The 72,089-nt window shown below is 29.2% G+C and overlaps 1 long non-coding RNA gene across 1 annotated transcript; it reads right to left on the bottom strand.

Moving 5' to 3' along the window:
* Positions 1-17,149: 17,149 nt before the first annotated feature.
* Positions 17,150-64,659, bottom strand: LOC126737712 (uncharacterized). The gene is made up of 4 exons (XR_007661086.1): positions 64,296-64,659; positions 48,301-48,444; positions 19,819-19,998; positions 17,150-17,606 (listed from the first exon to the last, which is right to left on the bottom strand). It is a non-coding gene; the product is annotated as an uncharacterized LOC126737712 (long non-coding RNA).
* Between the last annotated feature and the right edge of the window lie 7,430 nt (positions 64,660-72,089).

The raw sequence follows: 72,089 nt of genomic DNA, 5'->3' as shown, positions 1-72,089 counted from the left end.
TCAAATAAGAGTTATAACAGGTTTTATTGTCGTTTCTTAATAATATATTAAAATGTGTCTGGCAAAACCCCTTAAGGCTAAAAAAGCGACCATAAATTATTATTAGTTTATAAGTTTTTTTTAAATATTTGGTTCCCAAAATCCATGTATTTGACTAGTACCACAGGATCATCCCCAACCACTAGAGGAAATGAGAAAGCGCATAAGAAAATTTTTAATGAAAAATCGGATTAGAATAACCACATTCATTGCAATATATAGTTTATAAATGTTGCAATAATTTTTAAATTTTCTCTCTGGTTAATCTGACCTCACATTTTTTGCTATCGATATGAAAGCCCAAAATGTGAATGATTGTGATGGCAACATGTTTGACTTCTCAACAAGTAACCAGTAAGTTTCTAAGATTATCATCTCTAGATTGAGAAATTTATGAAAAAATCATCTAAGTAATTTACTGATATGAAACCTTTGTATCTTAAAAAATGCATAAAAGGCTTAAATAATTTACAAAACCCATAAGACGCAGTTGATAGCCCAAACGGAAGACATGTAAATTCACAAAGACAGTCCTTACATTGAAATCTTAAAAATATTTGAATAATAATATTTTAAAGTTAGTATATCTTTTATGTTTTTTGATTTTTGAGTTTAAAATGTACAGTCTCTACAAATTTGTTTAACGATTTTAAATTTAACACAAATCTAAAGTCGCCATTTGGTTTTGTCACTAAACAATAACAAGATAAATATTTGCCTTTTTTGTGTTTATATTGTTTAATAGACAATTTGATAACATTTTTGTAATATTAATTTCAATATTTTCGACTTTCTTAAGAGAATAATTATTTTTTAAGAAAATGAATTGTATAATCCTTCGACCCATTTAAGATTTGTGGGTCTTGTGTTAATTTACTCCAAATTTTTTTAAAAAGAGCACTTCGGACAGCATATATGTTATGTTTCAATATTTTCGCCCTCGGATCTATTTGTTGTCGTTGTCCTCTTTTTCCAGTGTATCGTGTTTGTTCTGTTGAATTTTTCGTGTTTTCAAATTTTTTCACAAACTCATCCTGTTCCTTGGTGACTCGCGCTTCAAGTTTAAATTGCCATAATAAGTGCTTGATCTCTATTTGTTGTTTGGGGAGTGTTTCTTAAATAACATCTCTGTTGCCGTTTTGAGTTCTGTTTGAGCCGCTTTAGACCTCTCACCAAAATCCTTACCAAATATCCATTCATCAAATTTCAATTTTGTAGCGATCTTTAAGGCTTATGGATCCTTTATAAATGAGTAAAGTTTATAACTTGTACGTATAGGTAATAAATAATGCCTCTCATATAACATCTGCAAAGATTTTATCTTAAATAGAGTTTCATTATATTCCTCCTTTTTGGATGAAGTTTTAAGAAGTTTTTCTAAAAAATATCCCTTGTAAGTGAGTTCCTTGCCAAATTTGTGTCGAATTATAACCCAAAAAGAAGAATCTTTTATGGCAGTAGCGCCAGAAAGTATAGATTCTATTTCAAGATTTAACTTTGAAGCTTCTACTAAGGGAAAGAAATTTCTGCCTATAAATCTCGAGTATCCTTATCGAAACCTTAAATTAAATAACTAGACCAGCGGGTCACGACCTCGTTATCAAATGATAGCCCTGCAACCAATTTTCAAATAGATGAGCGCCAAGAATATTAAGTACCGTTGCTATCGATCTTGTGAATTCTTCATCTTATTTCAGAGTCAAAAGATGATGGTTCATTAACACGCCTCTGAATTTTTCATGTGCGTACCGGTGAACGTGATAGTTTTCATTTGTTGGTAAGCCTCTTTCTCTTTTTAACTATTTCCGATAAAGTTTTGTCTGTATGTGAGTCACCTAAGAAAAGAGGATTCTCTTTAGTGGCTAAACAAAGAAACTAATTTCGAACTGCATAAACAATTCTATCTCTTATTGAAAGGTTATTAAAAGATAACATTTGTATTACCAAGACGCTATTATATAAAGCATCAAATTAAAAGACCATAAGCACCCATTTTTAATTTTTGACCAAGACTTTTAAATACGAACTCGATACCTCGATAAGTAAATAAAAATCTCAACAATCACATGGGTCAGCACTGATAAGGATTCTTAGGATTATTTGCAGTCAATATACAACGCTGAAATATACAGGTGATTCGTTAAGAATGGGCAATCTCTGAACTGGAGATACTACACACCAAAATATGGCCATTTAGCTTAACATGTCTTATATAAATGTTGCAGGCTTACGAGATACAGGGTATTCAAAGTTGGAATTTTAATTTGAAATTTCTTAATAATTTTGTGATTTTAAGCAGTATTGTCTTAAAAATTGGCGATTTTATGTGTTTTGACATAAAAATTACTAATTTTGTGGTGAATTTAGCATTATTTATACAGGGCGTTAGTTACACCTTGTTACTTAGATAAATTACAACATATCTTTTTTCGCCTAATTAGTTATGGCTAAAACGACTAGAAAATCTAAAAGACAGTTCAATTTTGAATAAAAACGGTACTATTATTTATTTCATGTAACTCAGTTTTTTAAGTTATTTGCATTTTAAATATTCAGCGTAAAGAATCCTAAGCCACCTTTATTAATACTTATCAGTTTTTCGTGTAAATAAATTATATGACAATTTTACTGTCACTAAGTAAGAGTGTATTATTTGTAGTAAAAATTCTAAAATAAGAAAATGCCACGTCATGTCATAATGAATATTCCAACAGTGAAATGCGTGATATGATTTGCGTTTTTGCTCAGTCAAATTATAGTGGATTTGGTGCAGCCAGAAGGTATTTAGAATTTTACCCAAATCGAAGACACAAAATGTTCAGACGTATTTATACCCGCCTAGGCGAAACAGGGTGTTTTCGTCCTAAAACCTTAAATCGATGATGAAGATGAGGTTTTAGCTCGTATTTCGGAAAATCTCAGTAGTCGTCAGTTAAGTACGGCAACAGGAATAAGCCAATCATCTATCTGGAGAATTTTAAAGAAAGAGAATCTCCGTCCATATCACTATACTCCTGTCCAAAATTTGCCACCTTAAGATTTACCAGTTCGCGTACAATTTGCTCAATTTATGCTAGATTAACAATCCAAAAACCAGAAATTTCTTAAGGACCTTATTTTCACTGATGAGGCGACGTTTACTAGACGAGGTGTTTTTAATTGGAAAAACAATCATTTGTTGGACTCTGAAAATCCACATGCTCTAAACGAACGACATTTTTAGCATAAATTCAACGTAAATATTTGAAGTGGTATGATATCTGTTTTTTTTGTTGGTCCTTTTGAACTTCCTACTAATCTAAACGGGCTTCTCTATTTAAACTTCCTTGAACAACAGTTAAATCCACTACTAACAAATGTACCACTAGCCATAAGACGGAACATGTGGTTTATGCAAGACGGGGCACGCCACTTTTTCCTCTGCCAATAGTACCTGAAAGAACATTTTCCTCACCGGTGGATTGGGCGTGGCAGTAAATTTGTTTGACCACCTAGAAGTCCAGACTTAAACTCTCTAGACTTCTCAATATGGTCACACATGAAGGATATAGTTTACAAATATATAATTAATCCATAATCGACAAATGTTCGTAATTGTCATGTCAAAACACATCAAGTCGCCAATTTTCAAGACGATACTGCTTAAAATCACAAAATTATTAGGAAATTTCAAAGTAAAATTCTAACTTTAAATACCCTGTATCTCGTATACCTGCAACATATGTATAAGATATGTTAAACTCAATCGCCATATTTTGGTGTCTAGTATCTCCAGTTCAAAGATTGCCCATTCTTAATGAATCAGCCTGTATAATCATTAGTTCGAGTATTCATCTGTGTATAAGCAGAGATATTTGTGTAGGTAATAATAACTTAAAAGGGTTATTTTGAATTCCATCGTACTTGTATTTCTAGATGTAATACTTAAATGTTTGTAAATAGTATTACTTACTTATATTGTCTCACGATGTCTCTTGTATCTAAGTTATTATTTAAACCGATTCATTTTTGTATTATTATTTCTGTATTATTTGGTATATTTTCTAACGCAACAAAGAAAAACCACAGTGAATAGCTTAACGCACTCAAACTTAATGACAATGATACCGAGGAAACCCAGGAGGTTCAGATCGAATTTTTTCTCTCTTTTTCTTATTTTCAGTGCGAAGTGTAACTTCAGAAGCATTACTGTAGAATGTTCTATATAAAGACATCACTAAGAAGTATAATAAGCAACATATGCTTCTTTAAATGCAGGTATTCCTAAATAAGGAATAACATAATTTCTGTTGAACCGAAAAGAAAACTTAAACCCTTCACTGCATAGCTGAGATATATTTCATGGTCCTGTAGAATGAGCCTGGCTTCATTTTATATTACTACATTACCCGAACTGACATGCCGGATATTAAAATAAAAAATGTGCGCAATATTTTATTTAACCGTTAATTAAATGTATATAAGACCAGTTTTGCTCGGGTTTTAAAAAAGGAAAATGAGCCCATATTTCTTATTCGTGCCTGGCTGCGAAAAGAGCAATTTTTAATTTAAAAAATATGTGTCTGGGGCCAAATAACCTATATACTAACTTTCTTAAAAATATGAACAATAGCCCGTTATTAATGGCGGAATTTAAGCAATATTTTACAGGCGGATTGTAACTGCGAATCTTAAAATAAATATTGGGTAGGTGCTGCTACAAAATATTGCACTAATTAACATCATTTGCCTGAGTAAAAGCTTTAACGAAGCTTTTGAGATTAAAAAAAAAGTAAAATATTCGCAAGGGATCTCTTTCAGCGTAAAAAGAAAAGATAAAGGGATAATTCCCGAGGGTTGCAGCGCTTTGAGGCTGACTGTATACTCGAACCAAGTTATTGTCTGTTAGCTTGCAAGAATGCAATTATATGGCTAATTAAATTAGTTAACCTTTAGAAACTACAGCTATTTACTCGATTAGCGAAATAATCTACATTTGTGCTAAAATTATAGATTATTTATAATTGACGAGGATGAATTAAGAGTCCATGCGTATGTTAATAAGTAAATTGACCATTCTGCTGATAAATTGCCATAATGGTCTATACGCCGAATTTAACAATAATTGATGATGAACAAGCTGGTCTCTCTGTACTAAAAGCAGAAACAAGCAATAGCCTGCACATAACCAAATTATTAATGTGTTTTGCGCCTCTCTCGCCATGATTATCGTACCCTTTAAACGAAATAATGACCTAATTAATGTCAAATTTAACTATATACATATAAAACAATGACTCGGAAAATTTGTTTTATGCAAATTTTGTTATTTTGAATAAACATTGCATACCATTTTGATTATTTCACTTGTTTGGTGTATTTAGACAATTGGTTTCTGTGAAACTGGAAACTGTATACCGTGTGACTTAATGAATTTATAAACATAGTCGTTTTAATATTCACTTTATGATGATTTATTTAAGAGAAACCTTAAAGATTTTAATTGAAAATATGTTTTGTGACGTTAATTGCTGAAAAGTATCTTATTAATACTGAATTTAATATGATTGATAAATTTAATTACTAATTAACGTGAAATAATTTGTAGAGTTATTTAAAGTACTAATTAGTTCATTTAAATTTAAGTTTAGTGAATTTAAAGTTATTGAAGTAAATTATTAGACAAAATTTTAAAAACAACTTAGTGTAGCACCTTTTTGATAAAGTTAATTGCTATAAATGAGTATTAAATTTATTATAGATATTTTTGGTCGTTAATTAATGTGCACTAATTTTGGGAATTATTTGTAATATTATTAAATTTAGAGTTATTGAAGTACGTTTTAAGCAAAAATTTAGAAATAAGTTAGTAGAGGATATTTTTGATAAGATTGATTTCTAAAAACAAGCTTATGATTATTAAATGTATTTCAAATAAACAGTTTAATATGAAATATTTTGAAGAGATGTTTGAAATACTAAATAGCTAATTAAAATTTAGGGTTAATGAATTAAGAGTTATTGGAGTATATTTTTGCTAAAATTAATTATAAAAAATAGGTTTATCCTTATTAAATTTATTATAAATTAACCGCCTACTCGTTCATTAATATGAAATAAAATTGGCGCTGTTATTTAAAATAATAAAGAGTAAATTAAAATTAAATGCTAGATTGGAAATATTGGAGTACATTTTAAGAAAAAATTTAAAAAAATTAGTGGAGCAAAAAACAAATTGATATAGTTGATTCCTGAAAATAAGCTTATTAATATTAAATTTATTATAAATAAACAGTTTAATTGAAAGTTTATATGAAATAATTTCGAGAGGTATTTAAAATACAAATCAGTTCTAATAAATATTGCCAGTTACCAATATTTTTAAATGTAACCAACAATATTGTAAGTCAAAATAATTAATATTTTTTTTAATAATTATAAAAAAATTAGTTATTATATAAATCCTATTTATAACTCAATAATATATATAGGAGAATGAAAGGATTAAAAAAGGCTTAATATATATTACGGTTTCTTGGCTTACTACATGATTATTCTTCATCCTTCTCTATCTTGCGTCAATTTAGACTCTTATTCTATTCGCCATCGCTCTCAGATCTGTAATGATATTGTCTCTCCATCTCATAAAAAGTCTTTTCGTAGATTCCACCCTTCCATATTTCATTTATATGACATTTTGATCACTTGAGAATCTGGTTGTCGGTGTCAGTGTCATGGATCTCAACCCTCCGGCCTTAACTGCTAGGCTAATGTCTGGTGCCTCATGGAGCCCCGTCTGTTCCTAAACGGAAATTCTCTGTTCTATTTGCTCAAAGCAATGAAGTGTTTTCCTTATTAAGTGCCCAAGTCTCATTTTTGACAAAATACATGTTCGCTTTGTTCTCGTTAATTTTAAGACCCACTATTTGTGCCTATTTTCTAGCTTTACTAAATACCTTTATAGCTATTTTTACGGTGTTTCCAACCACCTCAATGTTAACAGGGAAAATCAGAAAAACTCTTTAAATCATCAATACCAAAGACCTCAGTGGTCAATTCCGCCGCTCTTATTGCTTTTGTCAACGAAATATTAAACAATATCGAGGCAAGAGAATCACCTTACTTCTCACATAACCTCACTCACTTTTACTTGATTTCTGGGGCCATTTACAGATTTACATATTAATTCAGCTTTTTGGAAATTTCTAGCTCTATCATTTATTTCAAAGCTAAATTTTTAGAATAATATCGTATGGTTCTCTATAGTTAATATAAGTCTAACTACACATTGCAAGAAGTTTATATACCGTATTTATTAAGAATTGTAGGATTGTAGTTATTAAATTTTGATCTGTCTCCTTATTTATTATTAGAAATGATCAGACTTTCTTTCCACACTTCTGGTATTGACTCCATGTAAAGGTATAAGCTGCTCGTGCAATGCTTCTATACTTGGGCAGCTCAGCTAGTAGGTTATCTTTTTCTGGAGCTTTTTTATTTTCGAGTTTTTTGATAATTTCTTCCATAATTTCTTCGTATGTAGGTTGTTCTGCGTGTGGTTCTGCAGTTTGATCCTTGGATGTAGTATATTCGTTTTGTTAATTTATGTTTAAAAATTTATACAGATCAAAAAGTACTTTCACATAAATTTAAAAATATATGTGAATGTACTGCCTCCGTTCATTCACTATTTTATTTTTGTTGGTCATTATGTTCCCATCTTTCCTCTAGTATGATTTCCACTCTAGAGGTATTTTTTAATATTTAGACTTTGTTGATAAGATTTTTTAGACCAGTGGTGATTTCATTTTTTTTAGTTTTTATTATTCGTACTGTCTCTTCTTCGTTTTTAATAATTGTCTAGCTCTCTTTGTTCTTTGTTCGCCATAAAATTGTATATTTTTCGTTCTTTTTTGTATCACACTTTGTTTTGTGTGGTTACTTTCCTCTAAAATATTTCTACATTCTTCATCGAACCATCTACTATTGGGTTTATTTTTAAGCTGTTTTCTTAGCATATTATCAGCCGCTTTTGTTACACCGTTGCTGCAGTTTGCTATGAGCGCGCAAGTTCTAATTGACCCTCTATGCTTTGAATGTATTCTTTTGGTTCTCTCTATTCGTTGGTAGTTTTTCCTGATAGTTGGTCAGAATTCTATTTTATTGTTGGGATCGTTGTATAATTATTTTACATGAAAACTCTTGCCCTCAAGCTTTAACTAAGGTTCCTATCAATTTCTCTTAGACTCCTTACGTCTATCTTTACTTCCATGTTTAGCATCAACAATTTTATGGGCATATTTGTTTGTGTATATTATTATGCTGAAAACTAGTAAATTTCATTTCCATAATATAGGCCGATACCCTTGCTAAGAGCACCCTGTTTTCAATAGATACATCGTGGAAACTATATGTAGCCTTAAAAATTGACCCTTCTGTATTTTCACGTTTAAGTCTCAGCATGTCATGTTTCGGTATTTTACTTCGGTTTAATCTAGTTTATAGAAGACATATTTGGTTTCTTCATCCTTTTTCCGGTTGAGCAAGTGCTGATATAAACAAAAAGTTATACAATTTACCTTTTACTTTTATATAACAGATTCTTTCACTAAGTTGGCTAAATACAATCGTAGACCCTACTATCCGTCTTGGCATTTCTAATCATGTTCTGACCTCATGTTTGTTATTTGAGCTCTCACTAAAAAACACCACCGACTTTTAACGTTTCTCGTACTAGGCTACCCCCCTTCTGTTATATGGCTGCCCCTGGTCTATGTCAGCTTAATACATTCTAAGATTCTATATTTGAGTTCATTTTTCGTTTAAAAAATCGCCTTAGTTTAGCTGATTCCGATTCCGAGAGTTGTTAGCTGCTTGCCCAACCCTCCTCCGTTTTACGGGCTTGGGACTGTCAGTGGAAGTTCTTGAGCATGCAGTATCATATTTTGTAATAAGTATGTAACAGCCTTGTTTCTAATTTTATCATGCTATGTTCAAAAGTGATTTATAATTAGCTATGGGTAGTTAAGTAATTTTCTATTTTTTGCAGGCTAGTCTTAACTGTCGTATCTCTATAGTCAAGTAAGATAATTTGTCTGTTTGGAGTTCTTTGAAGTCCGTTTCTACAAGATTAAGTCTTTTACAAATAATTTCCACATATTCAAATCTATTTAATATTAACTCTTTTTAGGTGTCTTAAGCTATTTTTAATTTTTTAGGCTAACTATAAGTAACTTTTAGTAAATTACTCATAATGTTCAAAGTAAACTTTCTAAGTTGATTTTTTTCTCATCTATAAACTATATATTTTTATATATAAATTTTTCTTAATGAATTCCTTTATATTTTCATAGTATTCATTTCTCCCAGAGCATATTTGAATATAGTACAAATTAAAAAATTAAAAAGTAAAAAAACCTTAAGCAAAAACATAAAGTTGTTTTAAATTGTCTTACTTTCCTAACCTAAAATTTAAAGAAATATTTTGTTAAAAATTTATAAAGTTAATAAAAAAAAGCTTGTTAATAGAAGAGCCATATAATGCACCATAAACTAAAAAGGTATGTCATATTCATTTTAATTATGCATAATTTTGTATATATTAACGAAAATTAGCTGAAGTAGTAACATACACATTTATTCGGTTAACAAAATAATTCTTATGCCTACATTCGAAGCTTAACTGTTTTTATGTATTTTTTTTTTTAATTTAACAATATGATATTATTTACTTTAATACTCTTTATAAAAAAAAATTAAAATTGAGCAAAACTATCAAAAAATACAAGAGTATCTTACAAGTGTGAATACTATAAGAATAAAGCCATATGGGTCTCATTATCTTTGTCAGCTATTACAAGCAGCTTATCAAATTGACAAGTTTAAAGTTATTAAATACTACCTCTTCCTGCAAAGGCTTGGTACTTTCTCTTAGGAAACATTTGCAAATATTCATTTTCAGATTATTTATATCAATTTCTTTTGCTCTTAGGTAAAGTTAATACAATAAATAATTTTTTAAGGATATAAAAAGACATTACTTGTTTAAAAGTTATATTACTTATTACACGTAAATTGACATTACCTTAATTACTTTTCTCAAAAATATATATATAGATTTTTTTTGATTTTTTAGTTATTATAATTCCACAGTCGAAGGTAGTTTATTCATGGTCATCACATACAAAAAATACTTAACATTAAATCATAGTGTCCTCATTATTTTCAATATCAAACGCCCACACATACTGTTGTCGTTGAATATATACCATTTATCAAATACAGGATGTTCGCACCTATTTGCTTTTGTTCTAGTGCGTATGAAACATAAGAAAAAATAGGTTCCGTGTCTTGAACAACCATTATCATTAAATTTCGATTACTTTAAATGTAATAAACGATTTTAAAAGTTGTTCGAGGGCCAAACGACTATTATGAAGACCACTAGATTATTCTTTTTTTTTAAGTCTATTATTTAGATTATTAGGTCGAAGTTAAAAGTAATTAAAAAAGCTTAGTTTTGACTGGAAAAAAATTTAAAATAGCTTGTGAATGAAGTAAAGATAAATATTTTAACAAGTTGAGTAAAGTAGTATTGGCTTAAAATATAGTAAAAAATTAAAGCTTTCTGCTAATTTTATTATTTCACTTAAATTGCTGAAATCATTTTTTATCAGTTTCAGGCGGTTTCAAAGTGTTTCACGTGTAACTAAAGCTATTTACATTTTGAATCCCATTGTTGATAATATTAATTTTTTAGCGAAAAAATCATTTTGGAAATACTTTACTCGAACATCTAGATGAAAGTATTTTACATTAGGAAATCCTTTTTTATATTTATTATAAAGATTATAAGGGTTATTACTTTAAATTATTCCTTGAATTAGAGGTTATAGATCCGATGATCTAGCTGGCTATTTTGTCGTCCTTAGGCAAAACATTTTATATTATTAATAATGCCTTAAATTTGTTTCTCGTTTGGTTTAAGTAGAATTAAAGGATTGAACTCTTAGTTTATTTGTTCCAGGTATTTGTAGTTATTTCTTACTAATTCCAGGTAAACGAAATAACTCTTGCAAATTTTGCTACCGTTGCTGAAGAAAGTGAAGTTTTCTTTTTAATGTGAAACAATTAAAACTTTTTTTATTTCTTTCAAACTGTTGAAATCTCATAAACTTGAGGTCACAGAAAAAATTCAGTTCAAAAAAAAGTTTCTAAATTTATTTACACATTTCTTTTTTTTTATTTTTTCTAAGTAGATATTAAAATTCTGGTTTATTTCTTCTAGGTATATTTGTAGTTATTTCCTACTAATACCTGGTAATTATTAAATTTTTCTTAAAATACAAAATCATTTTATTACTAATTTCAGCTAATTCCAGTCAGTTATTTCTTCTTAGAGGCTTAAGATATTTTCAACTTTTTTTTGTTCCAGGAATTTGTAAATATTTTATTAATTTCGCGTAATTGACACCTTTTTAGCCCAAAAACAAGAGGTGTCAGGATTGGTAGGCAAACTGGCCATTCTATCGAACCTTGGAGCCACATATAAGAAATTTTATTGTAACAAATTCCAAAAAACTTCAGTCATAAAATATTAATCCTATTTGAAGGTTAAAAAAACTTACTGCTACATTACTTACAGTATGAAATCAATTGATAGATGGACTGTTCTCAAAATATAATTTAATTAAATACTTACCTATTTGTTCTAAATTATCATAAGCTATCGTGTTGGTATAAGAAACTCACAATTTTTAGTTAAAAACTTCAAGCAAAAAAGTCATATAAATAAAAAACAATTTTAAAAAGCTCCTGATGGTTAAAAATAGTAGATTTTTTCTAACTCTTTAATAACCGTTATATCTCTCGTAACGTGAAATATCTTAAGGCAGATGATAAATCGTGGTTTACAGGTGACGCGCTCATGAATTTTGCATTACCAGGTAGTCGAACCGCAATTATGCACAAAGGAAAAGCCCGTAGCCCTTGCCTTTAAAAGTACTCTATTACCTTTTGAATTTCCCTCTGCCAAGTTTGCCAACGTTTCCGATCCCATGCTCAAAGGTCGTCTCGTGATTTAATGAGACATTTAACGAATATGGAATAATTACCACCCTGGTATGATGAACTTTAAAGGTCACACAAAATGTATAAAAAAATTATAGTCAATTATGGAATAGAAACTTTTTGCTTCCTCGACCGCCGAAGAGTTCGGAAACAAATTATACAGTTTTGCTTCCTTCGAAACCCATAAAAAAACCCTAACAAAATAAATTCTATTTTCTTTCAAAAGTTTTTGCCCCCTAAGGAACTCATTTTACGAGTTTTCACCAGGGAAAACAAAACAATAAATCTGCTTTATTAACCTCTATTTATATGCGCTATCGCTGCTCCTGGATTTTGCGTCTTTTTATTGCCATTATACGTCTAAGATGTATGAGAGGAAGCTCGTATCGTAATGAGATAGTTTCTAGTCATTTTCGATAATAGGCAATTGAACCACGCTAGAAAGTCCTTTGTTATTGGGATGATTTATGACTCAAGAATACATTAGATATTAAATATATGTAAATCATACAAGCTTTTTCATAACAGTAAAAGGTTTTATTAATCTATTATTTACATGATGGGGTAAGTTCTAAGTATTTTAAGCAAAAAACAATATTTAGGTACTCTAAAATAAAGTGTATACCATATGCATTTAAATTATCCATAATTTTGTAATCAAACATGAAAAAATTAATATTAATTAAATTAATAAGGATAGTATATAATATATAAAGAAAGACATTGATTTTAAGTTTGTAGGGAAGTCAAATCAATATAATGTTATAAACTGGGAGTGCATATCCATAGGAGACAATTTAAAAGTAAGGGCTATCTATAAGCCTCCATCAGGTTCCCACACTGACTTTTTGACACATCTAGATGTTATTATACTAAATAATAAACACACAAAAGGACAATAACTTGTTGGTGATTTTAACATTAATCTTTTAAATAATAGCTAATGATGTAGATAATTACATGAATGCTTAAGCTTTAAGTACTTTTAGAGTTTTTAATAATATTATTAAAGAGTATTATGTTACTTTAGATAGATGGATTAGTAGCTGTAGCTTAATTAAAATTGAATATTATTATCTTTTGGATCACAAGTTAATGACATTTTTCATAAAACGTCAAATACAAGAATTCAAAACTAAATTTTATCATAAATTTAAAAAAAATAAACTTTAAAAAATGTGAATAAACATTTAGAAAAAACACTAATAATACAAACTTTAATTCATTTAAAGATCTAATTAGTATAATACTTACATGTAAAAAAAATTCTGATTATACTAAAAGAGTTAGAATTAGGCAAAATATTAAATTAATTAAAATTATTAAAGAAAAAATAATTTATATGAAAAAGTTAGAGATACACTCAACGAAATAATAACAAATAAATTTAAATAATTAAAAATAAAATTAATAACAAAATCAAGATATTAAAAAAACAGACATTTTAGAAATAAATGGAAAAAAGGTAATAACATAATAAAAAGTTTAATAAATAACTTTTTTAAAGATGGAAATGGTACGTAGTACATGTATAAGTAAGCTAAATGTTGATAATTTAATTATAGTAACAAAAGAATATATTGTAAATAGTTGAAACAAGCACTTTATAATGGTAGGAAAAAACATAATTTACACTAAAAGAAAATGTGAACCATATTTGTAATCAAATTAATTAGGTTGCTTAATTATTTACTTTTAAAATATTGATATAAAATATATGAACGAAAATTGAAAGAAGTACTAGCACAGACATTTTATTTTACTATATTTTTACCTTTGTTTCATTTATTAGTATAAGAATATTTAAAAGGTTTAAAAAATACCATAAGTAAGTTATATATAAACTATATCAAATTGCAGTAGGCAACATATTTCTAGACATTCAAACAATTAACGAAATAAAAAAATATATAAATAAACAAGAGTTATTTAAAGATACCCTAGCAATTAATAAAAGTCTATATATTGTTTAATAATTGAAGAGATTAGAAGAAATGTCCTTTGGAAATATAAAAGAGAAATTAAGAGAAATTTGTGAAAATACATATCCAGAGAGAGAAAACTTTCAAATTCATGATGTTAGGTTTATCTGCTGCAATAAAAATGTAAATACCTTAATTATTCTCATACTTTTCGTATTATTACTAGTGTAAGTCTATTTTTATATTTGAGCTGCTATTTACGTTTATTTTATTATTCCACCTATAGTGCTCAGTTTTTAGAAGTTCATCTTATTTGTGATCTCCATTTGGGCCTCAACATCGGTTATTTAACAACTTTTGTAATAAGTCCTGGAAGTTTAAATTTTGTAGAAAAATATTTAAAGATTATTTAAGGAATATTAAGAAGTTCTAAGAAATATTGTTTATCTCAAAAAGAAGTTCGACACCTCAGCCATGTAATATTGGAAAAAAGTAAAAGCAATAAAAAGTTAGCTCTCTCGCCTTTTGTATATATAAAAAGATTTTTTTAGTAATAGAGTAAGAAATTTCGCTAACCTTGCAAACCCTCCATATAGGTATATCGAGCATAAAATTATTTTTAGTTGGTCAACATACTGTAAAGAACTAAGGCAATATCAGCTGACTTGTCTAATCTTATGCTGGGTTTAATCGGCGTGATAAGGATCGACGAGTTTGCCATATCAGCGGATGCCCTCTGGTTTTCAGCATCACCTGATATTTGTTGATACAAACACCATTTATCAGTTTAGAGATCCAATAAAACATAGAAAAGGCGAACATTACCAATTGCTAATGCTTTATTCGCACGATCTTGTATTAAAACATATCAAGATTGTCTTTAAAAGGATATTTGCTTGTCATCGTATTGACCTTACCAGTCCTGAAGAGTGGGACGCAGCTAGTATCATCCAGAATCAGTGTGATAACCTCGTGACATTTCAAAGTCGGAATGAAAATATATTTCTGTAAAATCTCCAGAACTGAAAGTTTTCTGGTATCAATGGTAGTCGATGGTTGTCAAGATGAATTATTAAAAACAGTTTGATAGAGCGTAGATAGAAAAGAAAATACATATCTGACAGTCTTTTCACAAAAACGAATTCCAGAAGTTTTTAAAGCTATATTTTAGTCCTATTTTATAGTTTAAGTTTTTTTAAAGTTCTAGATACTTTTTTACTTTTGATTAATAATTCTATCTATAGTGCTCAGTTTTTAGAAGTTCATCTTGCTTGAGACCCCATTTGATCCTCAATTTGGGTTATTTTATGTTAAATCCTGGTAATTTAAATTTTCCAGAGTTTACTTGCTTGTTTTGACTGTCTTTATTTTCTTAAATTTATTGATCTCCATCGGCAAAAAACAATGTAAAAAATTGTAAGCACTTCCAAGTTGCTCCAAAACGAAATTTATTGATCCAATGTAAACAGGTAAACGAGAGCAAGTCAGGTAAAAGTGTTGACATTGTCAATAAAAAGAATGTGTGTTTCTGATATAAAAGAGTATTTCTGGAGTATGTTTCTGTACTACTGTACAATATAATTTATCAGTACTCCTAATAAGGACTGCTAAAGTGATTTCCATAACGCTAAATAATATATATTTACACCATCGATAAGTCACATAAATCCAATTGCTCTAAAACTAAGAACTGTTATTTTAATATATAATGAAAATAAGTAAAATAATGATCTTGTTTTACTTAAGACATAGATGGACCATTGAGGAGAACACAGCCACAGTTTCTGACGAAACCCAAAAAGATTGTTGTTGTTGACTTCTTAATTTTCCATAATGCTGCCAGGAACTCTACGACACATTAAATGCCACATCAGCATCGTCATATTAATATTCTTATAATAGCGATAGTAAAATCGCCTAATTGTCTGTCTAGTTGCTATTTTCAAATTAAACTGTATTTTATTTTTTTCATCTAAGTAATATTAGTGCCAGTTAGTGTTAAATTCTTGCCTGACCTTCCGCTATCCACTAATGGTTTAGGAAGTAACATAAAAAAGATTTATGTTCAAATAATGTAGGATTTATTAAAAATAAATGTAATTGCATTTTAATCTGTTAATCTTAGTAAATATTATATAAGTGCCTAATTTCAATTGGTTATTTTATTTTATGATAGAACAGCCTGTCTTTAGTTCGTGGATTAATAAACTTATTATTATTATTATTCCTAATATATATAAAATCAGAAAGTTCCCATTATTACTTATTATTAGGTTATAAAATATAATGGAGTATCCGAGAATAACTCAAAAAAGGCTCAAAAATATCTTGAAATCGAGTGGGATTTCCATAAAAGCCAACATTAACGACACGGCGAAAAAGGTCTGCCGTTTTACGAGGTAATAAAAAGCAATATCCAAAACACTTTTTTTTAAATAGGAGGGTTTTTTAAAATACTAAAATAAATATATTCCGGTAGGGTAGCAAACCACTGATGGTGAAGTACGTGTTTGGAATCAACGAGCATGGCGAATTTTTGATTAGAGTGTCGGCTGATTGTAAATCGTAATATGTTTGAGCTTTAGCTCCTTTTTTGTTAAAAAAAGCTATCTATTGTCTACTGAAGAAAACAAAAGCATCTCGGATCCTAACTTTTTACCTTTGGTAAATATGAATATAGTTATAGCGATTTTAGCATTTAATATCCATTAATAATGTATAATTTGTAAATAATATATTATTTAAGGCTGTTTTATTAATTTCCAATTTAATTTAACTAAATTTATTTTAACTTGCCTTATAGTAATTTATTATGCCTTTCATAAATAAATATCGGTAGTAAATAAATAAATATTGACAAGATTTGCGAATTATTTTTACCATTTTACAATTCAAGAAAACTATGTATTCTTACCCCCTCCTAATTCTGTAAAGGGTATTTTAAAACTCAATTTAATCTTTTTATTCAAACTGATAAAATAGTCATAACTAAAGTTCGGTTATTCTTTTAATTGCTAAATATACTTATTGTATTTGTATTTTTTTCGGTTATTTACTTTATTGCCTTTGCATGTTCATCATATTTTAAAATAATACATCTCATGCTCATTCTTTATATTGTCTATTTAGGTTTGCTATTTTATAATACCTCTAGCAGTAGTGAACTACTCAAAGTCATTTCTTAAAAGAGCTCCCATCATCGTCATTATAAATTCTATCCTAAAAAATTATAATTATACCAAGAAGAGGCTGATCTAATCGTACAATAAATAAAATTTCATTTCATCGATCTCATAAAATAGACAAATATGATTCTTGTTTATCTAGATATACGTAAATATAGGAGAATTTAAAAATATAATTTGCTATATTATAACATTTTCTTTTACTTTCTCAGCCATTGCTTGTTCACCTTTGCACATAGGCCTCTCCAGCTCTCTTCCATGTCATTCTATCCTGTGCTATCTGTAAGCAGTATCTAGATGCCCTTACTATTGCCATTTAAGTTTAGCTGTTTTGACCACTACACTTGTCCCAACATCGGTCTTTCTATGGCTCTCTTTTATCTATTTATTAAGTTCGGAAAAATCCCATTACCTGTTACAAAATATCAAATTATAAGTTTGATTTAAAACTAAATTACAATCTAAGAAAAGAAAATAATAAAAGATAAAAGAAATATTAACGAGAAAACAAAAAATTGAAAGTGGTCACCTGGTACATAAGCATTACAAATACAACTAATTAAATTAAACTTTATAATCGATTTAAAAACATAATGAATACATCAATATTAATAATATTTATTAGGGTGAAATGCCTATCAATAGGGTTATTTACACTGGTATCTTGGCCATCGGTACCGTAAATTAAAACTAATTAAATTTTAAAGAATAGGCCAAAATGCCATTTCTCAAGTTTACAAAGATAGGCCTTACTAACGCACAGTGGACCAATCAGGTTGCTCTCACAGAAAAATACAGGCAATTTCTTAGAACAAACCCACATATCTTTGAGATTCTTAAAATCTAATACATTTCTTTGTGCCAAGATTCAGCTGTTTTTTTTCATACATCAATGACACAATCTGTCAAGATCTTGTTGCAGGAGTTCCTGGTCTAATGGACTCATTATAGATCTCCAATAGCAGCATTCTCTAAATAACAAGTAACATCATGTAAAAATAAAATAAAAAGAGAGGTGAACAGTGTCTTTGGGGTGCACCTATCTTGACGTATATAATATTAGAAAAGAAATCACCAATTTTACCGCTGCTAATGAAAATCCAGTTTCACCATACCGATAAGAGTAAATTTGTTTTGACAAAAGCCATGTTTCCATACTCAGATATTAAATAGATGCATAACCAGCAAAGCTGTTGGCCAACTAGAAAATCAAACAGCTTAGGAGCGGCTGACTGAATACAGACACTGTGATAACTTTTAATGTTATCTTCAGCTCCACTCTTGAAAATTGGAACCACAGAGCTAACCTTCCAGGCATCAGAAATAACTGAAATTTCCCACGATTTATAAAAGAGAATATACAAGTGCAAAGTAATTGTGCAAACACATTGCTTTAAAAAATAGTTAGGTAGATCATTGGGACCTAGAGCTTTAAGGAAAGTTAAACTATCTTTTTTTTTGTAATCTTTAAACCAATTGTATTACTACCAATATATTATTGTCGGCAACTATCTTACTTGACCATGGCAAATCTTGTTAATTATTATAGACTCTAAAAAAAATCTAAATTAGCAATGTCCTGATGAGCGGGAAAGCGAAACTGTTAAAAACCAAAACAGTGATTGGAAACAAAGAACCAACAAAATTGTCTCTCAAAAATAGTTCAAAAGATGGCTTTTTTGATTATTACTGGGCTTGTTTCAAAAACAAATAAGGAATATATTGTCGATTTGCTTAAATTGTCTGATCTAAGATATAGTGACAAAATAAAGGAGAAATAATATGCCTCATTTAAATTGGGCGTACCTTTTGAAGATCGTCCCAAATATTTGTGTGCTGATACATAGCCTGATGGGGTATCAGTGAACCATTTCTCTCTGAATCAATAGAGCCAAGGGAAGGTACAAGCGAAATCCCAGTTGCCAGACAAATGATCTTAAAGGTGCTTCATATTGATACTAGATCTCTCAGAAACAAGCTTCTTTTCTTTGAAGCATTTCTAGTTGATAAGGATTATAATATACTGTGTCTGACTGAACACTGGCTGACTGCTCTGGAAGTAAAAACATTAATCATTGGTGGTTACATTCTCATAGAGTTTTCAGCTAGACAAGAGTTTACTGGAGGTAGTACAACTATTTTCCTAAAAAAGTCATTGTTTAGTTTTTAAAAAAGTAAATGTCCCAAATTTAGAAAAATCAGAACGCCCTTGGGAAATTGAGATGATTTTAAATAATCTAAAAGAAGGTTCGAGTTAATTATAGGGAGTAACTTTAATATCTCCTTTGGTCAAGGGGATAGTGACAGCCAGGGCCTAAAGAATATTATGGTAAGTTATAACCTTAAACCTAGAATCGATGAACCAATAAGGAATAATTACTACTTGGATAATGTTTTTGTTGATCTTGAAGCTGATGTTGTGGACTTGGAAGTCCTTGAAACTAATTTATCTGACTGTAAAGTTCAAACTATTACGATAAACTTAAGTGTATCTTTCTGTAACAGCACAATAAGTAAAAGGGTTTTTATGCTTATAACCAAGGTAAGTTCACCAATGCTATTGAAAATAGCCTAAATTTCATCTTCATTAATAACATTATTATTAATATTAAGTATACTACTACCTTTAATTTCTGAGCATCGTTCAAAATACTTGTTGTCATACTTTTTTTAAAAAACAATATTGTGAACATTCAGACCAGGGCTCTGATATTTCATGGTTTAATGATAATCTGCATCAAATGAGAGACCATTTGCATTTTCTTGGAGAGGACAAAAGGCAATACAATATTCTTGCATATGATCTACAATAAAAAAAAATTAAAAAATCTATCAAAGCGCTATTTGTAAAGAAAAGAGAGATGCAAATGACAGATAATCAAGTATTCTCAAAACTCTCCTAAAACAATGTGGAAAATCACCAACAAACATGGCTCTTCCAAAAACAGGTAGTTCACTGAATGTAATATTTCAGCTGAAGACTTTAATGTATTCCTCACAAATATAGCAATTTAATAAAAAATATTCGCCTTTCAAACATCAATCTTTTTCAAACACTTTCTCCATTTAACTTAAGACATCGCAATATCTCAAAAACTAAACATGTAACTGATTTAGCGTTAAAAAATAAGTAACTTTTGTCTGACATTTTTTTTACATGCGACCTCTTCTTTTCAAGATATTAATTCTTGATTCTTTTACGAATTTTTTCCTTGACAATGACATTAGAAACAGAAATAGCTTTAGTTCAGCAATTCTTCAATATTGTTGTGACAAGGCATTGTTGATCAATGATCAATGCAAGTTGCTATGATGCAAAAATTTTCTATAGTGGACAGATCTCACGTTTTTATCCCAGGTATTTCAGGCAATTGTAAACAAATACTGATGAATAAAGTAAATGAGAGATTATGTTGGTTCACAGTATTTGTTCAGTTATCAAGTATTTGACTATTGTTGAGTGCCTATGGAATGCCTAACAAAAAATGGAGAGGTTAAAATGGTCCTGATCTATGGTGAATCTGAACGAAATATTAATAGAGCCATTGAACTGTATACCATGCGACATCCTCAACGGCGACTTCCAACGCCAGCATCATTTTATCGTGTAGTGAACCACTTCATAGAAGATGGAAGTGTGAGAACGATAAATCGATATACGAAAGAGAAGCATTACCAGTCAAAATAATGAAATTGCCGTCTTAGCTGCAGTTGCCCATAATCCTGAAGTCAGCTTACGATCAATTTCTTCTGCTTCTGGAATCTCCAAAACAAGTGTCCTGAGAATTTTAAAACGCCACAAGTTTCATCCGTATCACTTGTCGCTACATCAAAAGCTTCACGTGAATGATTTCCAAAATCGAGTCTTGTTTTGTGAATGGGCCCAAAATCAGTTGCATGAAAATAACAATTTCTTTCTGTGCGTCTTATTTACCGATGAAGCTTCATTTACAAACTATGGTGTAGTTAGTTAATGGTCATAACATGCATTATTGGGCAGTTGAAAATCCCAGGTGGTTTCGATCGATAGAACATCAGCGGCCATGATTTATAAATGTCTGGTGTGGCAACATCAATGATAAAGTCATAGGACCTTATTTTATTGATGGTATCCTTACAGGCCAAAAATACAGTAATTTTTTGCTGGAGATTCAACCAGTATTTTTGGAAGATGTGTGTTTTGAAGTGAGACTAAATATTATGTGGTACCAGCATGATGGTTGTCCTGCATATTATTTACGCGTTGCGCGCCAAGTGTTGGATCGTGACTTCAATGGACGTTGGATCCAACCACCAACTCTCTGACCACCAACGACTCCCGAAAATATGAAACTGCAAATCACGAAGGTTTGCGGGCAGATAACTCCACAGATGCTGCACTCTGTTCATCGATCGTTTAGAAAGCGAGTCGAAAAATGTATAGAAGTGGAAAGTCAACACTTTAAACATTTATTAATATAACTTTATGACTTTTTTTTTCAATTTCTTTTATTTGAACTTTGTACGTCTTATTTTCAAGTTTTCGATTCTGTTGATAATAAAATTCTATCATAAGAGACTTTCACTTCTTTTGATAGATCATCAGATACTATCTACAAGGGCAAATCTCAATGTCAAGGACAAAATTCGTAAAAGAATTAAGAATTAATATCTTGAAAAGGAGAGGTTGCATGTAAAAAAGTGTCAGATGAAAGTTACTTATTTTTTAACGGTAAATCAGATACTATTAAAAAAAATAGAGGTTTCTATGCAAAAAAGTGAGGTTTCCATAAATGAAGAAACGTCATTTTATGGCCCCCTGGAAACCTTTCAAACTTCACATGAAACATTTTTTGGATACATGTTTAGTTTTCGAGTCTGCGAAGTTAAATGGACCACTCTATATATTAAAGTTAGGAATGTTTATACAAAAAATGTGAAGATAAATAATATAAAAAAAAATGTCAACATAAAATTGCTGAAATCTGTTAAAAACATCATCGTAATTCCTCTTACAAAATTGATAAAAAGTTGCATCAATGAAAGAATATTTCCATCCTCTCTTAAAGGAGTTATAGTTATCCCAGTTCATAAAAAGAGAGATCCAGAGGGACCGGAGAACTACAGACCAATATCTATACTAACATTAACATTTTAAGTCATTGAAAAGTGTTTAGCAAATTAGCTCATCACATTTTTTTGAAATTGAAAATCTGTTTTCTGAGTGCCAAATTGGCTTAAGAAGGGGAAGTAACGCAGTTATGGTAATACTGGATTTACTCTCTGGTATCCTGGATGTTTATGGTAGCCTTGAATAGAGCTCAATCCTTTCATGCGACTTAATCGAAGCATTTGGCTGCATGTAGCTTTGTATAGCAAAGAGCTTTGTATTGAACTTTTGGCATCTTATTTAAGGAACCGAGTCCAGTGCGTCAGAGTGGGTGGTGTATTGGTTGTTGATAACTAGTATATTAAATATTTAACAACCCACACGAGTTTCCCAATGATCGGTGCTCGGTTCACTGTTATTTCTAATTTGTATCAATAATCTACCTTTAGTAAGCCCAGGGAGTAAATATACTCTGTTTGCTGACACAACAATTTTGATTCATAAGAGCTCATTGGATTTAACTTTAGTGAAATCTCAACTGTTTAATACAGAAAAGGCAAACATAATGGTGTTTGGCTTGCGAGAAGTCGGAGGCTCAAATAAAAGCACTTAACTTAAATTACTTCTGTAGAATCAGCACATAGATGGTCTACTCGCAAGAAATATTTACTTATTGCGCAACTTGAGAACTTGCATTTCAGTGCCCTTCGCGTAGCCTATCTTGCAGAAATCCATTCTCATATTGACATACTCCTCAAGCAATTTGCATCTTTGGTTTACAAAGTAGAGCTATGCGTTACATGGTAGGGCTAAGCCGTAGGCAAAACTGTAGAAAGGCAACCAGATATACTGGAATTTTCCAGGCATTGACACACATCAAGATGTGCATTTCTACCTTACAAGGCACAGCTGGAATGCTATACTATCTTACAACAGAATAAATAAATGCCAACCAGCAACTAGGTACTAAGTGGTTAAATTCTGTAACAAACTTCCAGCCCAAATAAATTATTAAAAATTAAAATTGAAACTGGGATCTGTTGAGTGCTCATTCATTTTATTTTTTTGATAAATTTTGAAACCCTGAGCGTTTTTCTAGCTTAAAATAAAGGTTCTTTTACTAAATCTAACCTCTTACAGCTTTAACCCTAAGCAACAATTAATTGTATTGTATGTAAAAAAGTTGTTGTAACCTCTGATATAGTTTAAGAAACATATATCCAAAAACTTTTTACAGTCTGCAGGCAAATCTGATAAATTTTGATATGTTTGCAATGAGCTCTTTTTTTCTGCAGAGTTATGTTTCTCAAATCTTAAGAGAACCACTTGAGAAAAGCAGATATTTTTTAGAGTTTTCAGCAGATCTTTCTGTTATAGTCATGTTTTTTAATCTGTAAATTGTCAGTGGTAAGATATAGCTATCAAACATCTGTCTCGTCAAGTTTATTGGTATATTTTTCGTTTAAGTAAATATCTTATCTTTCCAAATGCAGCTCATATTAGCGCAATTCTTTTTTTATTTTCTGTTGAGTGATTTTTCTTTCCTATATTCTGATCATATATCTTAGATATATCTGCTATTTTAATACTGCCCTTTAATAAGCACTTTAATTTTGTTAATTCTCATTAGTTTCTTTGTAGTACATCATCAGCAAAATAGATGTAGTTTATAACTAACTTTAGTCGACTATTTCCAAAGCCAAAGTAAACAATTTGGGAAAAGTAGTATTTTCTTTTCTTACTCCTCTCTGTATTTTGATTTTATCTGTAATTAAAACTTCATCGTCTTCAACATATACTTTCTTAATAATAAACGTGTATCGAGAGTTTATTCTGGCATTATTCATTGCTGTTATCAAGGCCTATTTCTCAACTGTGTCAGACGCCTTCTTCGACAAAGGCCAAATCGAGCGAGATATTATATTATATTATATTATAACAATAATATAACTGTCCTTAATAATCCAAAAATACATTCAGTATTTGCAAAGTTGCCATTTTAAAAACATATATACCCGGCACGTCTATAAATAATACATGAACACTGTAACCAGCAGAATTTACATTTTCTTTTGATATATGTGGCCTGCTTATGCATGTGCCTAAGAACCGTTTTTAAATGAGACGTAAAATTAAATTTGGTGGAATGATGCCGTGGTGTCATTTTCTCGAGGGGTATTAACATAATTTCAAATTTGCTTCTCAAAAAATGTAATGCGCTCCCTGATACCTAACCTTCTTATTTATTGCCTCAAAGAAGCTCGTTATGGCAAGGGAGGGTACATAACATGTAAGATGGGTTATTTAAAAAAATTAGATCAAAACAAATTTTAATGGATTTGTTTCGGGTTTCTTTAGGTTTATGTTAATAAACTAGAAACTTAATTGCAAATGCAGGTTATTTTTTTGTTGAAAATCTTAAACAAAAATTTGTATTTGTATAGTTTGTATGATAATCTTACATTTTCTGGAACGTGGATTTATATGGCCATTAAATTTTTCGATAACCCTCGAGCCCGTAATACCGTTTCGCAGGCGGAATATTAAATTTAGCTAAAAAGTGCCATTTAAAAGATTTATTTGGTAAAACCCTATTAAAAATTTTGCTCGCGTGGCAATTTTATAATGGCCCAAAGGATCATCTTCACCGAACAACCTTTTTATAGAAAAGCTGCAATATTGGAAATAAATGCTTGTTATATCGCTTAGGCCTTACAGATTTATTTATGTAATATATTTTAATGTGGCTGGGCATAGAACTACTGAGATAAATTGGCTTTATTACTAAACACATACGCATTTTACCCACATAGTCGTCTAAGATAGAAGAAAAAATGATCAACGTATAGGATTGTTTTTATGTGACCTCGTCCTACCTTGAATCCGTACACACCTAAGTTCATTTGATGTTATTGCAACGTAGAATCAGTCACGGCAATAAAAAAAATAAGGAAATCTACTAGGATGTAAAAAATTGATTTAAAGAGAAAACAATGAGAATTATGTGGGTATGTATACCATGGGCTTGTCAAACATCTCATATTTGAACATAGGATCGATGTTTTTGTGAAGATTCTTTACCTTGGGACTTGACAAGTGTAAACAGGACATTTAGCTAAAATAATTATTGTTCGTATTACTAGGTTAAGATTTTGGCTTGCAAATGAATCAAAGATATTCTTCTTCGGGCATTAATTAATATTATGTTAAAATTCTGTAACCATTTTCAGATAAAGTAATGATATAGTAACCAAAACCCAGTTTTAAGTAGAACGCACGCTTTTTTTGTATAATTTTAGCAGTTTTTCTTCAACAGACATTTGTTTTTTTTTTTAATTTTAAATAAAGAAAATCAAATAGTAAAATAAAAATAGTAGCATAGAGTAATAAATAAAAATTTTTTTTGGATAGCTTTAACAAAAAAATAACTTTATAATATTTACTTTAAATAAATAATAATAAATACAGAAATAAGAAAAAATATGCGTAAAACAATAAATATAATAAGATAAATGCATAAAAATAAATAAAGTTATTATTTGAAAAATTTAACAAAGAATTTTATATTATCACAAAGAATTAAAAGTGTTTGTTCACATAAGGGTTTTACAATTTTTTTTTTACTATCATAGTACCTAATTGTCAAAAGGACTTTTTTATTTAAAAATTGTCATATCTAAAAAGCTACGAGACTTTTTCCAAATTTAAGGTAGCAAAAATGTTTCAATTATCTTGAAAAAAGATTAATAAAAAAAATACTAAAGAGAAATAATCAGCCGCTTTTATAAAAAACATTTAAAAATATTTGTACTTCTGACAAAAAATTACTAAAATATAATTTTTTGTCAATAAAAAATAAAACACAGAAGCCTCTTTTTGTGTTCGTATTGATCTTTCGCTAATTTATAATGTCATGCCTCACTATGCAAATTTTTTTGTTAAGATAAAAGGAAATACAGTTACAAGAATAATAATATAGCAATTTAAAAAAAATTAGTCTTTGAAATAAGAAAAAATTACAAAATATATAAACATTATTTTATTAAGAGCTATTTAGTTTTTTACAATGTAAAAACATATCATTCTTAACTAATAACTATTAATTATATATTGATATTTTAATTTAAATTGAATATTTCCTAATAGCGACATTATCAAAAATCTGTATTTTTTAATAAGGATTAACGATTAAAATCCAATTCGAGAATAAGTATTAATAGAAATTTAACAAAAAAGAAATAATAATAATTTAAGAAAAGACTGGAACAAAACCTGGATTTACTTTTCTGGAAATATTAATATAGTTTAAAATTGAGGTAAATTTAAAATGTGAAACAAAATACAACAACATTAGCCTTAATTTTGCCGACAATTCCGCTTGTACTGAGTCATCTTTTATGAGAAAAGGGAATAGAATTTGTATTTTTAGTACAATTGAAAGATTTTACTTAATATTGCCACTTTTATTTTAACTAAATTGTTTATAAATAATAAAATTACTTAAATTGAACTGTACTTGGTATTTTATATTAAAATTATATACTCAACAAACCTCAACTAAAATTCATAAATGGGATGAATATAACAAATTTTAAATTTGGAAAATTTTACTCTCTAAGTCTTATTGGCAGTAACGTACGAACAACACAATTCTTGCATCAAACAGAGAAAAAAACTATTTTATTTAAATTACCCTCATAAAATCTTATGGCATCATTCTGAATGATTGTGGTCATAAAACGAGCCGCCATTTCTGTCATTGAAAAATATGATCAATGTATAATAAATATACGGTTTCCTTTTACAGTTCAATTTCCAATACGTACTCATATTAAAGTAATGTTTACTCAAACACATAAAACGCCGTATAGCGTATATTTTATATGTTTGACGTAGTTGATTTTATTATTCAGCGAGATATATTTGATATGTGTAGAGACACGTTAACTTTTGCCACATTTATTATTAAGTGATGTTTTAAAAATGCACCGAGATTGGACATATATGTTTCTGATTTAAGTAAAAAATTATGGAACGGAACAAATGGTTATTTGCCAAACATATATTTTTATACAAATACCCAACTACTCAATAAATAGAGCAGTTGGGTATTTGCATAGAAATACAGTGTAATTTATTTTGCAAATATTTTTTGCAATTATGTTTTAAAATTATTAAATTTTTTCTACAAATTGGAATTACTCATAAACATTTTTATGTACTGAGAGCAGGTTTTTCTACTTATCTAAATAATTAAAGCTGCATTTTTGTATGTTGATATAATTTGTTGGGAAATATCCCAACAAAACCCTTTTCTGTTATTAAGATGTATTTTTTGTTCATAATTTTAAGTACCATCATCCCAATCCAACCCAATCGAAGCCACTTTCTGAGTAAGCAAGGGACATAATTTGGATATAGACCTAGTGAATCTACCATTTAGATTTCTGATTCTTACTATTTTCGAACTTTTCATCTGAACCTGACACTACTCTAGGTAAAGACCGTTGCAAATGAGCTGAGTTAACTTCCTTTAAGAGATTTATGCTATTAATCTTCAGATTCGGTGACGATGTTTTTAATAAGATATTTAATCGACTCGATATATGCAATATGCGCTACATCAGGCTCAGGATATACTGTGAGACTCCTTTCAATTAAAAACTTACCTGGATTAAAGTATGGAAGATCTAATGGATGACTAAAAAGGGGACAAAAGGATCTAGAGTATTGTATCTTAAGTATAGCCCTTACTCGGATTAAAGCTTTACTTAAGGCTTCAATTCGAGTAAGTGCTATACTTATCTCTATAAAAGTAAACTGAGCATTGCCGATGATACAAACTATGTGATATTGAGTTTTTTTAACTGTAGATTTTTATATTCTGCCCCAATGTGAACTGCAAGGTAGAACAAATTTCCATTGGATTTGTAGAATCGACAAAAATTCTACAACTGCATCAGAGTTATCCTTTGATTTGAAAAACTGAGTAACTTGTTTGAGTTGATTTTTAACCTCTAGAATATTGATTGCATTACCGCTAAAAAATATTGACTGTAATCATACAAGCAAAAATTGCGATATGACTTAATATACTAAGCCTTTCTTATTTTTGAAGCCTTAATAGTAAAGGGACTTCCAAAGTCAATATAGTAGGTATTGAAAGGATGAGAAATTGCAACCTTATCCCTAGGCAAATGTGCCATGACTTTTTGGCTAACTTGAGCCCAAATCTGCAACAAACTAAACAATTCTGTATTATACGTTTGACATCGTGCAAAGCGTCAAGAAGCTAGAAACGGAATTGCGAATTTTATAGGATATTTGGAGCATCAGCATAACTTAATTGGATGTGCTCGTGAAATAAAAATATGTTAGCTACATAATCGTTTTAAAGGTAACAGGATATGATGCTTTTGTCTATAAGAATTGTTAGAATTTTCTAGACGTTAAGTTGTGCACTAAATTTAATAAAAATGCGACCGAAGCTTTGACGTGATACCACTGCCAATCTTGTGAGAGGTCTTCAATCTTTAATACACGATTAGAAACAAAAACTCTTCATTTAGAAGGATATGGTTTAATGCAATATAAGGATATTTGTGAATCTATCCAAAGCTATCAATAGTAAGTTTATTACTAAATATTGAATTAATCCTATTTGTAAGTGAGCCAGCTTTATTCCAGCCTCGGAAGTGTTACTGTTTTAACTAAAGCAATTCGAGACTTTGATAATAACTAAGACTAATCATCATGAAATAAACAATAAGAAGCAGAGTATTAGTTATATTGACTAAATTTATTATAAATTTGTAATTATTAATAACTTCAATTGCGTTTTAATAGAACGTTATTTCTCAGTTTTACAGAAAAATATATTTTAACATCGTAGATAGTGAACTAATTAAAGTAAATATTCATTTATATTTAACTTTACTATTTTTTTAATCATAGTTAATATTTCAATTAAAAGTATTATTTAAAGCGTAGATTTATTTGTATTTTATATTTGTTGGTCTGTAGAAAAAATTTCATAGGTTCAGGTTAATTTTAGTTTTATGCTTAAGATTTGAAATTTAAGCTATGCCAATCTAGGGTTAAGTGAAATAACACTTACTACTAGAGATACTAATTTATTTATTTAAATATGTATTACTATAAAATAGGGTACAATCGATAAATAAATTAAATAATGGTCAAGTTGACAAAAATATTTTTAACAAAACTTTATCAAAATATTTTATATTCCATTTATTGACATCAACATTAGTGAAATATTAAAACTGGAATAATTTGCTGCAGAAATAGTTTGAGACTATTCACTTAAGATACTACTACAAAGATAACAAATATAGAGGATACATTATTTTTCTAAAAACAATATATAAAAGTAAGTAAAACACTATAAGTAGCTAATCCAACTGCATATTAATTTACCTTACAGATAATCAGAAGTTTAAAATAGTTTATGAAAATATTATCTTTATGTTTTTTTAAACAAAACTAAATTTGCAATACAATCGGAAGGAAAAAATGTAATTGTGTAAAAATGTTTATTTTTATCATCTACCTATTGATATTTTGTTGCTTTTTAAAAGTATATTAGGAATTAGAATATTTAGAATAATTTATAAAAAGCCTTAAAAAAATCAAAAACACTTTTTTTAAGTAAAAAAAAATATACTGCAACCCATCATTCCTTTCTACCCTGTGACTCCATTACGAAAAAACCGTATAAACCGTCAGAGAAGCAGCCCTTGCGAAAACTGAATTCAATTACTCGGAAAAATGCGAAGATAAATAAGGATTCTTGTCTAGTTACGAAGGTGAATGGTAATAAGACTGCTCGGTAATGATCCTAGAAATACCGATCAAATGTCGAACACACCCAATCTCTTTTCCATTTTGTTTGCTGTTCTATTTTGCTTTGCCCTTTCTTTGTTTTTACGGAGATGAACGCCGAGCTCTTGTCACGATTATACTATTGGAAATACAAAAAGGAACATTTTAGTTTGCTCAGAACGTCTTAAAAAGAACTTTTTATTATTTTGCAGTGTCATTCAAGATTGAAAACTAGTTTGAATAAAATCGAAACATGACATTTGATGCTGATTATCTTCGAAGCATTTCTATCCAATCCAAAAACAATATATTAAATCTTTTATAGAAGTGGAGTCAACTATGTCTTATTTATATATTTTGTTCCAATGGGCTAATAGGATTCTTCTTTGCTAATTTTTTGACGTCTTGTTTAACCAAATTTTTGATATGAAATATATATTATCAATAACAAAGGTAATATTTTTTTATTACACATAAACAGTCAAAGTCCGTGACAGCGTGTCTTCGCATTTCTCGGTAAAATGTAAAACTTACTTGGCTGTGACAAGAAAATTGAAAGGCCCAGGCACGTATATAGTAAGATATCTACTTATACATAAAACATGACGACAACTTGAATGATTTTAACCTATGTAGGTATAGCTTCTCGTATTTTTCTGCGTTATGCTTCTTCCATATACAAATCTCGTAATGTCTCAGAGTTAAATGGTCTGTAAAATGAAATTTCGTGAAATGATTCCGCATTATTTTGCGACGTGAAGGCTACGCTTTTAGGGGACCTCATAACCATTTCCAATAACATTATATTTTGTTGTTTATAAGCATAAAATTCAGTGTTTTAGAATTTTATTCTATTTTATTTGCATATATATTCTTACTAAATTTATATGGTGTTAAATAATAAATGAGTAATTTTTAATTAGGACTTTCATAGAAGACACTGGTTTAACTGATGAGAACAAACAACTATTACGAGATTTTTTAAATTTTCTATCTAAAATAAGAAGGAAATTTATGGAATAATAAAAAAAATTAAATAAAAACTTGATTGACTAGCGTAAAATAATAACAAAAGTAAATCTAGAATCATAAAATACGTGAATTACTTAACTGTCAAAAACAAAAAACAAAGGATCATACAGGTTGGGAAATTAAAGATTAGGCATTCTCCAAAATAATGACAGCTTTCTTTTGTTGATGAGATATTTTCTATTTTTACTTTTTGTATAATATTCATAATAATATTAATTATTCATAAGAATATTAATAATGATATAAAAACATACCTCATTTTGCTGTGTGCATGTTTTACTATTGAATTTTCAAGCGCTATTGTTTTTTGTCAATTTATTATGGTTGTTTATACTTCTTCAAATTACAACATGATTTAATAGAAGTAATTTAGCAGTATAATGGAAGGTTTGTTTTCAATAATATTTGAAAATACACCAATTCCTTACTAAAAAACAATTTTATATTTGATTTCGAATTATGAGAGATCCTTTTGTTTTAAAGATAAATGCCCATCCAGGAGCAAGAACGTTGAAAAAAATGATTTTTAGTGCCCTAGTATTTAAATCTACACTACTCAAGTAGAAGTTTTGGAAAGGAACTGCGTTTAAACTATTACCTGTATTTGAAAAAAACTACTTTCAGATAAATTTTTATAATTTTAAGAACTATTTTCAGATAAATCTTCTTTTTCATTACTTGAACACAATCTTTTCAGCGTACGATGTTGATCTCGGAAAAATAAGCAACCTCAAAAATTAAATGTCTTGACTGGTATTTTTGGCGGTCTTATATATATCTTATAGAGTTATTACACCTAGTACTTTAATCACCAAAAATACCTTAAGTTGCAATTCAAATCTTTCTTAATTAAGACCTGAGATCGGTCTATTTAGGTTAAGGTAAAATAATAGAGAAAAAGTTTTCTCAGGCATTTTATTAGTGAAACTGGCGATATTAAATAGCCTCCTGATTTGCCAGATTTGTATCCAATGACTTTTACTTTTTGGGTTACCTTTAGACTATTTATATACACGAATTTATTGAGAGATATTGGTTTTGAAAGAAACTTAGTAAATGTGTCAATTCGATTTCACCAGAAACTTTTTTGGTAGTAAGAAATGAAGCGCTTTTAAAATACGTTTACTGATTATTTAGGCAAATAAGAGAATCTAAGTACTTTAATTAAAAAATGTTTTTTTGTTAATTTTTCTACTTCTCATGATCGATTCCCCTATTTTTATAGTTACTAAAGGTTAGTACGTCGCGTAAAATTAAAAAAATTATTTAATAATAGAAATTTAACCATTTTAATTAGAATATAAAAGTTGCAACTGCCTGGACTTGTACAACAATAAAATCACTCAATTGCTTAAAATTCAAATCCCAATGAGAACTGCCTGACTTTCAAATTAAAGTATTTTATTAATTAAATTAATTTCTTTTGAACTTAAATAAATAAGCCAACCTGAAGAGATAAAAGACTAGACCCATAAAATATTATAATTACTTAGTGGTACAATATACATATAAAAAAATCATAAAATAAAATATACTAAATAAGTCACTACAGTTAACTACTAAATATTAATGCGTCGAAATAAACAAAATGGAAGAATATTAAACAATGCTCGTTATGATAAAATCACTTAAAAACTTTTTTCATGAACTAAAAATGAATGCAAACAATTCAGCAATTACCTAAATAATTTAATTTAACAAAACAAATGTATTAGGAATAAATTATTAATTAAATCAAGATTAGACATATATACAAAGGGATAATAAAATCATAAACAATTATTAAGAATTGATTAATAACTAGAAATGTTTCTGATATCAGTAGAAGCTTAACCATAAAACCAATTTAATCAAGACCCTTTATAACAGTAGAAAATTCATTGCTGTTTTCATTCATCTTGTAAAGGCATTCAATGCTGTAATTCATAAATTTCTATTACAAATATTAAACTACTATAAAATCCTAAATTAAATGTATTATTAAGTCTATAAGGAGCACTACTAGTACTAATTATATTTGTTGTTTATTAAATTTTATTAACAAAACTGGTAATATAAAGGAAGAAATTTAAATATGCAAATTTTCTATGCTATTCTCAGTAAATTGCATCATCTCAATCCCAAATTCTTTATGATACTTTAGTCTAAAAATAAACTAAAATTAGTGCAAGTCTACACAGACATTTATACACATGAATTTAAAATTTTGCATTGCCCTCAATTTCCGAATGTTTTTTATCAGCAAAAATAAATTACAGAAACTTATTTAGTTATTAGTTTTACTTAAGAAAATAATTATTTGTAAAAAATTAATTTTAATTTTTTTTAGTATGGGGTTGTTTTTTAATACAACTTAACAAATCGATAATTTTCTTTTTAACAAATGCACTGAAAATCTTTTTAATACCGTGTATTTCTACCTCTAACGTTTATGCAAGCTTAGAAGCGCCTACCCATACTGTCTATGAGATTGAAAATATGCTGTTGAGAAGTGTTGTTGTACCGTTGTTCTCAAATAGCATAAACAAGCTCTTATATCTTTTAAACATGTTCTATGGGATTTATGTCTGACGATAATGCGTGACAGTCCAAACCATTGATGCCTTCCGACTACAGATACTCCATAAAAGCATAATTGTTATTCCTAAAAACAAATGCCTCGTCTAGAATCTCCTTTATCTTCTCCCTTTTATTTTGACGAAACGTATTTTTGTTACTTCAGAAAAAAACACCAATCTAAAAAAATTTGCAGGTAAAGCCTGTAGTAAATGAACTTTGTGCTCTGGTAGTAGTTGGGATACTCTTAATATTTCGCGATATATCAAACCTTTTGCTAGTATCTCGTTTCTGCAATATAGAGACGAATACTAGCAAATACTCGAACTTCTAAAGCATCACGCATATCTCTTTCAAGTGCTGGTATTGCCATAATTGGGTTTCTACGAATAACTAAGGAAATATAATGATTCTGTTGTTAATTATTTGTACGCGTTCCACCACTCTCCCTACCATAAAGAAAATTATTCTGGAGATAATTCCAAGTGCGAGACACATTTTTTTGCCAAACCCCAACTCTATTTGCTACGAACCTTTCAGAGTGTAAAATAAAGCCACTATTTTTGCATGATAAATCTCACTTATGAATTGTAGAGGCATCTTCCAGAGTAAACTCGTAAAATGTAATTGTCTTGACCTTAATAATTAAACCAAAAATGTTAATGTTAATGAAAACACATGTTAACATTTTTGTCAGGCAACAAATATGCGACGAATACAAAAGATAAATATTGATAAGCAAGCCTGCAAAAATTGAGGACGCTAAAGAATTTGTTCGTATAAAAACAAAGTCATGCAGATTTTTTTGAACCAATGTGTCTAATAATTTTATCAAAATATATATTAAAGTTTATAATTTTAAAAGTATATAAAAACCTAAATGGATGCCTAGTACGGGACTTAGTGAAGTTTCTATTTGCCCTAATGTAATGGGTCGAAATTTAATTTCTTAGATGCCCGAAGGGGGCAGGAACTGCCTTTAAAACTGTAAAGGGTGCGCCGATAAATCCCATTTCGTCTCTTTTCTGGCTTCTAGTATTTCTTTAACGAGATAAATTTCGGGTTTAGAATAGATTGTTTTAGGGGGTAATCTTCTTTGAGCTAGATAAAGCGATGAAACCACAAATATATATTGACACTAACTCTCCCTTTAAGTTCGGGAAACGCAATTTTATTTATTGGTGGGTTGGTCGTATTTATTTTCGTATTTGGACTGACCGACTATCGGAAGAAGCCGATAAGAAATGATGCGTTAAGTAATAAGGAAAGTGAATTTTGCTAAAGAAGATTAGACTGTTAAAGAGATACGCGGGGTATTATATTTACAATTGATTTAATGCAATTGAATATTTATTAAAGAGATATATAAAAACACTTATAAAAATTTTAATAAAGGTAGAATATGGATATTAATTCTTAATAACAATTTATTTTTCTGGATTGCTTTTTTCATGTTATATTAATTAGGAACGTTACTTTTTTGAAAAAAATTAATGCCTGCTAAATGATTAATAGTACATTTAATATTCAGCGGTCATTACAAATTAGGCAAAATATGGCATAAAAATAAATATACATTCTTGATATTATACTTTATTCTACAATGTACCATTATTGCAACATAAAACATCACATTTGAATATAATTCTTAAAGGGTTTTTCAATAGACACAGGTCGAAATCGGTAGCCTGTAGTTGAGTAACAATTATTTACCATTACATTAAAATAGTAGTCGCGATCTAAATTAAATATAATATTAATAAGACAAAATTAACAAAAAATACAAAAATCATTTCTAATATTTTTCGACATATTAAACTATTTCTCCCATATAACTTAAGTGAGAAATACTAGCAAAAATTTAAAAAATTGAAAAACTCGATATTTTCTACATTTCTCGATATAATGACTGATTTAATACTCAACTATCACTAGTAATTACATTGAAATAGTACTTTCCATCTAAAATTAAATTCATATTTAGGATTTCAATGCATTTACTAAAATACAGAATAAAGGTGAAACTCAAAAACTAAATAATTAAAACGTAAATTTACTAAGAACTGAAAAATTTAAAAAAACATATCTAAAAAATATTATTTTGTATTAATTCTCACCCTAAATCAACAATTTAATCAATATCTTAAAAAATGTTGTTCACTTCTTATTTTATTTACTATTTAATTTTTTCAAATTCTCTTTCAATAATAATATTTCTTTCATTCCATATCCTGACAAATACAATACTCATTAGTAATTTAATTCTAAAATTCTGACCATGAACTGTATCACCAAGTTAACCCATAAACGTACCACGCCTATGCACGAGTTTAAAAACGTGTCTAGTTCAGAACTGCTCGTAACCATAGTTGGTACCGACATGACATTATACCATCTTTGCCTTATTCTATAATCGCTCACGTAAACTATCCCGTCTATTTGCAAACAATATCTTTTGCGATAAAATGAACTTTGCCGTGATTATTTATAGTTGAGCAATAATATTAGGTTGAGAAGAAAAATAATTGCAGTGTAATTGTGTTTTAAACGATTTTACCTTTTAAGGTTACATTTTGATGTGCTATAGTGTGTAGTAGTTTATTGTATAATTTATAATTGCCCTACCTCTAAAAAGTCAGTTCTTACTAAAAGAAGTTTTTAGTAAAGGTAGTGGTTAAAAGCAAAAGTATTGCAAATAAATAAAAAAACTACTCCAGAAATATTAATTAACAAGTAGAAGCATTTTAAATAATATGGCTGTCGTTTATCTATCTTTTAAAATAATAATATTTTTCTAAATAATTATCCACCATAAAAAATGTATGAAAATAAAAGGCAACGTGCCAATTTTTTGATTAATTTTTAAATAATTTAAACATGGATAACAACACGCTTACAGTTTTCCAGGAAATTGCGACTAAAACTTTCAGGAATTCACAAAATTCTAGTAAAGCTATTTTGAAATCAGCAGCAGTAATATTTTTGCTGTCGATTAAAATGTGCCTCTATTTTTTCAGGGAATTAATATTAGAGGCTGTTGCAGAGTATAATAACGGTATCCACGTTATAACGTAAAATTGAAGAAAAAAATGCTGACACGGATTCTAAGATCAAAAATAATATAAATAAAGCTTTTGATTAGTTGCAATAAAAAAATAATAACAAATTTACTTAATTTTTTATAATTCATATAGAGTTGAAATTAATTTGATTTTAACAGATCTGATAATCCCAAATATGCGGAACACGTATATTCTATAATTTTTAATTAAGTAGAAATAAGTGTTATCTTTATTGTGATTATTAAAACGTCAATATCTTTAGAACTAATGAAACATGCTTGCTAGTAAAATGTTAACTTTTTTTTATAAAGTAATGCCATCAATATAGCTATGAACGTAACAGTAATTTTTTTTTTCTATTAAAAAACAATTCGTTATTAAAAACAAAATGTTTTTGTTTTTCTAATTAAATAAATTCACGTCGCCATTTAAACAAAAAAAGGTTATACTTTTATTTTTTTAAGCTATGTGGCAACAATTCCCTCTTCAAATATTACCATTGGGTACAGAAATACGCAAAACATTCAAAAACGTTGTTGATTTTCTATTTATTTTAAATATAATAAAAAGAAAAACACTATCATAAAAAATCGCGTCAAAATAACCTTAGTCTGTGGTAAGCTGAATTATGTAGAAAAAAATAACATATTTTTACTAATCAGATCAGAATTAAGCAATGAAAAAATGAGGAAAATAAATAGTAAAGAAAAATTAATAAAAGAATATTGCTTAAAAATAAAAAAATATCAACATTATATCTGAATTACCATAGTTTTTGGTAACTATTAACCAAGTTTTTTTTTAGGCGGAAGGCGAAATGGTCTGTATGTTTCCCAGATTTCAGTTTATTGGGTTTTCAAAGGTTTTTGTTGTTTTGTTATTAAAATATTGTAAAAGTTATGTTAAAAATTACGTCTAGATCGATAATTCACGGATTTCTGAATAAAAAGCTTAAAAAACTAAAATATTTCGAAAAAACTACATGATTTCTCTTAACGCATTTCATACGAATCTATAAAAATGAACCTCGTATTTATTTATAATAACGAGATACAATAAATATTAAGAAAAAAATCTGACTGAGGCATTATATTTCAAAGGCAAAACAAAAATATATCAAATTTCAATTCTAATCAAACTGTCAAAATTCAGAACATGACAAATATATAAATAATATTTACGGTCTAATTATTAGTAGCAGTAATCATTTTCGATCGAAATCCGCCTGCAGCTTTCCAAGTAATTACAATCAGGAGCTGCCAAGAATGAACAGAATTCCGGTTTAAGCCGAAGGGAGGAATATTAATAATTTGATTTTGATTTGAATTGTTTGCAAAAGTTTGGCTGGCAGTTTGTGCACCTGCTTGCTTATTCATAGGTTTGATTTTAACAACTCAGTTATTACTCGTACATGTGTCTATGGGGTTCGCCTCGTAAAAGTTTGATTACCCCTGAAGCATACGGCATAGTTATAATAATAAGTATGTACTACTCCATACGTATACTACTCCTACGTATATGGGAAAATGTGAAACTTATTTTACTAATAAATACAAAAGCCAGAATTTGCGATTTCCAGTGCGGCGTAGCTACTATGGCATCAGTTAGTTGGCGAGAACGGGCATTAAGTTAAAATATTTTCCAGCTATTACACTTACAAATGTACATAGGAGCAAAATGTCAAGGAAAACAATTTTCGTATTATTTCCTTCTCTCATAGTGTCCCGTTTTAGAGCATTTTGTTAAATGGCTCATAAAGCCGGCTTGCGCGACAATGACTCCTTTTGTTTGTTATGGTAGAAAATAACAACTATATGATATCATCGTGCCTTTTGTTTTTGATATATATATATATATATGGGGCTTATGTCTCTATTATTCTGTTATTTACCCGATGGTTTAATTTGAATTATTACGGCTTTACTGTGAACTTTGGAGGATTCCTATGGTAATCTAAATTAAGCTACAACAGCTTATACGTACAAAAGTCGTCATCTTTACAAACTAATAAAAAAACAAAGAAATTTATATTATGTCCATAAACATGGTAAATGATGTGACTCTAAGGGTTCTGCAATTTTTCAAGGTGGTAATTTAATTACGCGAATATGTAATTAAATCATCATATTAAATTGTTGCATTAAAAATGCAAGATTTGAATTACGCGCCATGTTAAATAGTCATAATATCACATATGTATGACTTAACAGGTCGAAATTTGACACTAGCTAGAATTACTCTTACAGAAGTGGCTGGAAGCTTGTAGTGTACACCACTACTCTCAGAAAATTAATATGCTTAAAAAAATCGAGACTGTTCCAAAGTTCTTGCAGCAAGAAATAGTGTTGTAAGTAAAATATTAGGAGAGAAGTGTCTTTTAGTTAAAAATTTTGAATTGGGATCCGGTAAAGTTAAAGGGACGTCTAAAAACCGATTTTTTTTTGAAAATTTTTACATAGAATGTTGAGTTTAAACATTTTATTGATAAAAAAGTGAGGATGAAGTAAAAAAATGCAAAATTTTAAAAATTATAAAGGATTTTCTACTTACGTATAATTCACAAGAGTTGGGATTGCAAAAATGGATTGGAACCTTGGGTTGGCGCTAAATAGTGGGTTAGGTAGTCATTTGAGCCCTACTTAGGGAATGGGATAATGGTTAGAAAATAGGAATTATAGAGCCTATAATTCCTATGCCTTATTCCTATTCCTAATGCCTATAATTGTTTTGACCATAAGTTAATATATATTAAACCTCATCGTTATTATTTACCTATTAATAATTAAATATCTTAAATTATGTTTTTTTTTTAAAATAATACTTATTATATATTAAATTACATAAAATAATTTAAATAAATAATACCTATTTTTTTAACAGCTGTTCATGTAATGCAAAATCTAACTATATTATGCCTTTATTATCTAAAATTGAGTCCACAACCAATCCATCTAATTAAAAAGTGTTCCAGACAAAACCAAAAAATACTACTGGGGACATAGTGAAGCCACTGCCATTTGTGTCAATAAGGTTATATTATTTTTCTTGTGTGTAAATTACAAAATATGTAGTTAAAGGGGTATAAAGCGATAAAAAATGCGATAAATTTACAATAATAGCCCCCAAAAAGTTCCAAAATTGCCCCAATATATATATTTTTTAATTATAGCAAAATCAAGAGCTTAAAAGCCTTGTGCAAGCCGGCAATAATTACGTATTTAATGTATGCAGAAAAACCTTCATAATTTCCAAAGCTTTGTATTTTTTTTAATCATTCTCACTTTTTTATCAATATTTTGACCACACTCTATATAAAAATTAAAAAAAAAAGTTTTTAGACGTCCCTTTAACTTTACCGGACCCTTGAATTGTATCCTGAAGTTTCAAATGTGCATACTAAAAAATTTAAGAAGAGAAGCAAAAAACAAAAAGTATTACAAAAATTGGCTAACTGTTATAATACTCCTATAGCCGAAATTCAAGGAAGCTACAAATGTGAAAAAGCAAGTTAACCGAGAGTGGAGAAAAATTAAAAAAAAGTGGATAAGGAAGTAATATAGTAGAAGAGTACTTTGGATAAGCTAAAACAAGATTGCATAAGTGATATTTTCATAGTCGACATAATAAATAGTTGTTTTGGAAACAGCCACTTCTCTCTTGCATGATAGAGCACTATTGGAATTCCATTTGCTAAAGTTTTTGATTCTAATGATTTCTCTGACATGCGTATCATAAGTATTTTTCATAGCGTTTAAACAGCGTCTAAAATTAAAAAAAAAATTGGCAAAAATTTAGGAATATTTTTTGTATAACAAACTATTAACTAATACTTAGTGTGGATTTAAGGGTAGACTTAGTACAGCTATAGCTCTTCCTAAAATAACCAATGCTATTTTCGAAAGCACAGATCAGGGCAACGTTATAGTACTTGCATTGCTTGATTACTTAGAAGCATTTAAGATGATAAACCATTGTCTTTTAGTATCGAAACGTAAATATTTTGGGTTTTTGAAAAAGTCAGCTTTTTCGATTGGGTCATATTAGTCTGAGATATATCAAAAGATTTGCTATAAAGATAAATTTTCTGGAAAATTTGACATTTTATCCGGTGTATCACAGGGGTCTTATGTGGCTTATGCTGATGATATTCAACTGTATAGATGTTTTAAACCTGATTCATTTGCTGAGGCCTCGAACTCTTTAAATGATGCGCCTAAATTAATAGATGAGTTTTTTCATAAACAACTTAAATTTAAAATTAAAAAAAAATCAAACTTATGGTCTTTGTAAACAAAAATTAAGTTGAAATAGTATAATTAAACATGAACTTTTATATACACAATACTAAGCTGCAATTTGGCAATCTCGCTCGCAATATGGGTGTTTGTGTTGATTTACAATTACGAACTAGCGAGCATGTACAGCAGTTCAGGCGGCGAGCATTCTTTAGGTTGAGAATGCGTTTTACTAATAGACAATTTTTAAATTTTAAACTTAAAACAATATTAACAGATTAATATTTCCGAAAAATAAAGGCACAAAAGAATTAACAGCCGAAAGCGCTTTGCTATTAGTTGATAAAAAATATATACATGTTATACAAATCTTTTCTCGCATTTTATTAAATCTACGTGTACACATCCGCTCTTGCAAGTTATTAATAAATTTGCTTGTCCTTCCAATCTTTAACTATTCTATTTTTGTTTACTATTCTTGCCTTAATGTGTTTCATACAAATATGATACAGGTCATGCAGAAAGCCTGGGCTCGTTTAATTTTACACTTAAAAAATATGATTATATATCTTATAAAATTATTGCCTTGTTGAAAAGATGAAAAAGCAAATAATATTGTGGATCTCAATTTATTAATTGGATAGTCTACATAAGACAAATAAATTGTTTTAAGGAGGATAAAGTCAGAAATAGTTCCAGTATTTACAAAAAAAGCATAACTGAAAATTATGTCATGATTCTAACTTTTCTAACCAAGATATTAGAATCTAGATCAAAGGTTCTACATTTTTGAAGTTGGTGCTTCAATCTATATATTTTTGTAATTAACTCATTATAATTAAATACTATCGAGTAAAGAATCCAAAATAATATCCTGCCTATAAGTAAAAGACCAGCGGTCTAACTAAATATTCTTTAACTCAACAATAGTAACAAATCTGGAGCAAAGAATCTCGATTGAGGCTTCAAGAGTTCCATATTTCATGCAAATATGGAAATAAATTCTTTTTATTCTTATTATCTATTTAATTTATCATGCCTGGATATTAAATGAAATCTCGACTGATGCTCCAAGTACTTTAGGTCTATTTTTAAATAGTTTTCATCAGCAGGGAAATCATTTTGTAAGAGCTTAATATCTGGAGCAATAAACTTAAATTGTTGCTCTACAACCACTATAATCTTACATAAAAATTAATGTTTATTCTTCTTTTACAGTTATTTTAGTTTACTTTTGACTTAAAGAGAAAATAAACTGACAATTAGTTGAAAACTTCCGATAGTCGTATAAAAGGGATGTGCATAAATAGCTTAAAAACTGTATCAACTTTGCGATAATTATTTTAAGCTATTACTTAAAGCGAAAAACCATCTAAAGCACAATCAACCATAATTATTGTTAAATAACGCTAAATGACATTATGCACTTGTTCTCCTATTTAATATAACGTTATATTCCACAGGGTGTGAGAAAATGTAATTATAGACCAACTAACAATATTATTCAGGGTTATGTTTCCTAGCGTATTATAATTCCATTTTATGAAGCGTTTCTGGGTTAAAATAGCAGTTAAGGATCGTCTTTTATTACCACATGGGCGTCGAGGTAATTGTTAAGTCAAAATGTTTAAAATTAAAATTTAATTAGTCGTGTTGCACAGTGTGGTTTTAGAAAAGAAATTAGTAGCATAACAAACATTAGTTTTTTTTGATTTTACCAAGGTATTCGATACGATAAATAATTTCTTACTTATTGCCACGTTATTATGGTTTTAATGACACCGCAAGTATTAATTAGTAACATGCATTTCGATTTATCTCAAATTTTATTTGAACTAACGTACGAGTAAGGTTTGATTTTTGGACCATTGCTTTTTCTCGTTTATACGTTTGTAGAAAATCAAGCTCTTATAAATAAGGATCATATGACTCTTTTTTTATGTTTTTTAATATATAAGAAAAATAATAATTTTGAAAAATAATTTGCTTATTTTTAATAATGAATCTGAATTAAATGTGGTAAATATAGCTAAAATTTGGTTACGATTATGGATAGTAATTTACAATTTCAAAAACATCTAAAAACTTTATTTCAAACGGTGTATTTTTTATTAAAAACGTTATCTAATGCCAAAGCGTTTTTAAACCGAAAGCTTAGAAAAGATTATTATATGAATCTCTGTATGGATTTTGTTTGGACTAAGAGAGTAAATCTTATATATAGAGGGCTCAGAACGCATTACACCATGGTATAAAGAACCAATTTGGTTGCAATTTTTTTAATTAGAACTGTTAGGAAACCATCAATGCAATTTTCGCTTTATACTTAGAAATTGTTCTAAGTTATCTATACCTCTTTCATCGGATATTGTTTTATTTTCGATCAGGTATTTACTGCCCTTCTTTTAAAATTATTGTATCAATTCTCCAGGTATTTAACCTAGTTAAAAGTACAAATTCTAATCATTTTTTTGCTAAAAGAGCAAGATATAAAATTGACAAAAACAAAGAAAAAACATAGTCACAACATATAATAAATGATCACACATGTTACACAAACGCGTTAATATTTTTTTTATTTTCGTCAATTTATTTAAAAGTAATTTTAATTTCAGGTTTTAAATACTTTAAATATTATTTTTTATATATTTTATTGCAATGAATGGTATTTAAAATATTTTATGTTTAGAAGCTGTAATTAAATTCTTCGAGGATTTTGGCGTGAATTTGGCTCTTCCATTTTTAAATTTACTTAAACAATAAACGTGATTTTAAATGTTTTATGTTTATAAAGAACTTTTGTAGTCTTTTGGGTGTCAATCTTAATGCCTTCGATATCATGTTTTTTGAGAGTTGTATCTTTTCAGCTGCCAGTTATATCCCATTACGAAGCATTTAAGGAAAGACAAGTGTATTACTAACAAAGGAAAAAGAAATTGGGGAAAAAGGAAATTGAAAGGGACTTGTTTCGAAACGAGTATCAGTTATTTAATCTTAAAAGGTGACCATTTAAAAATTTGTTATTTATTTTGTTGGGTAATGCGTCACTATTACAGTTAATATCAATTTAGAAAATATTATCTCATACGCTCAATTATTTATGTACCTTGATAACAGTAGTAGATTTAAATACCGAAATGTTGGTTCAAATCGGGTCATTTTATTTAATAAATAGGTTTGTTGTTCTTTTTAATTTTAATGAAGTAAAAATAAAGATAGGTAGGATAATAAAAAGGAGAGACGAGCTTAGAGGTTGATAAATAAAATCTTAGCTCCTGGGTATATAAAAAAAGTCTATTACACCTCACGTAAATTATTATATTTAAGGTTTATTGAACTTAAATTAAGTTATATATAACGAAAGGTATTGTTAAAGATTTGAGTTTATATTTCTTTTAAATATGTAAATAAGTCTATTTCTTCTTCTTTTCAATAATTGAGCGTATGAAATTATATTTTCTAAATTAAAATTTACTGTAATATTGACGTAATACGCAATAAAATAAGTACCGAAATATGAACTCAATAGAACATTATACAGTGACGCTACCTGTCATCCTTTAAAACGTGTTGTATACAATGTGGTGTGCTCGGGAATGTAATAAGCTTATTTAGATTTCAGATATATATTTTGATGTTCCGATAAGTGAAAGCATAGATGTTTTAGAATAGATGTTTTCTAAATACTATGGTGCTTGAAGTGGACGCCAATACACACAGTGTTTTTATGAAAAGAAAGAAAATCAATATAGGTTGGAATCGTTGCGTAATCTATAATGATTATGACATAAAAATATATTTTTCTACCACCATGCGAATAGGTACATTAATAAGGGTTGTATTCCTAGAAATTTTGTCGATTAGTATCAAGGTCAAGCCCATTGTTACGTACTTGTTGGTACATAAGTACAGTGCAATCCCATTACAATTTGTGTTGCTCATTTGCACAAACTGGTTTTGGCTTATAGTTTTAATATGGTACCTTGGGTGCCGATAGGAGGTTGTGTTTTTCTACGAGCTCTTGATGCAGTATCTTTGCAACTAAATAATGCCCTTCTTTATATTCCGTAGGTGCAAAAGTTTGACATTGACTGGTGGCATACTGAATGGACTCCATTGTCTCACATCTATACTGTCGGGTGACCTAAGACAAACTTTAAATAATCTTGTTGGTATTACTTGATCTTGAACAGCCAAAAGAAATTCTTCAGTTTCGGGAAAAAGCTGTCCCGAAGTCAACCAGTAATTCGACGCCGCTATGTCGACATACTCTTGTTGAACTTCGTGAACATAACTTCCATGCAGTGGTTTTCCCATCCAAGCTTGCATTTGTTCTTGTTCAGTGCTATGGTGTATGGGTATTTTAAGCTCCCGAAGTTTAAGTGGTGCTCAGTCGTCTGTTTAACATACGGCACGATGAATGTCTGATGTTTCAGCCTTTCTAAAGAAAAAGGATCGCAAGTTAGTAATTTGCTGTGTCAGCTACTTCTCTAAGTCGCCCATTCCTCTTCCTTCCATATGTCGAGGTAGCGTAGTTCATTCTATGGCACTGCGCGGATAATGCTTATTGGCTTTCCATAGAAGTGTTCTAGCCTTTCTTTGCTATTTTCGATGACTCTTAATAGCTTTAAATAGCTTTCTGCTATTAAGACTTGTTTTAAGAAGTCGTTGCATTTTTGTAGTGAACTTACTAGTCAGCTCATTCTTTATAGTTCTATGTCCTAGGTCTTTTCTTTGCGCCTGTTTGATTTCTATATATTTGTAGGATTCTTCTTTGTCCATAGCATTAATTATCTGACGGTTTTTTCTTTGAAAGTCAGTTATTACTATTATTATTATTATTATTATTATTATTATGACTATTATTAAATATTATTATAAAAAATGAGGGTAAAACTACAGAAAAATTTCAATCTTTTGAACCACATCTGCCGAGTAAACAAGATAATATCACAATAAGAAGGTGCAAAATTGGCATTATGAAATATCTACCTAAACTTTTATTTATATTTATCATGTAAATTTTATATTTATATTAATAGGATTTAATTTCTAATAAGCCAGCTTAAAAAAAAATTAATTTAATATTAATTTTTTTTGTAAAGAAATTAATAAACAAATGTATATAGACCAATGTCTAGTTTACTGACAAGCTACCAGTGAGCTTGGAAATGGTCAAAAACAGTAAAAAATTTTTTTTGTTCCAAACAGTCAAAAAAATATATTAAGATAATTAGTTGAAATCTGGTCCCTAGAGTCATATTTTGGAATCTGCCGTGGCACTTAACGTGCTAGGATTAAGTGTTGTACTAGTCATTAGTTGTAGTAAACTATATAAATATAATATTGTTGACCAACTTTGTTTACATCCATGATCAACTAATCCATGCTATTTTTCTTTTGTAAAAAATATATACCTATATTACTATCTAAGCCGATTTATTAATATTATTATTATTATTTATTTATATATATATTGCTTATAAAACATGGTTGTATGAAATTCAAAATTATACACTCGTTTCCACTTAACCAATAATTAGCCTGTCTACTCATAAAATTTTGTTAATTCTGCAGTAATTATCGAATATATTATTTTATGAATTCCTTTTGTGCCGTCACTGTACTGTCGAAACCCCGAACGGGCCATTAAGGTGGTGTGATGAAGACGTGCCCTCGACCGTTGCGTGATATGGCATTTAACATTTGATTCCACGGCGGCGGATGTCGTGATAAAGGTGAAATAATTGCAGGATCGCAGGAACTAACTATAGCACGGCTCCGTCACGCCTTCCCGCATACAATCCTCGTTTCCCCCGAGTCCTGTTACTTTCGGGATTTTGTTTTTTGGAGCGAATTTGCTGCCGCTACTACTGAGAACAATATCATTATTGAATGGAAGATTGGATTTAATTTATTTGTTTGGAACATGTCGATAGTTAGGTTATTTAATTTAATTAAATGCATGTTAATAATAGTTTATAATGGTTTTTATCATGCATTTCATGTTAAAGTAATATAAATCTCTTCATGACCTGACGCACCTATACTTTACTTGGCCGTATGTTAATGGCTATATAAGCCTAATAGCAAAAGAGCTTCTATTAATATCCTTGAACTCTTTAAATGTTAAACGGCAGTTTTTATTGATTATCTTCTGACCTTAATGATTTAAAATCATCTTAAACTTTATCGGCTGTTTTTATTATAAAAAATCAATTGAAGTTCTTGAATCATCATCCTGAATTCTTTTTCTGGGATCTAATATTTATTAGGGGTCACAAGTTCTATAATCCTAAGTTATGTCAAGAGTTGGTGAGTTTATTTTATATTAACTACATTAGATATAGAAGCTCTAAGTCAAAGTCTTGAGGGCTCTTTAAGTATATTCCTGATTTTTAATATTAATTGTATCGTATTTTCTAAGGACGTAAGTAATGCCATAAAATATTCAGTTAATAATTATGGATAGAAGCTGTATTACTCAAGGATCTTGGGCTCTAAGCTTTATTAAGAGTTTACGAGGTCCTAGAGTGTTATCCTGGAGGTCCTTGAGTGGTATCTGGATCTTAATTGGTAAGAACTGACCAAAGTTACTTTTTAGTTAATAGACAAAAGTTCATTTTATTTTTATAATATAATTTATTGAACTTATAGACCGAGGTATGCAAAATCTAACTTTTTAAAGTTTTGGAAATATTAGAGTATTCATATTGTCGTGCTGAAATTATTGAACGCCTTGCTTGAATTCTGATCATAAAATGAGTGCTTATTAAGTCACTCAAAAACCATGTAAAAAAAGCTAAAGTCGCAGAGAGTACCATATCAACCATGACTGAGATCCCATATAAATATCTGGAAAACCTTTAAACAAACTGTATTTAACACAAGGCTATCAAAGAAAAACTTACGAAGAAGTTTCGAGACAGGCTAGTATCACTTATTAAAACGGGTCTAAATATACACTAAAACAATAAAAGGCCATGCCATACCTACACTATCCTACTCAGCTGGAGTCGTTCTTGATACACAGACAGAGCTAGAAAACATTAACAGACTCATAAGAACAAAAATGATTTCATATAGAATGTACCACGCCAAGGATTCCTTAGAACGAATAATACTGCCACCTGAACATGAAAGCAATCTTTGACGTCATTTAGCAATGTCCCAGAAACATATACTCTTTTAGAAGGTATTTTAACAATAACAGTAACACATTCTATAATGCAATAGCAGAAGCAGATAAAAAGATGACATTTCTTAATCTCAGTGAAAAAGACTATTTACCTTTTGGTAAACTAAAAATTGACGAGAAAAAGAGAACTTAACTGCTGTCCAAAAAGCTATATAGTAGATTTTTAAATAAGTTAAACCAGGATAGTATCAATAAGTCGGCCTCGGTGCACTGGATGAAGGTCGGACATGTCTTTTCTGAAACAGAAGGGTTATACTGGATATCTAAGACAATGTAATCAACACCAGATATCATCAAAAATATATATTGAAGCAACAGTTAGAAACTAACAAATGTAGAAAGTGCAATAACCCAACTAATCCATAAAACAGATTGGATGTATAAACATCTGGATGTATACGATTAGCAAACACAAAATACTTGGAAAGGCGTAACAAAGTGGCTGCAATTGTTTATTAAGAGCTATTGACGATACACAAATTTAATCATGTTACTAATGTCCCATACTACAAGTTAAACTCACCAATAAGAAAGGTAAAATTTATTGAGACAAAGGACTAATCACAGATCATACAGTTGAACACAAGAACCAGATATAACAATTTTTGATGAGTAACAATATAAGTTATGCTCGTCGATTTCTCAATCATTAACAGTCGAAATATTGGGGCCAAATTAAGAAGAAAATTAAAAAATACGAACCTCTTAAACGCGAAATCAGGGAACTCTGGAAGTTTGAGCGATCGAAATAGTCTCGTTAGTGATATTAGCGTTTGGTTTCATCCCGAAGAACCTAAGAAAAAACTTATTATTAAAACAATTAAAAAAAAAATTAAACTGAAATCATCAGAAAATACCAGACTATGCAAAAATCACACATCGTAAGGTCAGTTTTTGGAAGCGTGAAGTAGCATACGTATCCTGTTGTGAAATGAAATATTAAACAAAAAATATGAATAATAATAACCAAGTTGCCAAATATCTGCACTGGAATATCTGCAAAGAATACAACATCAAAGTTCAAGACCAGTGATACTAATACAACCAGGAACCTGTGACACACCAGAAGCTACCATCATTTGGGATGAGCAAGTTCATACAGACAGATCGACCAAAGTAAACAAACCAGACAATAAAATCAAAGATAAAAAGCGAAAAGCATGCTAACTCATAGACGTAGCAATCTCATCATATTACAGCATCACCCAAAAGAGAGCAGGTAAATATGTCAAAGATAAAGATTTACAGATAGAAACACAAAAATTATGGAATATGGAGACGATAGTTATTCCAGTCGTAATAAGAGTAACAGGGTTAATATCAAAAAAATCATCCATTAACCAAATACCTGAAAAGCATAACCTAATGCAAACTGGCTGAAACTACATGATGCATAGTACACAATAGCCTAACATCCCAGTGACAGAACAAGGTATAACGGATTAAAGGAGAGCTTTACTAAATAACGAATTCCTCTCAAATGAAACACTGGAACAAATGAAAAGAAAAATAAGAAAGGAACTAGAAAGGGAGAACAACATATTAGCAGACTTTCAAACAGCGGGTAATAATCCACCCGCTGATAAAACCCAAAATACATGATCAACTCTTTCTGGTTGACCCCAACGAGTTTCTAGGGGAGTTAATGTTGCTGTGAAACGAGAGATTGATGCAAAAGTGCTGCCTGACTAGTGTCCGTATAAAAATATTGAAGAGTGTGTGACCTCGACATTCCTACTATATTAAAATTTGAGGCTTACAAATTTTATTTTAATAATGTAGAGCCAGGTTTGCTAAAGAATTCTGTTTTTCTCTTACTAGGAGACTTTAATATTAATAGAGTGTGTAACATAGATAAGTCGCCAAACTTGACAAATAAGCTGTCTAGTCATTAAGATGCCAATGAGGTTGTGAATAGTTCTTATAAAAATATATATGGGTATTACTTGCAAGTATGTTCTATTTACAAAGCAGAGTAAAACATAGTATCTACATTGGTTTAGCGGCAGTATCATTTAATATTTATGAAATAAATATTACCATATATGAATTAAGAACTTTAACAATGGTTTCGATATACTAATAATTATCGTGTTAGAACAAAACGATATTTAAGAAGCTATTTCCAAATTAAAAGCTTAAAGATCATACAGATCAAATCATATTCCGCCGTATGTATTTAAAGCATGTAAGTACTTTTAAAATAATTGGACCCCTGGAATTAATTTTTAAAATATTATTAAATAGTCAAACTTATCGAGACTCTTGAAAAATATAAAAAATATGTCCAATACAAAAAACCCCAAAACATAATGATAAGAAAGAATACCGACATGTGACATTGATATGTACTCCAAGTAAATTATCCGAATCAATATTATTCACAATAAGATTTACTATTGTATTCATGTCAAGGCGGATATTGCAGAGGAGCAGCATGGTTTTACAAAAAATAAGTATCAATGGTTACAAATTTGGCTTTCTTTATACAGTAATTATTTTTTATAGTTTATTCTGATTTAGATAGTAACATTCAGGTTAATGTAATATATACAGATTTTGCCAAAGCCTTCGATCGGGTGAACCACGATATTGTTCTGCAAAAAACTTTCAAACTACAAAATCTATTATTGGGTGAAAGCCTGTTGATTGCTTAATAAATAATTAAATAAATAGTGGAAAAACTCTTAGCCAAATACAATCTATTAAATCTAGTCAATTAGAAGTTAGTTTTCGTGCATCTAGTCAAGAACCTGAAAATAATAATCTAAGGCGCAATATAAAAACTGTAGAATTAAGAAGAAATTAACAAAGAATAGTAGAACTGGGTGAATTGTTGAGCATAACGTTGCAAAAATGTCGTAGTATGGATCCATCCGAAAGACGTTAGATTCCGAGACAAAAAAACATTAAAAAAAATTGCAATAATTGTAGATACGTTAAATACCAAAATGTTCAGCTAAGCTAGACGTGAGAACTTCATAGAGCTCCATGGAAATATTAGGAAAATACAGAATTTACAATTCTAGAGATCGACCTAACTCTAAGATTTTCTAGATACTCTGCAACAGAAGTTAGCAGCATTAGGTACGAGGTTTAGAAGATACGATAAGTGCAGCAAGAACGAATAACAAAACAAGGAATTTAATACAAGTGAGAAAAGATTCTGCATAAAACTTAAATCAAACATGGCGGATAATAGGGAATAAGAATCAGAAAACGTTCCTAATTAAGAACAAATTACCACCTATTGGTCATTAATATGAAATTAAAATAAATCATATCATCTGGGAGCCAACTAAGTACAACAAAAAGAGGAGGAAAACCTATGAAAGAACCAATTGTCATTGAAGCCATATTAACAAAAGTCATCAAAAACACCTATAGTTTGAAAAGTCTAATTGAAAAGTCTAACACTCACACAAAACTGACAACGTATTGGATTAACTGACGTATTTAAATTACTTTATTAAACATTTAAAGAAGATGCCTAGATTTATTACTAAAGGGAAAACATTCTTATTACCTAATGCCAAACCAAGCAAAGAACCTGCCAATTACCGTTTGATTACGTACTTGCAAATGATTATTTCCTGTATCATAAGACTCCTCAATGCGTATGTAGAGGAACAGAAGATAATGACTAAACAGTAAAAAGGGTACTTAAAGGGAATTGAGAGATGCAAGAAGCATCTCATAGACTTGATTATTTTGAGCGAAGTATAGCGGAACAAGAGGAAAGATTCTGATGCTGCCATGTCAATTACCAAAAGGCTTATGACTCTGTCGCTTATTCCTGATTAATTAAGGTAATAAATTGGTAAAGTAGCTACGTCACCTTATGGTGATCTAAAGAACAATTATCGAACTCAATAGAAAGTCATCCTCTATAGTCACCCCCGAAAAAAAAACTGCGGCATATTTGAAGGGAAATCTCTCAGACTGCTGTGGTTCACTTTGGCATTGAAATCACTATCCAAATAGTTAAACAGGACAGGAATAGGATGCACGCTAAAAAAGGACCAAATGAAGCACACCGTATCACACCAGCTTTACATGGACGATCTTAAGCTCTACGCACTCTATGTCATGATAAACTCAAAGAACTGATCATGGTAGTAGAACAATTATTCAAAAAAATTCGACTTTAACAAATGTAATATAATCAATATAGAGAAAGGCATATCCAGAACAGAAATGCAACTGACAAACCGCGACTTAATAGAGTCCATACTAGAAGAAGATGCCTATAAACACGTAGGGTACCAATGAAGTCCTTACGCAAGAAGATCTCTTGAAGAAATTTCGCTCTAGAGTGGATATAAGCTGCAAGACTGAACTCAATACTAAACATCTTTTTAAAGCAATAAATTCTTGTATCTTAAAGAGTGTGATATCTATCCGGAAGGAATGTTTCTTATGGGTATTGTTTGTTTCAGGCCATACAATTATGGTAACTCAATTTTATTTTTTTATTTTATTAAATAGAGAGGTCGAGATCTTATGGCAGAATAAATGGGAATGAGTCTTGAAAATTGACATCTTTTAATTTAAAAGTTTTACTATTTTGCCTATTCATTAAAAATATAAATCTTAAGCAGGAATTTTGTAATGTCTAAATGCACGGGTTTATTAGGCTTTAAGGAAAAGGACCATATATAGAATCACAAAAGTTATAAAGAACTACTAGATTTCTTCACTTACATATTATTAATAATTTTAATTTTGTAGCAATATGTTCTTTAAATCGCAATTTAGATATAATATTAGACTTTCTGACTTATCCGACAACTAATTAAGATCGCTATTAATTTTAAGACTTTTTGAGTTTTTGATAAGTCAAAGTTATAAATCAATTATGTGATCAAGAGTATAATTAGCATACATACGACACGAATAATACTGAAGACATTTATAAGCATAAGGTGTATAAATTGTATATAAAAGCAAGCCCAAAATAATCCCCTATAGAATACCAGCAAGGGTGGCTCTATCTGCGATAAAAAATCTGTCCAATAATATAATATATCTAATATATATAAAAACTTTTTAGTAAATTAAGTACATTATTCTCAGTACAACTAAAGGTAGAGAAAAAATATTTTGGAAACATTTTGATATCTATTCCGACACTTATTTTTTTGTAAAAGATTAAGAATAGCTAAAAAATCAATATATTTAAAACTTGCAAAATTATGTACTCGTAATATCGTCATAGAATGATTAATTTTATATAAATATAAAAGGTCAGAAAAACACAATAAACAAAGCAAGGAAAAAAGCATAAAAATAAGTCGTTTGTATGAACCATAATGATTGTAGCTCTTAGGATTAAAGCATGATTAATCGAATATTTTGCTTTCTTTAATGTCTTGGAGTATCATCTTGGAATCCTTCCTTTTCCTTAAATCATAATATACTAGATTGATAAGAAAAATTTAATTAAAACATTTTAGTAAAATACTGAATACTTTTACGTTTCAAATCTATAAGGAGGAAACTAAAGCTCTAAGATGTAAAAATATAATATTTTTGAGATTCAGATATTGCTAATCTTTTTAAAAGCTTATTTATACTAGTTAAATTTTTTAAGCAAACTTGTTTGCAGCATATTTTTTAGTGTGTTGTAAAACTTAGCTTATTTAGCAATGCTCAGAATCAAATGAAGCTCAACGATTTAGAGCCAAAAATTTATTTTAATAGTATGTAAATATCAGAAATAATCATTTAAAAAATAATAATAAATCACATATAATACCCTAACAAGAACGTTAAAGCACATTCATCAAAAACACTCTTTCTACATAATTCTTAAATAAATTCGCATTTCCTTCCTTTAAATTTAAAATTTCGCTTTTTCCATAATACCCCATGCACACCTTTACTGGTAGCTACAGCTCGAAAATTCATGTAGCCGAGTATCGAAAATTTATGGCGCGTTATTATTCCATAAATCGTGTAATAGATCAGTTCGCTGGTGAAATATTAATTTATTTTCCTCTGCGAACAATAAATCTCTAAATACCACCTTAAATCCTGTGTAAAGCCATGGGAGATACACTTGTAATTGCCTCTTTTCATTTTATGTTTTTATTTTCTATGTTCGCTTTTGTTTTCAGCTACTTTAAAATAAAATAAGTAATTTCTTTAAAATATTATTATAAAATGTATACATTCATATTTTATCCAGTGCTAATTTGAAATCAGAGACCGCTCTATATCTGGTGCTTTACACAAGTTCGGCATTTAAAGCGCTTTAGCTTTGACATGTACCAATTAGTCCGAACTTTGCGCGTCCAGTTTGTAATTAACCCAACTAGTTTTGTGTACAAAGTCGTATTAATTTCGCATCCCGTATTATATATTTCTTGCCAGTTTACATAGTTAGCGATGCATGGAAAGATCTAAGTTTCTCGGTGGACGCATTAGCTGATCCAACTACTGGGTATGTGCAACCATATGGTGGTTTCCTAGTACGAGCCTGATTTTGAAACTATTTGTCTTAATTAGCTTTAGAGGGAATTTGAAATTTAATAATTAGTTTTGCAATTTGTCTTAATTAAAGCATGGTATGTTTACATTAGTAAATAGGATTTGATAATTTAATTTAAATTAGTTGTTATAAAGTTATAACTGAATAAGTGTTTACAAAAAATTAAATGATAAAATTTTTTTTAAGGTTAAAAAGCTTAAGAGGAAACGGGAAAAAGCAAAAAAATATTCAGAAAAGTAAGGAAATTAGATTTATTTTTTTTGCATTTTCTATAGTACAGCAGTTATTTTATTATATAAAGTTTAAAATATACAAAAGCAAGTTTTATTTATAAAGGGCTCAGATTCGCTTTTTGTTAGTAACGATCTCATTGACCTTTTGTATTTTTACAGGGTGTCTTTTTTATTCGTGACTTGTTTTTTAAATAAAATTAAACAAAACACTTTCTAGGAACGTATTTGTCGAACTCCATTTCTATGCATACCCAAGACGAATGCACGACTTTTGCATATAACATCAATATTAATTAAAATTACTTATTAAAGTTAGTTAAAATAGGCTTTGCTTTCTTAGGTTAGAGTTGGTAACATTCTAAATATTTGTATGATAGTTATCTTGCAAATTTTTATTTATAATAAATTTAAAGATAATGTAAACTCGTTAATTTATATTATATTGATAGTCTTTATATAAAGAAATAAATACTATTTTGCCTACTATTTAATCCACATAATACGGGTCTAAATTTTGTTGCTATAATAAGAAAACAGCCTGTTTATAAATATGTATGCGTAAAAAATAAATTTAGGTTCATGGATTTATCTTTGAATCATGAACATATTATTGTAAAATTATATATTAGAAAGAGAAGGACTATAAGACGTAAAAGCTCAGATTATTAACAATTCAATAAAATAAACAATCAACATTCATGCGTTTAATTTACTAATTAAGCTTATAAATAAAAAATTAGTTTATTTTAATTCTGCGTTTAACAAGATTTCAAAAAAAATTAATATATTATCGTAATATAATTAATTAATTATACATTTATAACATATTATATAGACTGAATTATGATATGACTTCTCAAAGTATTTATCGAACAGCTAGTAAGAAAATTCAATCTTTGAGAACACCGAAACAGCTTCTACTCCTCGACATATAGATGGTGATAAGAAAGCGAAGCTACCGCCTCCATATACCCTAATACTTAAATTTTGCATATAATTTTAAATAAAATCATTTTCTTGTTATATTTTTTAAAGTGTTTAGTTCAGTGTAGTGTTTCTTTTTTTCTGAAAAAGCAGTAACCCATTGGAATAATATCTGTGAACCAAAGACAAGTCTTTGCATTGATTGGTTCAAGTAAAATGTTTACTCTGAACCTCGAAATATAAATGAAGAAACTTAGCTAGATGATCCCGTTCAACTACCTAATGTTGTCAAGTGTGAAAAATGCCCTTGTTCTATCAACAAGCTATTCAGATGATTGCACTGACCAGGATATTGGCAAACCAACAATGATAGTGGACTACAATGACTTTAAGTTTAAGGTCGATGTTGTAGATCAAATGTGTGGTTCCTATAATGTCGGTAAAAATAGTAGACGATGGCTTCTAATAATCTTCTTTGATATTATTAGTATATTAGTATTATTCCAAACTAGCTAAATGGCCGCGGCGTTGCTTGCGTGGAATTTGAAAATAAAAGAAAAGTTCTACTGAAGGACTTGCCTTCTTGTAATATGTAAAAATATCAATCTTCAACGCTATAAGTTTACAATAAAAGAATTTTCGTAGAAGAGGTTTTTACTCCATTTCACCCCATTTCTTCAGGGTGGCGGAACTTTCGAGAATCTGTAGTTTTTATTAAAATGAAATAAAATTCAAGTGTTTTGCAGTTTTTTTCCGAAAAGCAATGAAATTAAGGATAAAAAAAAATGTTAATACTTTAAAGGGTGGTTTTAACTCCTTAAAAAAAATGGAAATTGAGTGAAAAAATAAAATAGAAATGAAGTGTTTCACCCTTTTTTTGAAAAGTACTTAGTTTTGAAGCTATGATAGATAAGGAGTGGTTTCAACCCCTGCCCGATGAAATTTCAAAAAATCCCTTTTTAGTGGACGTCTACATAATTATAGGAATGTCAATGAAAAATTTCATATTTCTAGGTTTTACCGTTTGGGCTGTACGTTGATTATCATTAAGGACAAGTCGTTTTATATATAAGATGAATAACTGATTATTGTAAGGTGCGATTTTTTACGCAGCTTAGCTTTGAACCTATTAAAGCCGCAGTTAAATAAAATTGTATAAAATTGATTAAACAGATGACAATTTTTTTAACTTTTACTTTCTAAAATGTAAGTTTTTTCACTGTTAATATAACATGTGTTTTGTAAATAAATTTTTCATAAAAACAACTTTTTTTTATAGTAAAACGTCAATAAAATATATATCATAGATCTAATTGAGATACAAGCCTATCCCACGCGACCGTTCAGGTAACAAATTGCCATGCGAGTAATCCAGAGCTAAACTTAAATGAATTACAATACGCTCTTTTAGAGGAAAGAGACCTTATTCTTCAAGGAGATATTTGTCACTTGATTTTAGGCATGCCAAGAAGAATGCAAACAAATTTGGTTATGTAAAGGGAACTTACTTAACATTGAAAGTTGTTTTATTTGTATGTAAGTTATTATAATCATACAACATTACAAAACATTAAAAAATGTAAAATTTTAAATAAATTATGAATAAGAAATGTTAAATGCTTCATTTTCTAGTCCGGTATATGTATATGCCTTATTTAATGCTAAAGGAACTTTGAACTCAATTATGACGCCAACACGAATTTTTCATGAATTTCGTAGAAAGTAAGTATATCTTATTATTTTGTTGGTTTAGTTGGTCATACATTTCTGAGTATAAACGACAAACTAGTTATCATTTCACGCATAATTTTTTTAATAAAATGCATTTATTTCAAAAAAATAACTACCAAGGTCCCCAAGGGATATAACTCAAATAGATTTTTTATTATAAGGCTATTTAATGTTCAATGTTTATGTAAGTAGACCAAAACTCTTGAAAAACTGAACTTGCAATTTATAATTTTATAAAGAAGGAAACTTCCATTTATCATTAATTTCCCTCTATATATTCATATTTGTGCATTTTTATATTTGTAAATTTAAGTAATTTTATTTTATAGAAATAAACTTTCTATTTTAAGGTAGAGGTGAAAATATTTAATTATTTTGTCTAAAACTTTTTGTTTTAACTAATTTAAATGCATTGCAAATATCAAAAAAGATCAGGATTAATAATTGCGCTTAATATTAGTTAAAAAACCCCTTGGCTCTATCTTAATTTTCCAGTTTTTTTCTATGAATATATCTCTATTTTTTTAATCTTATGTATACCATAAACAGAGTGACTAAAATATTACTGATCCATACAGAAATGAATCAATTAAATTTCTAATCCTTGTTTTATTAAAATGCAAATCCAGACTTTTGAATAATTTAGCCTGACAAGAATAAGTAGTTTTATTAATTTTTTAGTAGTGTGGTAATATGATTAATATGACGGAGTGCTAGCACAAGAGTTTTGTTTTTCAAGATGATTCAGTTCTGATGATTTAAGGTAAAGAATTCCTTAATAAATTAAACAAATCGTGATTAAAAATCTACAATTGGAAGTTATTAACCTACTTTAAAAATGTATTGAAGTAAAGGGACAACAAATTAAACATAAATAAATATTGTTTAAATTTTTATTTTTAAATGTCGCATATCTTATAAGTCTATTACTTTAAATTAAGTGTGGCTCAAATTTGGTATACATGTATGGAAATCTTAAAAACTATAACAGATAGAAAACTTCTTTAATATGGAAAATATTAAAAAATTAATTGAAAATCCAATGCAAATTTTTTTAATAAAGCAAAACTTTGCATTTTCAAAGAAGTGCTATATTTTTCTTAATTTAAAATATTGTTAAAATTTGTAAACATCTCTGCATTTATTTTATAATTTGCTGACATAAAAATAAAATATTTTTGAGAAGAATATTTCCAGAAGTGACATACATCATTTAAAAAAAAATATATTTTTATTTAAGCAAAAAAAAAACAAAATGACGGTATCTCAACAACTGAAACATCAAAAATAAAAACTGAATAGAGGAATGTATTTCTTTTAAAAACTTGTCTCAATAATGTTTTTACAGATTTTAAAAATATTCTGTAGTAAAAAAACAGCACTTTTTTGACCCTACAATTTCTCCACTTTAACTAATTTTTTATCTCTCATAGTTTCCCATCAGTTCCTAAAACTAAAATGATACCAATTGATGTTTAAATATTTTATTTTTCCTCATCGGCATTATGGAAGAAGAGACCATGTAATTATGAATATATTTTTAAGTATTATTAAAACACATAAAACATATTTTCAGATTTGCTTGTTTAAACATTCTTTATTTTGCTTTCACCCTGCATCACTAATTATCTTGGACAATAGAAAAACTTTATACCTTCGTTATTTTTGAGCAAAATAAATTAAATTTTATATGTCGGTATGTTATCTCACTTTTAATGTCGGTTTAATGGGATACTATATTAAATTTCTAATTTTTAATATACTTACTTAAAGTATTTTTAAATATTTTGATTGAAGATTATTCAAAATTTCTGATTTTTGATGAACTTATCATAAAAAATAATTTTAGTTTTTTTATTGATCTTTATACGAATATTCAAAATACCTAAACAAGTATATTTGACTTTTTTTCAAGCGACATCATACTGAACATGACTTGTTTGACGAGGATGATTTTTCTCAAATATTTTGGTGTTACTCTTAAGTAATTCCGCCAATAAAATACTAAAGCAAATACCAAATTTTATTTATTCTTCTTTTCAGATTCATGAGATTTCCAGTTATCTAAGGCCACCCAGTATAATGGTTTTCTTACATTTATAATATGATCTTTTTATGTAAGTTTTTAGCCTCTTCATGCTTATATTACATTTGAGTTTCACACTACTAGATTCGTCTTTCGCTTATAGGGCTATTATGGAAAAACATATACTATATGTGAAATATCGAAAAATTTGACATGTGACTAGAATTTAATATAAAAAAAAATACTAGTATCAAAGAAAATGTAAAAAACAATTGAAGATAATGTTTTATAAATAATATTATTGTTAGCTTTATTTTATCACACTATTTTAATAGCACTTATTATTTATTAGTTAACATCCTGCTCTAAAAGCCTTAATTCTCAACAAGAGAATCTCGTAAATTAAAATTCTACTATCATTTAAAACCTACAAAACATCTTTGAACGGATCCATCAATTCTTCGACGATAGAGATATTTTCTTATTGAAGTATGGCATAGCCGCTCGTCCATATTGGATGATGGATTGCGCGACGCGGAGCTGCAGTACATAACCTTATATCTTTCCCTTTTAAAGATTTATAGCCAATAACGGGATAAGAAATAATATTTACAGTGACATATAAATATTTATGGAATTTCCTTTCCTGTCGGGAGGCAAAAATTCTTTTGATCTCGTGCAAAAGTGGATTTATTGTCGTCGAATGCCATCAAATTGTGAAATAATATTTCGACATGAACCCAGATGCTTGCCATTTCTTTAAAACATTTTGTATACATAAAGGGTGTTTCACTAGGTGTGGAGCGCATCTATATGTCGGAAACTATCATTCTGGCATCATTTATTTTTAAAATTGTAATCCTAATCTAATTACAATTATATGAGATATATTTAGTGAAAATAAACAAATAAAATTGAAAATAATAATTTTTGACAGTTGTGCAATGTTCTAATTCAAATTAATTTTAATTTAATTTGCTTTCGTTGTTGTATTTTCGGGTGTATTTTTATTGTTAAAATGACTTAAAAGTTAAACTAGTGTTGCCTAAATATCTTGAATAGCTCAAGTTAATTGCACGTCCATTTTAAACCTCTTCAAAGAAATATACGAGGTTCGTTAAATACATTAGTTTTGATACTTTCAAAAAATATGTATTGAAGTATTTATGTAAATACTGTAATATGATAAAATATTTATATTATTATCTTCTAAGTAATTTTTTCAATTATTTATTTGCGGTCTTTGATATAGCCGTCAAATTCTCTAGCGATTCGGCTGTTAACGACTCTTAAGAGAACTTTTCAGTAATGAATAGTAAATAAAAAAGTTACAAAGGGCTAGATCTGATAAATATGGCCGTTTTTATCTGTTGTTGATATGCTAGAACGTTTGGGGTGATTATCGTTGGTTTCTATCGTGAACTAGGGAAGAGAGTGTCATCATCAGTCGGCAATCGTTAAATGGACTGATTTAAATAAACCAACTAAAAGATTGTCCATATTCATTATTAGTTCTCTCTGGTACTTAAGACATCTTATATCCGGCGAGACGAGGTTTATTGCTTTTTGTTTCATTATCTAAAATTAAATATTCTTTTCTCATACTTTTCAAAATATTCGTGGAATATGGTTCATTGGATACTTATATGTTGGGCGCCAAAATTCCACTCATTTTTACTGAATTTAAATTTTTGCCAGGCAAGGAATATACTTACCCCATTATTAAATAGACATTTTTCCAAATCTATAGTAGGCTAATATGTAAACAATAACTTTTCAAGGAGATAAGGATTTTATTAGAAGGTGGAAAGAAGGGGATTATCGCGTATAGTTTCAATATAAAAATTAAATATTCCATTCCTATTCTATATATTTGTAGAATATGATCCATTTAAGATATTCAAATATTGGGCGCCAAAGTTCTATCCACCTTTGGAAAGGAAGAAATATATTTTTTATTTCAGGATTTACCGGAAAAAAAATTATTCCACAAGGCATTTTAGGAACATTCCTAGGAACAGAAATAAGAATACAGTTAATATAGAACTTTTGTCAAAGGATGTGTTTTTTAGGCAGCCACACTCAATGGTGGATGAGTAATCTCCAACTGCCTGGAAGAAATTTAAAAACTTTTATCCAGGTAGTTAGAACCAATTCAATTTTTTTGCAGGACCTTTAAAGTTGATTTTCTTTTTTAGCACAAGAATAATTTTGCTTTGTGTAGGAATCTTTAGTGATCCTTCGAAATTCCAAATTTTGAAAAAATTTAATAATGTGCAACCAAAATTTCCAGTTTCTCTTCTAAATTTTATGGACTGATGAATTAAATTTTCTATTGTGGTAATGTTATTTTGTAAATGAACGTTTATTAACAAATATTTAGGAATGTGTAAATCATATCTTTATTTTTAACAAAATACCTTGCCAGTATTAAAAGATGTCCTTATTGATCTAAGTAGAAATTTGTGACATCAACATGACGGTTTCTTACACATTATTCTCAAAAACATGGCCTTCAACAAGGGAAGATATAATGGAGCGTATTTAAAATACTCTAAATTCTATTCCTCAAGCGGAAATTGAAATTGCTATTACCGTATGTAGAAAAAAATTGAGGACACTTTAGACATTTATTGAATTTCTATTCTTTTTCTTTAGTTAAAACCCTTTGGTCTTTAAACATGCTTTACATTTTTTAGGATTATGAGGTTTAAATTAAATAATAATTTTCTTATGACTTTCGAATTATTAGAAATTCTGTTATTTTTAAATAATTTAGATTAGTCCAATGCCTAGATAAACGGTGAACGGAAGTGACAAATAAACAAGAGAAATCCTATAATCATTAATGTTGAGTGACATACCCGAATTAAGCGTCAAACATTTTTATTTCGGTTATAACTCAAAAAGTAAAAAAGATAGCCGACTGCGGTTTTTAAATTTTTTCCTGATAAATTCAAACTACTTTCTTATTTTTGATATTAAATATATATTGATTTTTTAATTACGCCAACTAGTGGTGTAACTCCCAACTTAATATTAAAAACGGAAATAAATTTGCAGCATTTCCTTTTGGCCAAAAAAAATTCAAGTTATATCAGTGTGATAGTTCCCGAGATATGGCCGCGGTCCACACTTACTAAAACACCTTGTATATAATAAAACCAAAAACAAATAAAATTTTAATTGATATTCAAAACAACAATGTAAGCCACTTCTTAGCTGCATTAGCGTATAATTAAACCGTTAATAAATTAGAAGTTAGCGTACCTGTCGCCTTTGCTCCTATGCCTTATATCTTCTTCACCTCAGTTTATAGGTAGGAATTTCTAATTCTCATAAAACATGTAAAGGACTTGTGCTACTCTATTATGTTTTACGACATTTTCAGAGCAGGCGCTTTAATCCTTTAATTAGGGTTTTAATTAGGAATAGTATATTAAACCTAAGGAACGTCAACCAAGTAGTAAAGTTCTAATAAGCTCTTTGAAATTTATATATAACGCGTATATGTGAAAATCATAAATCGTAAGGGAGCTCCGCTCAGCATATCCGCAAAGGAAATAAATCAACGAGTACGCGTCAGGCTACAAAACGAAGCCAAACGCAACCACCAACAAATTAAATTAATCCGATCAGATCTGAAATCAGCGACACAAATACAATGGGATTACCGTACTTTATTAGCAAGGCAAATATGATCGAGAATTTGCATTGATAGTGATGCAAGAGCGTATACGAGTACAGACTTGTAATAATGTTTGTTGGTATAAAGTTTCTGCGTGCGATGGCGTTTTAATGACAAGAAGCCATAGTTTGGATTTGAAACTACGTTGTTATCATTGGAATTATAGTTTACGCCAGAAATGCAAAATACTTTATATATTTGTGGAATTGTACCATGAATTATAAGAAAAACTAATAAAAATTAAAGAACAACAAATTTCTTTTCTACATCACTCCTTACTAGCATTTCTAATGGGTATTTAATAATATTATGCATATACCCTCCATTATACCCAATACGAGGGAAAAATAAACCTTACACAAGATTGCACACAAGCAAGAAATACCATTGAATAATAACATCAAGTACCCTCTGGAGTACGCTATACGATTAGTATAGCGTACTTGATTGTGGGTATAAGTAGTTATTAAGACTAAGTAATATACAAAGCTGTTTGTGATAAAAAGATAATTAATCCGCCAATAATCTCGAAGCACATAGAATTTATGATTCGAACTACGACTGTGATTGCAGAAATAATAAAAATGACCACTTTATTTTAAGTTTTAATCAATTATGATCCAAAGATACTTAGCCTTAAGTATTTTAGAAGTTTTTCCCTTAGCTAATGAGTAAAAAAGTCATATAGCAAGATTTATCCCTATTAATTGTAACTATATGGAAGCATAACCAATTCCTCATTTGTTCAATACTCCCACACAACAAACTTTTTCTTCTTGCTAAGTATTTTCTCTGAATAAGAAAATCATTATATGCAAAATTAATTATTTGTCCAGATATAACAAGCTTAAAAACGAGTTAATAGAAATACAGAAAAAAATGGACCTAATATTATTTCTTATGGCATTCCAATTTCTATTAACTCTGGGTTGCTAAATATATAAGTTATTTTTAAGTACTGTCCTCTACTTTCAAATTGCTATTTGGCATACCTCTAATACTATTTTGTTCCAGGGTATCTAAAAGTAAGTCCGCAGGCACAGTATCAAAAGCCTTCGCTAAGTCAATAAAAACAGCAATGCAATTTTATCATTTTCCAAGTTCTTGGTGATTTCAGATTTTAGTTTGTATACTGCGTGTGTTGCACTAAGACTCTCCAAGAAACCAAAATGATTCTGTGATAATACCCCAAGGGGTTCTAAAAAGGTTTTTAGGTATTGATATTTGACATATTTTTTTAATAATTTTGAAAGGTTATTTAATAGGCCAATTGGTCGACAGCTTTCAGTATTTTTTATGTGTTGCTGTGACAATTGATTATTTAAAGTATGTTCAAATTCTGTCAATAGTAACTTGGAGGAGGATAATATGAGTAAGAGGTTTAGCTTTGTAGTGATTTAAAATGTTAATGGTTCGTATTAAGAATTGATATATGCCTGGTGCGGAGTTACTTTTTAAAGAATAAGTATAATAATTTTATTTTTATTAGCAGGAATTAAAAACGTTGAGTTTTTGGATGGGTATATAATGCCTGTGATTAAAATTTCTTTTTCTGGAGGACTTATTGTTTCTTTCGTTTTAGTTCCCATATTTATAAAATTTTTGTTGTTTGATAAAAATTTCTCGTTTTTGTTGTTCACTATATTTATTTTACTTTTTGTCTATTTTATTGTTTGTTGCATCTTATATTATTTGGTAGATTTTTCTTATGTTTTTATTTAAAAAATTTTTGTAATATGCATATTTCGTTTTCTTAATTAAGTTATTTAAGTACATTCCTATAATATTTATATTCATTATTGCAAATTATAGAAACATTTTTAACAAATTTTATTTAAGTTTGTTTCTTATACGAATAGTTATAATTAGTTTGTTTTTCTTGTTTTGTTTTTTAATTTTACATTATTGGAGTTAAGTAGTTCCTTAAACAATTTTTGTCGTCAAGTGACGTTTGTTATTTCTATAGTTTCTATTTAATTTGTTTTTTTGCTTTTTTTGATAAGAATTTGCCATGTTCTGTTATTTTATTTCGTTATTTCTATGACATTACACGATTCGTCGTACATACCTTTTGTAAGTGATATAAACAATTTAATAAAAATTTAATTTTTAGTTTTTACAAAAAAATGTTAGATACAGCATTCATCCTCGTTAGTTTATATAGTGGAGATTTTACAGTATTATTGTAAATTGAACTTTATCGTTTTCTACTTAATTAAAAAAAAATCTCATTAATAAAATTGTTTGTAAGAATTGGAAGGGGCTTATAAGCTGCCAAGAGACCATACGACCTGCTATTTATTGGGAAAATGTATCTGTTAAAAGTTGCATTTAAAACTGGAAGTTTGTAAGCTGTAAATCATATATTTTGTATATGATAAATGAAATACAAAATCGTAATTTTTTTTAATAGTTCCTTTTATTGTAAAATAAGTTTTAACTCAAAATATTGTAGTTATCGGAATCTCTAAAAAAAAACGAGGATATAGTTAAAAATTTTCAATATGCACAAAATAATCTTATCAAAATTGCGATTTAAACTTCTCATATGTAGATGTAAAATATTAATTATTTTTGAGTTTATGTTAATTTTTTCATAATTCAATTTAGCCTAACATAATAGCGTAAATCAATATAATATCCTTTAATTTCTAGACCCAGTAACGGCAAATAATTGTATCAAATAATGCTTCGTATGCCATCAATGGTTATTCAAGTATAAAAAAAACTAATTTAAAAAAATTTAATTTTGAAAACAGCTAAGCTTCTACTTTAAATAAGCGAAATATTTAATTTAACATTTAAAAGAAATCAGTTTACATCTCGCTCGAATTTTCAAAATGCATCCGGAAACGTTAAAGTCCCCAGAGGACTTAAAATCGGCAGAGGCAGAATGTCTCCATTCATAAAATCTAAACTAAATTTTATACGATTCGTACGTGTTTTGAATAGGCAAATTACGGGGGAATCGGGGGAAAGTCTGGGAAACTCGGGTCGACTTTTTGAACAAGTTTCGCCAACGGGGGAAGCAATACGCCTTTAAAGGGGATTTTAATTGGTACGTTTAAATATAGATTAGGATCTTTGAAGTGGTGATTTAGCCGGGTAATTTTCGAGGACCCTCTTTTTTTTGTTCTCTGTAAGCCAGTACATCATGCCTAATCCAATTGAAATATTAGGTTCATTAATTTCAAAGCAGTTTCTTAATTTTAATGTAAAAACGGTCTTATAGTTTTAGTTATTTCTTAAAAAACTAATATAGAAAGTTAATACTTCACGTCACGAAAGAGCCTACTCTTATTCTTTTAACTGAAATATTTTCAACTAAGGTTGATTGGGATTAATATATGTTTCAAAAATATATCACATTCTTATATCAAAAATAAAGCCCTCGAGATACCCTGACACCTTGGTTTTATCTCCCATTTATTTCTGGAACAGGTTCTTGCTTATGGGGCAATAAAAGACTTCCTTTCGAGGGTCTGTTTGTATATGAAATTGAGCTGTTTGCCCTTTCAAAAGCGGAGGGATATTCCTATTATTGGGTAATATGAGGACGTTATGTTCAATCTTTTTCTGTTTTATCAGATAATATTTATAAGGAGAAAATATTATCGTAAAGAAAACATGTATTTTATATGGAAAAATAAGAGAAAACTCTGATGTTTACATAATATCGTTATTCATTTAATTTTTTTAAAATTAAAAGTGATTAAGAGAGTTTTTATAAATAAAAGTTTTCCAAAAAGACGGCCTCACTTTCTCTTGACTTGTTTTATTTGTTATAGCATGACGTTACGTCTCGGATTTGAGACTTCTTTAGATGGCTGTTGTAAAAATACAAATGACTAAATCAAAAATGTTTAAAAAAATGAACCTAGAGTACAAACAAACACGCAACAGTTACACAATAACAGAACTTCAAATAACATTTAACAATAAACACAAAGTTGACCAGAAGTAAAAATCGGTCAGTACAGGTACTAAAATTAAACTATAGTATCAGTGTCGACATCTATCAGTTATGTACAGGGTGTTTCAAATTCGAGCCACATCATTGGGATTTCGGAAACGGTAAGAGATACAGGGTTGGTTAAATTGGGACAAAGTTGCGTATTCTTATGCTTAACAAAATGCCGTTTTAAAATTTAAAAAATTCCGACTACGTACGAAGTTATTCGGAAAATACCGAAATTTTGGAAAATCGTTTTTATTTTTTTGTGAGGTTATTTGAAAACATATTTTAAAATAATTGACACTTTATTATTGTCGCTTTTTCTCCTCTACCAGATGGCGTCGTCAAATTTAAAATCCGACGTTTCGTCTTTTGGTAACCATCATCAACTTTATTTTTTTAAATACGGCCCTGGATTTTTTTTTACTCATTTTAATTCCCCTTTTTATTCTTAGAGAAATGACATGTCACATAGTTTAATTTCTAAAAAAAAGTTAATACTATCCTGTTGTTTGAAATAAAAATTGTCTTGATGTTGTTTTTCAATCAATAACATGGTAAAAATATTGCTAATATGTTATATTATATTATATTTTCACAAATTTTTCTGCAGGCCTGATGTCTAAGTCTCCGGCTGAATAACTTGAAAATTCTTATTAGCAAAGATGGCTTTGAATTAAAAAAAAATGGACGACCATCTGTCATTAATTGTTTATATCTGTTTGACATTTGGCTTTTTCGATATTTTGTGAAATCAAAAATGGTATTCTCCAGTAGCGAACAACGTGATATGGTCCAAATTTACTATTCTTTGAGTTCTTTGAGTTTGTCTTGTAAGTTTTACAACGATATACTTTCACAATAACTTTTTATCAGATAGCTTTCGTTAAAGGTTACCCAAAATCCGCAAGGTTCAACCAGACAATTTTCCCGTGAATTGAATATGCCAAGTACCCGTATCCACAGAGTATTGAGAAAAAATCGCTATCGCCCCTATAAACTTCATATCAGTCAAGAACTTAGGCATGGAGATACCGATAGAAGGCTTCAGTTTTGCAATTGGTTGAACGAAAAACTGCAAGATGATGAAGACTTTTTAAACAAAATAATTTGGACAGATGAATGTAACTTTTCGACCAACGGGCTATTTAATCGGAATAATGAACATTTTTATTCAGTCGAAAATCCGAGACAAAACCTCGAAGTAAAAAGACAGGGGCATAATTCTTTCAATGTTTGGGTGGGTCTTTACAGGAATCGAATTTTGGGACCTATTAAATACGACGGTAATTTAACTGCTGGGCGCTATTTAGATTTAATTCTGCCAAATATATTCGATGTTCTTGAAAATGAACCTCTTGATATTATCCGCGATTTGTGGTGGCAGCAGGATGGTGCACCACCCCATAATGGAAGGAATGTCACACGATTTTTAAATCATAATTTTCCTAATCAGTGGATTGGAAATCAAGGGGTGGTGCGCTGGCCAGCTAGAAGTTCCGATCTTTCCCCGTTGGATTATTTTCTTTGGGGCTATTTAAAGAACAGACTATTTAAGAACACCCCAAATGATATAAACATTTTACGTGCAAATTTATTGACAGAATTAAGGGGTATACGAGCCAGGACTATCCAGCGGGCAGTGTCTGGAAATTTACGTAGAAGGATACAGAAATGTATTGAGGTGCAGGGTCAACTATTTGAATATTTACTTTAAACTTAAAATATTGCATTTTTTCGCATTAAGTTCTATTATTTTTAGTTTGTGTTGTTCAACATACAAATTAGTAATAAATTATAGTTGTTACTATTGTTATTGTTAAAATTTAGTATAATATATCAAATTTATACTATTTTTACCATGTTAATAATTAAAAAATTTTGTCAAAAACATTGATTTATTCAATAAATGATAGTGTTAAGATAAATTATTACTTTTTATTTCAAACAACAGGACAGTATTAACTTTTTTTTAATAAAAGTAAATTTTTGACATCAAAATATTGGAAAATTAAACTATGTGATATGTCATTTCTCTAAGAATAAAAAGGGGAATTAAAATGAGTAAAAAAAATTCCAGGGCCGTATTTAAAAAAATAAAGTTGATGATGGTTGCCAAAAGGCGAAACGTCGGATTTTAAATTTGACGACGCCATCTGGTAGAGGAGAAAAAGTGACAACAATAAAGTGTCAATTATTTTAAAATATGTTTTCAAATAACCTCACAAAAAAATAAAAACGATTTTCCAAAATTTCGGTATTTTCCGAATAACTTCGTACGTAGTCGGAATTTTTTTAATTTTAAAACGGCATTTTGTTAAGCATAAGAATACGCAACTTTGCCCCAATTTAACCGACCCTGTATCTCTTACCGTTTCCGAAATCCCAATGATGTGGCTCGAATTTGAAACCCCCGGTACAGGATCTTTCTCCATATACAGGGTCCTGCAACTGTGCGTGGGTCTTCCATAAAGACTAAAAAAATAAGGTTAAAAATTTCTAACCTCTTAAAAAAATGTTGGGACCTGATAGCGCAAGTATACAGGGTGCTTCAAAAAAGTAGGGCGATATAAGCAGCATTTTTTTAAATAGAATGCCATTCTTTTTATTTTATTTTTAAGACCGCCTTAGGCTACCTACTATAGGCGCTAAATATGGCTGCTTTGTCATGCGCAGTTTGACTGCAATCATTTTTTTTATAAAAAAAATCTAAAAATCATTACATCATTTAATTTCATCTTGATACTAGAAATGTTAATTCAATGTCAATATTGTACTTAATTGGAATTCTAGAAGAATGGAGAATTAGTTTGACTCAAATTGTTTTCTTCTGTCATATACAGGGTGTTCGTACTTAGCAATCATATTTTACGAATTTTAAAGCTCCATTTCTCGCTTTTTTTAAATGGAACACCCTGTATATTTTTTATTCATTTAATGAAGATTTAATACATGAACATTTTTTATTATGTAAACATATTAGCTATCATTAATCGTTTTTAAATATTCACGATAATAAATAAACAAGCATATTAAAAATATTTATCATTTTATAATTACGTAATAATGTTAAATGTTCAAGTGACTCCGTTTTGTTCAAAACATAAATTAATACCTACTGCCGTTGTAGGTAGATTTCTACTATAAACCATTTCTTTTACAGAACCCCATAAAAAAATCTAATTTTGTTAGGTCAGGTGATCTGGCTGGCCAATTAATAGGTCCATTCCTTCCAGTCCATTTTTCTTCAAAGGTTATATTTAAATATTCAGTGACATTTCGAGAAAAATGTGAATGGTTTTCGGATGAATAATAATGAAAGTTATGTTTATTTACTGATCCGTTTTTATGAAATGTTGCCTCATCCGTAAATAGGACATTATTAAAAAACGTGGGGTCGTTTTGTAATTTATGTCTACTCCAAATACAAAATTCAAGTCGGTTTTGTATATCCCTATCAAAAAGTGCTTGACGTTCATGGATGTGGTATGGATGAAAATGATTTCTTTTTAAAATTCGTTCCACTGATCTTTCACTTATTCCTACTGCTCCGATATTTGACTGACTTAGGTGAGGATCTTCGGTTATCGTTAATAACACATCTAACTCCTATTCCTGATTAGTAACAGGCATCATTCTATCGTGCTTGGGGTAACAAACACTCCCTGTCTCCACATATCGTGCTAGTAACCTTCTAAAAGATTTTTCTTCTAGACATCTTTTATCAGGATAGCGCAGCGCGCCCCATACATTCGAGAGGCTAAGAGGCAATTCTTTTCAGATTCCCCCAACACAAATATCATGTCAACAAGTTCGTCTTTGCTAAAATGCTAAATTTTATAAGTATGCAATTTTCAATCAGATTAGATTTCTGAAACAAAACTCCAAATTTCATTTACAAACAAAGTTACGATAATTCAAATAACCAAATACTTAAGCTGATACAAAAAATGATATTCTTACACATACAATATATGATACACATACAAAAATGATATTCTTACCAAATTGTCAAAAATGTATTTAGAGAAACAGGTGAAATATTTTGCTTGGCAACAAAAGAGGTATTAAAATATCTATTTTTTTAAGAATGCAGATTTCCTGGTTCTTATTTAAACATTTTATTATCTACGGATAATTATCGTGAATATTTTAAAAACGACTAAAGATAGCTAATATGTTTACATAATAAAAAATGTTCATGTATTAAATATCATTAAATGGATAAAAAATATACAGGGTGTTCCATTTAAAAAAAGCGAGAAATGGAGCTTTGAAATTCGTAAAATATGATTGCTAACTACGGACACCCTGTATATGACAGAAGGAATTAATTGGAATTCTTCTAGAATCCCAATCTTCAAGATGAAATTAAATAATGTAATAATTTTTAGATTTTTTTTATTAAAAAAAATTATTGCAGTCAAACTGCGCATGACAAAGCAGCCATATTTAGCGCGTATACTAGGTAGCCTAAGGCGGTCTTAAAAATAAAATAAAAAGAATGGCATTCCATTTTAAAAAAATGCTGCTTATATCGCCCTACTTTTTTTAAGCACCCAGTATACTTCAAAATATTTTCCAGATATGCGCTATTAGGTCCCAAAAATTTTTTAACAAGTTAGAAAATTTTAACCTAATTTTTTTAGGCTTTATGGAAGACCGACGCACTGTTGCAGGACCCTGTATGTAGGGTGGGCCGAAAAAAGCCGATTTTTTAAAAGACGCTAGTTTGGAAAAGGTGCCTATGGTTATCATACAGGCAGGGAAATTTTTTGAATTAAAAAAAAATTAACCGGGCCCAGGGGCTATTTTAGGGATCAAAATTTTT

Source organism: Anthonomus grandis, chromosome 6 (assembly GCF_022605725.1).
Source record: "Anthonomus grandis grandis chromosome 6, icAntGran1.3, whole genome shotgun sequence".
Classification (NCBI taxonomy): Eukaryota; Metazoa; Arthropoda; class Insecta; order Coleoptera; family Curculionidae; genus Anthonomus; species Anthonomus grandis.
The sequence above is the reverse complement of the archived record's forward strand: the minus strand, read 5'-3'. Positions and strand labels throughout refer to the sequence as shown.